The sequence below is a fragment of the Myotis lucifugus genome, unplaced genomic scaffold, assembly GCF_000147115.1.
Source record: "Myotis lucifugus unplaced genomic scaffold, Myoluc2.0 scaffold_522, whole genome shotgun sequence".
NCBI lineage: Eukaryota > Metazoa > Chordata > Mammalia > Chiroptera > Vespertilionidae > Myotis > Myotis lucifugus.
Genome location: NW_005871570.1, coordinates 201,835 through 273,754, shown reverse-complemented (window position 1 = coordinate 273,754; position 71,920 = coordinate 201,835). Strand labels below are relative to the sequence as shown.

At 48.6% G+C, this 71,920-nt stretch overlaps 1 protein-coding gene across 1 annotated transcript; it reads right to left on the bottom strand.

Annotated features, from left to right (window-relative positions):
* Positions 1 to 25,714: 25,714 nt before the first annotated feature.
* LOC111822967 (calmodulin regulator protein PCP4) lies at positions 25,715 to 50,605 on the bottom strand. The gene is made up of 3 exons (XM_014446294.2): positions 50,447 to 50,605; positions 49,599 to 49,650; positions 25,715 to 26,121 (listed from the first exon to the last, which is right to left on the bottom strand). Exons 1-3 carry the CDS (start codon positions 50,585 to 50,587, stop codon positions 25,994 to 25,996), a joined length of 321 nt encoding a protein of 106 aa, XP_014301780.1. The 5' UTR covers positions 50,588 to 50,605; the 3' UTR covers positions 25,715 to 25,993.
* Between the last annotated feature and the right edge of the window lie 21,315 nt (positions 50,606 to 71,920).

Below are 71,920 nucleotides of genomic sequence, written 5' to 3'. Positions count from 1 at the left end.
TTACACGCCTGACATTCATAAGCATTGAATGTTTTTGTGTCTATTTTACTTCTTTTTAACAGTTTACATTCAATATTATTTTGTATTACTTTCAGGTGTACGGCATAGTAGTTAGACAATCATATACTTTACAAAGTGTCCTCCCTGATATTTTCAGTACCCACCTGGCACCATGCATAGTTATTACAATACTAGAGGCCCAGTGCATGAAATTCATGCCTGGGTAGGATGCCTAGTGGCTGCTGGCCACCAGCCAGGGCCTCCTTTCCCCGGCTGCCAGCCACCAGCCGGGGCCTTCCTTCATTCCACACTGTCCCCTGGTGGTCAGCACCTGTCATAGCAAGCAATCGAACTCCCGGTCGGTCGAACTCACAAGGGGACACCTTGCATATTAGGCTTTTATATATATAGATTATTGACTATATTCCTTATGTTGTACTTTATCTCCCTATGAATATTCTGTAACTACCAATCTGTACTGCTCAATCCCTTCACCTAATCCCCAACAACCCTCCCCTCTGGTAACCATCAGTCTTTTCTCTGTGTCTGTGAGTCTGTTTCTGTTTTGTTTGTTTATTTATATTGTTCATTAGATTCCACATATAAATGAAACCATATGATATATATCTTTCTCTAACTGACTTATTTCACTGAGCATAACACCCTCTAGGTCCTACCATGCCCCAGCCAGCATCTTCACTGCAATGTTATAAGCAACCCTCAGCCAAATCACCCAACTAGGTTAGTCCCAAATTCTTGGCCCACAGAGATTGAGATAATGTTTGTTGTCTTAAGCCTCTACGTTTGGGGTAATTTGTTACACAGAAAGAGATAACTGATACATATGTAGAGTTAAAGAGCTAAGTTAAAAACCTCTGAAGGGCAGGACTGAAATTTCTGGTCTTTCGGGACTGAAATAAAGATCTGCTGGGCTCTCAATCAAAGGCCTGAAAGAGTGGTGAACCAGATGGGAACTGAGTCTCCCTAAAATTGCAGCTCAACACCCAACTCGGCTCAATCCTGATTGTACTAAGGTGATCAGTCTTTTATCCTCTCTGCCTGACAAAAGAAAAAACACTTTTGTTTTTTATGAAAGATCACAGCAACTGGAGTCTCTACTGTGTGAATTTTTAAAAATTAGATACAGGAAAGGGAAAGGACATATGAGCAATAATCAGTAGCAGAAATACTCAATAGAAGTAGAAACACAGGAAAGCTAGATATTGAAGATAGCAAACAAGGATTTTAACTAGATTAATATGTTTTAAATGAATGTAAAGTTTTATAAAATAGACAAAATGATGAAGAATTTTGTCCAAGAACTTAAGTTCATAAATAATCAAATGAACATCTAAATTTGAAAAAAAAATATATAATTCTCAAGTTGACAGGTTTAACAGCAAATTGGACACACAGAACACAGCACTCACAAATTGAAAGAAAAATAGTAGAAACCACCAAAACTGCAGCAAGAAAATAATAGTGGGGAAAACAACTAAGAGCATAAATGATATAAGATACTCTCAGAAGGTCCAACATACATATATTTTGTGCCCCAAAGAGGAGAAGAGAAGAAAAATGGGCAGAATGGGCAGAGATAGTGGCTGAGAATTTTCTAGTGATGAAAAAGAGAGTTACTTCATCTTCTGAAATGTTAGAGGATGAAGAGGAATTCAGATATTGAGGTGTAAGAGGCCAAGAGTGAGGGAGAGCTTACATAGCCGTATCTTCCTAGGGAAGTAGGACACAGACAGGTGCACCTTGAGAGAAGGAGACCGTTTAAGAAAGTAAGATTGAAACTTGAAGAAAATAGAAAAATGGTAGATCAGCCACCGTGGCCAATTCACTAGGGAATTAACTAGAGTAAACAATAAGAAATGTCAAATAGTAAGGAGATCGAAGCTGAGGCTATACAAAATAACTTGAGAATCTTTCTCTAATAGCATCTAATGGTTCAACATCAACACTAAAAACACGGACATGTTCACAGGCCCATACATGCACACACCCATATACATACATACACACACAGATGCACACACATCACACAAGAATTTAATCAATGTGAGGCAAAAATCACAATGGGTCGTGAGGACATTCAAGCAGGTACTGAAATTCAGGAGACCAGATAGAGAACAATTAAAAAGGCTGATCATCTAATCCAAACTGAGTGGGGAAATTGAGATAAGAGAAGACTGATGGGCTAGGAAAACTAGATGAGATTACAGGACTACTTCTTTGATGGGGGGGCGGGTAGGGAAAAACATTCAGAATGAGACAGTGGAAGAGACCAAAGGTCGTAGCCGTGGTGAGGAATTTGCCCTCCTTTAAGGTAAAGAAACTCTGGGAGTTATAAGATACAAGAAAAAGCCATGCATGACAATTTCTGAAACAAAATGGAAGTGAAGATTTTTTATGTAAAAATGGTTTTTAAAAAACCTGCAATGCCAAAAGTTGCTTCACTTTCCTAAATCTGAGCAAAGAGCCCAGGTCAGACCCATCCACTTTATCTCCTCTCCTCCGTTTCCTGATGTGAGCTAAAATGCACTGGTTTTGTCTGGAGTTTTTAGTTAAGTTCTGATTTTCAAGAAAACGTTCCTTCTGTAAGCTTCCTTGCTGACATAAAGCAGTCTTTTCAAATGTCCGCTCCAACTGTTAGAAATAAAAATCCAGAAATAACACTCTTTGAAAAGTCACCCTTTTAGAAATGCTTGCCTGTTTGCTTTTTGAACCTCAGCTAAAGATAACAAAAACTTACAGAATTTGGACTTCAGATAAATCCACCTGGCTCTTGAAATTTGAGGTGAAAAACATCAGGTCAGCACGTTGCAAAAAAAGAAGCAAGTAAGAACATCCAACCCAACCTGACAGCTCAGCTTATCCGAAGGCATCAGCTGGTCCGGGCGAGTTCCTGGGACAACAAAGAGAAAGGTGACTTGGCAAATGCAAAGGGCAGCCCGTGTAGTGACCTAGGCCCCACAGCTGACCCTCTTAATTACCTTGACCTAACAGTCAATAATGCTGCATGTGAGCTACCCCTAACACTGGCGACCTCTACCTGGAGTGAGGGTGATAAGGCATGAAAATCTGAGCTGAAGTAGTCTGTGGATGCCCGGTTGCCAGGCACTTGGAGAGCCATCTAACAGAGGTACGATTACATGCCTCTCCAAACGGGTCTCCATGATCCCATCACACCTTCACAGAAATGTCTTCATCCTCAGATAAACCGAACTCTAAGACCCTCAGAAATCCCACTTCTTCTCATGAAGCTTACTTTTCTGACCAGAAAGATATTTTTTTAAAAAAAATTTGAGTTCTTAGAAGCCAGCATCCATCTTTAACACCAAGGTCTGAGTTAGACATAATTTTTTTTTTTAAATACCACTTCTGTTTAGTTTTGTTCTACTGTGTATCATAACTCCCCAAGGTCAAAACTTATTTTTAAAAACCCAGTGTGCAGTGTTTATTGAGAGTGCTGGAACTAGAAAGAAACCAATTTTTCATCAGCTTAATTTCATTTACATGACATTGGCTTGCACTTTCAAGTTTTAAAGATGTTAGTAAGCTTCTAGAAATAGTTTCCCAGGACAATAGCTAGGGGAACATGGCCAGTTTTTATCAGAAGGAAGCCGACTATCCTGGGATACACTTTTTCTTTTGTAACATAATCCATTGTACAAAACTGGCTTTGGATTTGGGACTTAGTAATAACTTTGTCCCCTGACAAATCCAACCGAAATTTATAAGGAATCAACGACATAAGTGTTTTCCTACGTTTACACCAACGTGACTAATGCAAGATTTATAGTGTTTAAAATCATTATCTTCCCTTTGATAGGAGAGGATTTGTTCTATTTTCCCTTCAAGTTTTGCTTTCTCCAATGTAGAGACTTTATGTAGCATAACTTCAAAAATATTCTAAAACAGCCACTCTTTTTCCCCCAAAAAATCTGAGTAAAAGTCTCAATAAAATCAGCAAATAAATTCCATAAAAACCATCATCTCAATTATTGATAGCTTTGCAAGCAAAGCATTTTTATATTAGCCTTCCCAAATCAAAAGTTTCGACTGGAAAACTGTGCATTAAAATCCCCCTGCATTTTAGCTACTAGCAATTCTACTTTGGGGGAGCAGGGGATGGGGGAAGGTTGCAGAGCCTGTTACTGTTATATTAGCCCATTGTATCTCCACAGATTGCTTCTATTTTTAACAATAAGCAGTTAGGTTTTCTCTAAGACAGTGGTTCTCAACCTTCCTAATGCCGCGACCCTTTAATACAGTTCCTCATGTTGTGGTGACCCCCAATTTCATTGTTACAAATTGAACATAATTAAAGCATAGTGATTAATCACAAAAACAATATGTAATTATATATGTGTTTTCCGATGGTCTTAGGCGACCCCTGTGAAAGGGTCGTTCGACCCCCAAAGGGGTCACGACCCACAGGTTGAGAACCGCTGCTCTAAGATCACCCTTCACAGCTGGCTGTAGCGGTAGCTGAGAGAACTAAGTATCAGATCTTACATCTTTATATTTTGTAAACTATGTTAATCACTCCCTCTTTAAAGTCACTATTTTAACACCATTCCAGCCATGAGGGCTATGCAGGAGGACCCTGGGCCCCAGGGTTCAGGAAGAGTAGGAGGATAGTAACACACTCACATGGCATGTCTCCCCTAAAGAATGAAGTCATCTCCTGGTGACGATTGGAGAACAGAATGAACTTGTACGTGAATTGTTAGGCTACACCACCAGCTTTCAAGCACATCTGGGGCCTTTGGGCTGGTCATGTCTTGGGCTGGACATGACACAAAATATAACTTAGGGTTTTTCCTCAATGGTCTCAGAGACGAAGTCAGTCCCAGAGGAACAGCCATTGCAGAACTTGAGTTTCAAAATAGACTCCCTCTCCAAAGCAAAAGCACCCTAGAGTATTCTATTACGAGTTGACACTGGTCATTCTCTGGGGCAGCGATCATTCAGCAAACGGTCATCGAATGTTTGCCAGGGTGCCAGGTATTGAGCTGTGCCCGGGGTCCCACTCCCCTCTCCCGGGGGTGCCGGGTTGATCCCCTCCCTCATGCTCTAGAGCACCTAACCAGCTTTTGAGGCCCATTCAGGGGCCCCATTCGAGTCCCAGCTGAACTAGGAGGTTTTTACTAATATTTAGATTCAATGATATTAATAACTAATGGTGGGGAATTCTGACTATGTCTGCACCAGATACAGCCCTACTGCATGCTGGTGCCAAGCCTGGGTGCTTGCAAGTTAGAAAAAGCAGGTGGCCTGATTCTGGTCTTTAAGTAATTCATCATGTCAGTGTGAGGGGAGTGTGCATGAGATGACTGATGAACGGCCTTTAAAAATACACAGAAGAAAAGTATAATGAGGCGCAATATGTGCGGACATCAGCTGGGTGTGGAAAAGCTGAACGGGTAGCTCACACAGCGGTACATTAAGAGACCAGCCTAGAGGCTGAGCATCAGGAGGAAGCCATGGCTCAGACCTCAGCAGGGATGGAAGAGCCAGAGCTCCCCCAGAAGCAGATAGAGCACCTGGAAGAGGTGGAGGAAGCCGCGTACACCAGTCCGGGGGCCTATAGATCCGCACCTGGTTTTCGGGGGCAGGACCAGCCCAGGGCATAGAATTCAAAGATTGTCCCAGGGCAACCTGCCATTTCTGGAGTTTTCGGTTGCAAGTTCATCTTCCTCTTCCAAGCATTTTGGCCACGGGCCTTAGGAGTGACCTGGAGTTGACAGGATGTGCCTTGGGGGTGACGCAGCCCTTTCACTGTCTCTGACTTTGTGTTGCCCAATGATGTGAAGGTGCCAGCACCTTTTCAGAGCACAGAAAAGCCTTCAGTGCCTGAGTCTAGGGCAGTGGTTCCCAAAGTAGGGCACATGCCCCACGGGCGGGGGGGGGGGGGGAGGGCATTTTGATTTTTAAGAGGGGCAATTCAAAAATCAGTATTAACAGTGAATTTTTTGCATTTCTTATGGTTTTAGGGGCCTCATATACAGTATATAAACTGTGACATATTTATGCATGTCAGTTCTCTATTATGTTTTGAAATTTTATTTGCTGTTTTTTATATCACTTCTTTTTATTATTTTTTTTAACAATTTCTTAGTGATTTCTTCCTCAGGACTTCAACTGTCTTTTTGTTCTTTTATTTTTCTCTTTCATGGATGCCATGTTCTTTGAGAGCTTGTTTGGATCAAGTTAATGGCCTTCTAGGCTTCCTTCACAAAAAGTGAATAGGAGTTCACTTTTTGAATAATAAGAATTATATGTCGCGGGGGTGGGGAGTGGGGGACATCAGGATTTTAGAGATGCTTAGGTGGGGCGTGGCCAAAAAACGGTTGGGGACCACTGTTCTAGGGTGAAGCGCTCTCCCAGTGGCCGTGAACACTCTCCATGGTGCTCCACGTGGTCTCTTTTTTGTGCCCAGAGCACAACTGCTCCAAAAAACTTCCGATAGGCCGTCCACAACGGTTGGCCTGCATAACAAAGTGCACATTTAATATTCATAGATTTTTATTTACATCATTTGCTGCTTAATGGCCTACTGTAGACAACCTTCAGAGCTGTTACTATGTCAGAGGAGCTGCATTCCAGTGGTTTCTAGCCCATTCTTTCTGGAAAGCATTTTTATAGACTCATTAGTCAGCCAGCCAGTCCGGGTGGAGTCGATGTGTTTTCAGAATATCTCACTTTTGATAAGCACAGGAGACAGGAAATACCCCCCATAGGAGAGCAGTGGTTGGGGCGACTGCAACTGTATTAATTTCCTGTGGCGGCTGTAATAAATTACTACAAAATCAGTGGCTTAAAAACAAGAGAAGTATCTTCTCTCACAGTTCGGGAGAAGTCCAAAGTCAAGGAATCAGTAGTTACCCTCGCTCTGAGGACAATAGGAGAGAATCCATTCCATGTCCTTCTGATCTTGGGGAAGGGCACGTGATGAGAATAGAGCCACCGTTGTTTAATAATTATTCAGCTTACCCACCATAGATAAGAGTTTTCTTACAGACCTGGGAAACTGGAGGGTGAAACAAGGCTGTAAAAAGATAAGATGCCTTGATGGGTCCATTACTCAGAAAAGAAATGCATTTTGAGAACAGACCAAGGACAGGACACGTTTTGATTTGGTGGCTGTGCCTGGACCCTGACCCACTCCGGGAGTTTGCCTCAGGAACACTGACCATCCTCCGGTCCCAAGAATGGGCTGAGCTGTTTATGACGTCATAGAAGATTAGCCACCTTGTTATCAGACTTTGAGCTTCTGAGGGCCTGACTGCAGACGCTCCCCTCTCCTTTCCCTGTCACACTTGCAGCTCGAAGCTGCATGCAGCTATCTTCTCCCTTGTGTGTGTACAATCAGCCCACTGGCGAGGGGGGTCAGAGCAGAATTTCCAGGGTGACCGACTACTCTCCCCACACTGCCGGCATTATTGGAATAAACACTCATATGTGATTCAGCCCTGTTTCTGCTTAGTTTGACTCCAGTAGTGGCAGGTGGCCTCGAACCCATTGTGTCCAGTTTCACTTCCAGCACTGGTGGCTTCAGGCGTTCCTTGGCTTGTGACCGGGTCACTCTGCTCTCTGCCTCTATGGCGGCATAATCTCTTCTGTGCACATAATCTCCCCCTGCTTCATTTTTTTTTTAAGACAGTTGTTGTTGGCTTTGGGGCCCATCCACATAGTCCCGTATGGTTTCCTCATCTCAATATCCTTAATTACATCTACAAATACCCTTTTCTTTTTAAAATATAAATAAATGTATTGGATGACATTGCTTAATAACATAAGTTTCAGGTAGAGAATTCTAGAATACGTCATCTGTATATTGCATGTGTGCTCACCATCCAAGCTCTAGTCTTCTCCCATCACCATGTATTTGACCCCCTTTGCCCTCTCATCCTCCCCACTTGCCAGTTAAGGTCACCTTCACAGGTTCTGGGGATTAGGACATGGACATATCTTTTTGGTGACCAACTGACCCGGTTTTCCTGAGGCTGAGGGGTTTCCCAAGACAAGGGAATTTCAGTGCCGACGTGGAGGCTAGTTGGTTACCCTACCTCTGAGGGGCAGACCCCGGAAGACTAACACCCTTCGCAGAGTCGGGCAGTGGCTCTCAGGGTGTGGTCCCCAGACCAGGAGCAGAGCAGCCCCTGGGAACTTCTTAGAAATGCCGATCATTGGGCCCCATCCCAGACCCGCTGGCCGAGAAACTCCAAGGGGTTGGGGGGGCTCAGAAATCTGTTTTCATGGTGTTCCAGGTGACTGTCATAGACACTAAAATCTGAGAACCACTAAAGTAAGATTTGAGTCTTGGCCCAAAGAGAATAAAAGTTGGACAAAGAAAACACCCCCTGGAGCTGTGGCTCTCATAGCTGAGAGCACAGGGGAGTCGCATGGAAAGCTCTGTAAGAGTAGGGCTGCCTACGCCCCATAATTGGTTCAGAACAGAGCCCAAAAGCAGCTGTTTTCTAAAAGCACCCCAGGTGACCATGGTGCAATCCAGGGCCAAGAGCCTAAACCACAAGACTTAATCCAGGGGCAGCATAATGAGTGGGTGAGTGAAGGCAGGTTTCAGGAGAGCTTGCCTTGCTCCTTTGTGCTCCAAGGCACAGAATTAACAAACCTATACCTTCGTTTAAACTTAAAAAGAATGAAAGACCATGTTTCTTTGGTCTAACTACAGATGGACGATAACATGCAATTTCAGAGTAATTTGGAAAGCAGGAATAGGTGAATAGTTTAGGAGTTTAGCAGGGTCCCAAATTAAGGCAGAATAAGGAAAGGACTGACTGTGGAAGAAGGGCATGCATACTGAATCTTTCACTGAGGTAGAGGCTGTTTCCCACGCCTGACGATGGGGGACCACCCACGATCCACAGAGGCTGATAGCAGGCTCCCTGCACTCATGTATTTGGGCTACCATCCTTTTTCCCTCCACATAATCTAAAATCATAGGGTATTTCCCTCAGGTATGTCTTGTGTGGAGCATTGAAAACCAGGTTGCTGATGATGGAGATTTGGTAGCCAGCCCATAGAAGCCATGGGTATAAATAAGATCGTTCTGGAGAAAAGAAATGAAAGCTGAGTGTAGAGCCTGAAGTTAGTCCTCCATTTGTTGGGGTGTAGGAGTAGGAGGAAAACCCAGGAAAGGAGAGAGCGGAAGCCAGTGGGGAGAGAGCAGCGACAGGAGGACAGTGGGATGGTCTCTGAGTCTGTGCAAGGCTAGATTACCGTCAGGGACATGTGGAAGGATGCAGGTGAGGGCCCGCCCACAAATGCCAGGCAGGTGAGGGCATTCGGGAAGTGTGGACAACTTTTAAAGTTTAAAATCATGGTATTTAGAGACTTGGCTGTGAAGGGAAGGAGAGGAGTCTTAGGAAATACCAGGGTTGTGGGATGATTTTGTTTTTTAAAGACTTTTACTAGTATTTTCAAGATTTTTATTCTCTTTGGGCCAAGACTCAAATCTTACTCTAGTAATTCTCAAATTTTAGATAAACTTTTTTTCCATGTTTTTACAGGGGAAAAGGAGGCTAGGATGAGGAAGAAACTAGAAACTCAAGAATAAAAAGAATAAAATTGTGGAGTGCCTTTCCTAAAGAGACTGCCCCACACGGGGGCAACGGTGCACCTTCATAGGGAAGAGACATTCCTTCATGAACAGGGGCAGGAGCAGAGCTAGGGCTAAGAAATAGTGTCCCTAAGAGGGGGGTCTGGGGTTTATGTCGTATGGGAGGTGAGACCTTTATGTTAAGATGGGAAATGAGATCGTCCACTAAGAGTTTAGGGAACAGCTGGTGTTTAAGGAGCGTTGAAAGGGTGTGAGCAGCTGCTGTGGAAAAGCAACAAAGTGGACTCTGGAAGAGGAAGTGATCCCCGGGGCGGATGGGCGGATGGGCTGAGGTTGGAGCTCAGGTGAGCACTGGGAGACAGGTGTCACCGGAAACAGGAGCATTGACTGGAAGTCTGGGCAAGGGCGTTACACCCTGAGCTCCCCACCTCGACCTGGGAGAAAGCTGAAGCTTATTCTCAGCGGAGACTAAAACAGAGGCAGAGTGTATAGAGCTGATGTCATGGCACAGACCAAAACACAAGAAAACTAAAGTTTACATCCTCCATGGTGAGACCCTGGGCCCCTTTCCTCTTCAGTATGGAGCACAGGGCAGGCTTAGACTCTTCTACTCACTCACACTAGGAGAGTTCAGGGTTTCTCTGCAGCTCTGACAATGACCTATGCGTAGCAATGAAAAGACCCAGCCACCAGCCAACAAGCTCTGCCAATAGATGACCTTTAATGCACATGGAATATGAACTGGCAGCCAAGGACCAGCAGACATTTGGCAAAAGCATCTAGCAGCACAGGGTTTCTCAAGCTCTATTAACATTTGGGGCTGGATGACTCTTTGTTGGGCTGGGGGTATTCTGTGCATGGAAAGATGCTTAGCAACATCCCTGGCCTCTACCCACTCCAGTTGTGACAACCCAAAATATCTCCTGGCATTGTCAAATATAAAATCCTCCTTCTCCTCCTCCTTTGCCCACCTGCCTAGCTGAGAATCACTGATCCAGCATGAAAAGAAAGACAAATTCTAAAACAAATAAATAAGGAAAAGGAAACAAGGGTGATACAAGGATAATAATAGATCTTTGAGGGGGAAACTATAATTAATATCCTGGTGGGTGCTGTTTTAATAAAATAAAAATAGACTGTTATTGAAAGCAATTACGTTCAATCAACAATAACAAAAAGATCTTGGAAACTAGAAATGTGAGATCAAAATAGAAGAAGCAATAAAAATATTGAAAGATAAAATTGAAAAAAATCTTTCAGCTAATAAGACATGATTAAAGAGAAATGGGAAATAGGAGAGAAAACTAAACAAAATAAATGGCTCATTCCAGAAAGCCAACATCGAAACAATGGATGTTTTAGAAAGTGAATGATTTTCAGAGAAGAATGGAGTGGAATAATTACCAAATAAATAATTTAAGAAAATTTCCATGAACTGAAGGGCATGAGACTGCAATCGGAAAGTTTGCTTTAAACATTTGGTACAAAAGGATGAAAGAAATTTACTTCAAACCACATCACTGTCAATTTTCAGAAAACTGAGATGAAAAGAAAAACCAAAAGGGTACATACAAAAGATTGGAAATTAGAATGGTATGTGTTTTCTCTTCATCAAAATGGAGCCAATAGCATAATAAAGAACACCTTTAAAAATCTTAAGAAAAAATACCAAGTGTTGACAAGGATGTGGAATTAGTGCAACTCCCAGACATTGCAAGTAAAAAAGCAAAGTGACACAACCTTTTTAGAAATCATGTCTTATAAATCTAAACATAAACTTACCATATAACCTGCAAATCCCATACATTCATAGAGAAAGAAATGAAATAAAAACATGTCCACACAAAGATTTGTCTGTAAATGTTTATTGCAGAATTATTAAGATCCCAAAACTGATACAAGCAAAATATTCATCGGTTAATGATGGAAAAAATGCAGTATATTCATACTATGAGATACTTTTCAGCCACAAAAAGGAACAAGATAGTAATACATATAATGATATGGAAAATCTCAAAAACATTATGGTGAGTAAAAAGGACAAACACAAGAGTCTAAAAACTGTATGATTCTATTTATATGAAGCATTGGAAAAGGAAAAAACACAAATCAGACACTGGTAGCCTGAGAATTAACAGTAGAGGGGCAACCTTTTAGAGTAATAGAAATATTTTATATATTATAGTAGTAGTGACACCATTATATATAATTACCAAAATCATAAAATTACATACTTTCAATGAATTAATTTTTATTGTCTATAAATAATGAATCCGTAAAGCCAGGGGAGAAAATAATATAAGAAAGCTGAAAATAATTATTCATAGCTTAGAATTTTATACCTAGCCAAGCTATCATTCAAATGTCAGAGTTAAGAAAAATACATCTTCAAAAATGCACAGTCTCAAAAAATACAACTTCCAGATGCTCCCTTTTAGTAGAAACCCAAAGACATATTCCATCAACATGAAAGTTAACCAAGAATGAGGAACATACAACAGCCAGAAGACAGGAACTCCCAACACAGGAGAAAGGGGAAGTAACTACCTGAGGGATAGGTAGGTAGACACTCCAGGGTGAAAGCTGTGCTGCAATCATTTGGAGCAAGAGGAAGAAGGAATATGTCAGATACAAATAATAAAGAAGGAAACGACAAATGACTTGAGGTATTTGAATACATTGAGGACCAGATACACTTTCTGTGGAAAGTGTAAGGTTAAAATAGTGGTAAGTACATAAAACCTAAGCAAAGAAAAATTAGACAATTATCAACTCTGGGGAAAGAAAATCTAGTAACAGCACATTAAATGCCTCAGCTCTGGATTATAGTATCATGGACATAATGAAAATACCAAAACTGATTGTAACAGAATTATATTGATGGAATAGGAGAAGGGAAAGATCAAGCGGGAGATAAATCTTCATATTCCATTTATAAAATCCATACATAATTTATGAAACTGAAAGATGAAGAGTTGTACTATATAAGCATGTTTTAGAAACATGCTCATAAATGCTCAAAGAAACATCTGAAAATGCTGAAAGATGTTTCCTTTGGGAAACACAACCTGGAGTTGGGAAGGGATGGGGGGCAGAGCATTGCTGTCTTGTTCTAAGCCTTGTGAAACTATGTAACACTTTTAAAAGAAATTTGAACCAAAAACATACAGGCAATGCATCAAGAGGGGAGGGTAATGTGTACCCCAATAAGTGGTTGTGATGGAGGCAGAGCTGGGGGAAAAAATGAAGGTAAAATGGAGATGTTGGAAGCAATGGAGAGATCTGAGTCATAGGTCATGTGTCTGTGGATAAAGAGCAAGGTCAATAAATAATGGTGGTTGCAGAGAAATGGAAGGAATTAATGGAGGTGGCGAGGGATTCGGCACACAGATCAGAACATTTTGTTTGGAAACCCATCTTCATCACTTTTCTGTTCCTTTGTAGGTCAAGTCCCTAAACACCTCATTTTATTTCTCAAACAAAATGTTGCTTTTGTTCTATTCTGCATGATGTTATCAGTAGAGTAAGAGTCATCATAGTGAAGGACAGTTATGAAGGCAATCGCTGTTAGTGCCCAAGTTTTAAAGAGTCACATGACACTCAATACGTGTATGCTGTAGCACTCTGCCGGAAGCACTTCCATCTGCAGGCGATGTGCTCACCTTTAAATACACTGGTCTACGCTTCAAGACTAAGACTACTGCACTTTTGATGAACATGATTAGGGAAACAAAGCCTAAATCACTACTTAAATACCATGATTTGAAAATTGACTTCAAAGAACTGCAAAAGCAGAGAGACGCTAAGAGTCCCAAAGTCTAGAACACAACCAATGACTAAATACATCTTCAAAATGGAGCTCATCATAATGTCAGGGTTAAAAGAGGTAAAATGTGAGAATACTTGTAACAACACCTGGCACAACATGTGTGCTCAGTACTCCTGTCCACAGTAATGACAGTGGTAGTCATGGTGGTGGTGGTGGTGGTGGTATTGGTGGTGGTGGTAATGGTGGTGGTGATGGTGGTGGTGGTGGTGGTAAGTAGGGTGGTGGCAGTGTTGATGGTGTGGATGGTGATAACAGTAGTGTTGGTGTTGATAGTGTTAATGGTGGTGATGGTGGCAACTGGCACGGTAAGAAATGGTTATAAAGTTGCAAAAACTTACCTTCTGCTCACCCATGGGGTCTGCTTCTTTCTTCTGGCAGATGGCTTCTGCCCCTCTTTCATAGGTTGGAGTTCAGTCACATACAATATCTAACTGTGAGGAAGGCTGGGAGTGTAGACTGGATGTATTCCCAAGACAAGGAGAAAACAGGCCGGTGAACTGCTGGCATCTCTGCCAGAGTGGCCATCTGTAACCTGGCCTGGCCTTCACCTACCTCTCCAGGCTCTGATGCCAGCACACCACTCCAAACTCCCCAGTCATTTCCCAAATTGGAACAGCTGCTATTTCCCAGCAAAGTGTCTTCTTGCCCCTGTGTCTGCCCCTCCTGGAATTCCCCTTTCTTTCCCTGTCTCCACGTGTCAAAGTTCTATGCTTTCTTCAAGACCCATCCTCTCCATGAAGTATCTCTTAGTTGGAATTGATCTCACTCCCTTCCTTTCTTCGTCTATCCGTCTGCCAAAGAACTTGTCACTTTTACTTTATTTGTGGACATGTCTACCAACTCCATTAAAAAGCAATCTCCTTGCAGACAGATGGTCACATCTCCACGTTGTGTCTAACCCGGGTGGACACAAGAACTATTTGTGCCAATTGCATCCTTCATTCCGTGTCCCCGTAGAATTGGTAGCACGTCTTGCATTCAGCAGGTGCAAAGTGAACTGGTGCCAACTCATGCCTTAAGGTGCCCCGTCCATGGACTGACCACAGCTCTCCAGCTGTTATACTGAAACAGGTTGCATCTGCAGAAACTGGGGGCAGGTCTCACAGAGCTTTCAGTGGGCATGGATATCCCCCAACTATGCACTTGTCCAGGGCATGGTGAGAAATGTCTTCTCTCACCACAAAACCAAGCGAGAGAAAAAATATTTTCTTTTCTAATTTGTTTTTTTCTTTTTCCTTCCTACCTCTCTCTCCTCATTTTTAAAATTCTTTTCTTCCTTCTTCTTATGCTTCCTCCAACCTCACTCCTCTCCTGGACTTTATTTCTTTAAAAGCACTTTTCTAGCTCTGCTCTGTGTACAAGACCGATTTGGATCAATAACCAGTGATTAAGTGCAAGCATCTTTTGGTAACTTCTTTGGACTGCCGCATGCCAGCAGAAAGTTTTCCATAGCAGAAGCGTCAGCGAGAACCTTGATGCCCTCCTCCCCACGCGAGGGAATCCAAGAGCTTCTTGTTCACAAAGTGCTGTGTTGCTCTATTTAGACAAGGTAGTTTGGATCCTCTTCAAAGAGGCTGTCAATTGATGTTTTGCAGCTTGAGGTAGATTACGCTTGAGCTGACCTGCCTAGAAATGCAGGTCCGTGAGTAGGCGAAGTAGAGGTGACTTTGCAGCATCCTCTCACTCAGAGTCAGGACGGTGCTAGATGTACACGCATCCAGCAGGTGAGCTTGTCACCATTTACTTCAATAACGTGAGACATCTGCTTTGTTGGTCCTGCCCATTGGTGTCAGCCAGTTGCTGGACTAGAAAGTAAGAACTTTGGCTGTTTTACTGGTGTCCACTGAGGTGTCCTGGACCAGGTTATTGTGAAGGAAAGGATGCTGATCCTTTGCGGAGTGAAGGAAAGAATGTCCCAGAGGGAGGCAGGGCTCTGCTCCAGGCAGGTCGGTCCCTGCGATGAGCAAAGGAAGGTCTGAGAGCAGGCCGTGGCATGTGGGGAAGGGTGCTGGCTCTGTCCCACCAGGACAAATAGCCAGGATTCCGTCCAGTTAGAGGCCTCGTCACACAGGAGCTAAAGGCACCGGCTCTGAAAACAGTCTGCCCGGTGACAACAGCGGTTCCGCCTTTTATAAATGACCTTGGTTTCCAAATCATTCAAAAATGATTTGAGTTTCCTCTGTTTACTTACCTGAAAGCTGAATAACTAAGAGTATCTACCTCGGAGGTTTCTTGTGAGGATGGAAATTATTAAACTGAGATCATCCTTGCGAAGTCCTTAGCAGAGCATAAGCGCTTCCTGAGCATCACCAACATCGGAGACTGGCCAGGTGCCCACCATGTCTATGTTCTCCCTCCAAGCAAACAGGAAGACATTTCCCAGGCTCCCTTGCAATGACAGCTGTGTGTGATTAGTTCCGGCCAGTGGAATGTGGGTGCACTTGTGTGCTGCTCTAGAACTGACAATGAAACAAACCATGTATAGTTGAAAGAGACTATATGTTCTCTCAAAGGATATGTTCAAATCCTAATCCCCAGTATCTGTGAAAGAGACTTCATCTGGAGAAGAAAAAAAGAGTCTTTGCAGATGAAGTTAAGCCGAGATCTCTAAATGACATACTCCTGGGTTTAGGGTAGGTCCTAAATCACATGACAGATGTCCTTATGACAGGAAGAAAGAGAGAAGACACAGATCCACAGAAGAGGGCCAACTCTGTCAAGTGAATATGGGGACAGAGTTTAGGGTTGTGTGTCTACAAGCCAGGGAGACTCAGGATTGCAGGAGCACAGACATCGGGAGAAAGGCATGAAACAAACTCCCCCCTCAGTATCTCCAGAAGGAACCAACCCTGCTAACACCTTCATTGTGGACTTCAGCCTCCAAAAACGTGAGACAATAAATTTCTGTTTTAAGCCACCCAGGACGGATTCCACCCAGGTTAAGCATCCAGTTTAAAGCAAGATAGAGGTGACATAATCTTCTGGATGAAACCTCTTCTTGTCTGATTGCCCATTAAGAGAACGGTGGAGTCAGCCTGGGGCTTAGAAACCGTAGGAAAAGAGGAGAGACGGGACTCGGGAAGTTGCGATGGGCCACAGTGCAGTCAGTCTCATCCTAAGTGGAACTGGTTTTAACTGGAATAGTTCTTCATGAACAGCATGGGTGCTGAGGGACAGGCTCAGTTCTGTGCAGACTACAGCCTCAAGATTGCCCGTAGCCAGACCACGGGGAGCTTGTGTCCACCAGAGAAGTGTTGTCACAAGGTGTCAGGGAGCCTCCTGGGGAGCAATTCCCACCCCCCCAACCCCCACCCCCCGGGCAGAGAGCCTTGAGGTAACTAAGACAGGACCAAGCTCAGGGAGCTGTTCTTGGGTGGACCTGTGTAGAGGACACCATCCCTGTTTATCCCGAGATGCAGAAGCAGATCCCAGAGACCAGAGCGCCAAGGCGCAACAAATCAATGAAGAAAGCAGTGCCCCTGCACCGATATGAAATTCCTGTTCTGCTAACGTGAAAAGGTAGAGAGAAGCTGCCTATGCAATTCCCAAGGAACCAGGAGGGAGGGTTTCATGGCTGAAGTTCCTGTGATCAAGGAGGTGAAGTTGATGCGGAAACGCGTGATCTTGTTAGGGACGTTGTAACCCTCACTCTTGGAATGTCCTTCCTCCTCCCTCCATTTCTCCAGTCCTGGAGCTTCTGGCTTCCCAGTCTGCTGGGACCGCTTCATGTCTCAAGCTTTTTCAAAAACACCAGCTCCGCTGGGTCACGTCTTGCCCTGCTCTTTCAGGCTCTCATTTTCTTCTCATATATTTACCTATTTTTGTTTATTTTTTTAATTGAGAGAGAGGGAGGGAGAGGGAGAGAGATAGAAACATCAATGATGAGAGAGAATCATCGATTGGCTGCCTCTGGTATGTCCCCTACTGGGGATCAAGCCCACAACACAGGCATGTGCCCTATCCGGTGACCTCCTGGTTCATGGGTCAATGCTCAACTACTGAGCCACACTGGCCAGGCTCATATACTTACATCTTGAATCTCCCATTGGAGTGAGCCTTGCAGGGGAAATAGAGGCCGTGTCTCTCTCTTTTTTGTTTCTACAGGACTAAGCCAGAGCCTGACTCTAAGCAGATTGGTTTCACCTCCAGGCCAGCCTCCACCCCCGCCCCTTCCTTCACCCTACACGTGAGGTTTTCCTCCAAGCAAAGGACGATAACGACTCTTGATGGAGAAAAACTAAGTCGATTTTTACCCAATTTCATATTAAGAGGCAGATTTCTTAATAAAAGCAAGTTGTGAAAAATATGGTGTAAACAAAACATATGGTCCATATGGTGCAGAATCCTTGGAGCCTGGAGTGTAGCTAGAACTGCCCACACGTCTCCCTGGCCATATGTCCTGGGTTAGGTTCCCCCGGAGCAAACTTGGAGGCAAGGATTGGAATGTAAGAGGTTTATCTGGGAGGTTATCTGAGGAAGCAAGGGGAAGGAGGTGGGGACAGGACCCAGGAGGGAGGAAAGCCAGTAGGGGTGCATCGATGAGCGGGTCGGTGTGCACATTCAGGGCTGGCCCCTCTAGGGAGCCGTGGGAGGCAGGAGGGAACGGCTCCGGAGCAGCTGCAGTGGCACCCCTCGCTTCCAGAACCCCGCATGCAGCTGGAGAAGCCCTGGGAGTCACCCGCCCTGTGGGAGGAGGCTGTGGCATGAGCTGGGATGACCAGTGCTGGGACAGGAGAGGCTACTGGCGAGAGAAGAGGGCAGATGCCGACTGTCCGGGGAACGTGGGCCATACCCACGCTCCTGTCCCTACTTCAGGCCACAGAAGAGGCCCGTGTGGCAGACTGTGCTCCGCCCCCTGCATCCATCCTCCCGGTCATCCGCCCCATGCCCTCTTCCTGGAACTGGAGAGGGGACACCCCGGGACCCATCTCACCCAGGAGGGCAGCGGCAGGACCTAAGGGAGGTGGGATGAGCAGGTAGAAGGGACACTTGTCCTGATCCCAGCAGCTGCCCTCGTGGCCCTGGAAGCGCCTCCTTCAGGCTCTCGGGTCGGACAGCCTCCTGTGGGGCCGCTGCTGTTTGGGCTGTTGGTGAAAGCAGCTAAGCTTCCATCCTGACTGCCAGGCCTCCTCCCCTCTGCTCTTCTGAGATTTGGACTAAAATAGCTACGGAGTGACCCTCGGTTTATTTGCGTCTGATCTCCCTTCTGCTTTCCTTCCCAGGGACTGTTAGTAAAAGGCTGCGCCACCTGGCTGGGCTGGGGATCGGCTGGGCCTCACCCTCAGGGCTCTGATGGGAAGTGGAGGGGCGGGAGGGGTTGCCTGGGCCCTGTTTGTGGGTTGTTTCCTCAGGTGACACACTGGTTCTGAAGAACTCTGGGCCAGCGCCTGGCCGCATGGCCTCGGACAAGCCGCCCCGCTTCTCCGAGCTTTGCTTTGCTTGTTTATAAGACGCAGGGTGGACGGGATCGCTATGGCGACGTACAGCCCTGAATGCTGTGTGATTTATGAACAGGAGGCGCCTAAGGAGGCTGTCGAGGGGGTGGGTACCCAGTAATGAGAGCGGGATGGAGAGCCGGCAGCTCATGGGGGAGCCACAAAAGGCCTGAGTTCTGTAACCAATAATATAAACGAGCCGCCTTCAAGTGGAACCGGAGCGCCACCCCAGCGGGACTGCCGCGTCTTACTTGGGATGTCAGAACAGGGCACAGTGACCTTCGGACTGAGCTGAAGCACCTTGTGCTCCAAAGACTATTGCAAAGATAACAAGGAAGCAGGTATGATGGCGATTGGGCTGGTGCCCACTGGACTGACAATTAAGAGCATCATTTAGAAATAACGTCACTGTGCGGCTCCTGCACCAATAGAAGCGCCTTCCCTCTGCGGAGGGAGCCGCCCCTTCCCTTCCTCATCAACACCGCTCACTATTGCCTCCTAACAGGAGCGCTGCTTGAGCTTCTGCCTGAATCAGTGATTACGGAACAGCTATTCTTATTGATCTCAAATCAATGATTGTTCACCTTTTCCTTTGAAAGGCCTTTTATTTTTTAGGTTAAGAGTCCATTTAGACCCAAACAATCCCAAAAGCTGCGCCCAGCCACTGCCTGCAGGCACCCTGGAGCTCCCTCGCCATCACATGCTCACCAGCAGGTGATCACATTAATAAAGCATCTCGCTTCCTGCTGTACCCCCAGCCCTTCACCAGCAGGAGGAGGATGGCCATGCGCTCCTTCCTCTGCTTGGAGCCGGACTGCCGTGTGGGGCCGGGAGGCTGCGGGGACCTTGCAAATGGTGCAGAGCCTGCCTCGCTCCCTCCTGCTCACAGATCTGCAGCGGCGAGGCCATTTCTACGGCCGCTACGCCCATCGGCTTGGCTCAGTGCCCTGCGCTGCAGAGGCTGCTGGCTGGGTTGCAATCAAATCACACAAAAGAGCCTGAGCTACACCTGAACCGTGAGGAAAGCTGCAGTGGCAGCCATGCTGCCCAGGCCAGCCTCCAAGGCAGGGCACCTTTAAGTGAGGGGCCTGCCCACAGTTGTCCGGTCACGACGCCATAACACTGCCCTCCGGCTTCAGCCGTCAACACCTCGCTGTGTGAGGGGGCCCCACTGAGACTGTGGGTGCGAGGATGCTGTGTGGCTTCCATCCCCAGACACCGGGCCTGGTGACACAGCGATCTGCCAGTCCTCTTTCTACAGTTTTGGACCTCAACAGATTTCTCCACAACCCCACCTGTGTGTCTGCACGGTCTTTGTGGAGATGGAGAATCTATGGTCCTCCTCCACCTTGTGAAAGGCCTCTCCATTAGCTTGGGCAATGATTTAACACAGCATAGCAGCTAAGTTCCAAGAGCACACCAAGTGTCAAGTAAGGCACGAGAGACATGCACAAAAAATACCACTGTATTAGTTTCCTGCAGCTGCTGTAACAAATTACCACAACCTAGTAACTTCAAACCACACAAGTTACTGTTGTAGTTCTGGAGGTCAGAAGTCCACAGTGAGGTCTATGGAGTCAGATCAAGGTGTTGGCAGGGCTGCGTTCCCTCCGGAGGCTCCAAGGAGAATGTGTTTCCCTGCCTTTTCCAGCTGCCAGAGGTGCCTGCCCTCCTTGGCTCATAGCTCTTTCTCCATCCTCAAAGGACATCACTCCAACCTTTACTTCTGGAGTCATTTTCCTGACACTATCCTTCTGCCTTCCTCTTCTAAGGACCCTGTGATTACACTGGGCTCACCCAGGCAACAGTATAATCTCCCTATCTCAAGACCCTTAACGTCATCATATCCACAAAGTCCCTTTAGTTGTGTAACATAATATAGTCTCAGGTTCCAGGGGTTAGAATGTGGACACCTTTAGGGGCCATTATTCTATCTACCACCATCCTTGTTAGAATTCAGAGGCAAGAAGACCCCCTCAGGACTTGAATGAATGAGGGAGGCATGATGAGGGTCACTGAAGACTGTAGACCCCTACCGGTGCCCTATGTGGATAAGATATCTTGTAAGTTACAAGACACATTGGAATTTAATGCCTCGTATTGGGTGATGTAGGTGTCAAGACTGCGGGCTCTCAGACCCAGGTCAGAAATCCCACCTCCTCCCTCACTAGCTGCACAACCCTGAGCGGTTCCTTAGCCCCTCTAAGCCTTCATTTCCTCATCTGTAAAATGGGGATAAAATGCCTACTTTATAAGATAGTTAAGATTAAATGAAATAATACACATAAACTGCTCAGTGGCTTGTTCATCCTGACACAAAAAAAAGGGCTCCATTCCCTTCCTACCATCCTGAGGACTTCTTATAGACCCACTTGACAGAGGAGCAAATTGAGGTCAGAGGAAGTTATGGTTCTTGCACAGGACATCACCAGTAGTAGTGGCTGAATCAAACCAAAGCTTGGCTCTGTGGACCACACAGGTCCAGGGCGGTCTGCTCCCTCAAGAAGGGTAGGTGAAGCACAGGCACATAGAAATAATGAGAATGGTTAGTCTGGGGGGGGTTCAAAATCTCCATGTCTAGGTCAACTCTACAAGGCAGGGAGCAGAGAAAGAACAGTTCTGTGGTTCCACTTTTGACAATTCTCTAGTTGTTTTCTCCATAAAGCCTGCTAGGGCCCTGACCAAACCCATTATTATTCCTGCTCTGTGGACCTTTAACACCCTGCGAGGTCACATAAAGCAGCATTTCATTCATCTTTCAATTCTTATTCAATGAAGCATGTTTTCAAAAGAATAAACTACCTCCAAAAGGGCAATGTGACTGAGTCCACGGTCACAGCCACAAAGGACACAGAGCTAACGCTAAAGCAACAACTGAGGGGAAGTAGTGATGGGGCAGTGGGTGTGAATCTGAGCCATGCAGTAAACCAGCCGGGCAGTGAATGGAGTCCAATGTGTCATCCAGTCTGATCACATTATAGTATACTAGAGGCCCGGTGCACAGATTTGTGCATCGGTGGGGTCCCTTGGCCTGGCCTGCAGGGATCGGGCTGAAGCTGGCTCTCCGACATCCCCCAAGGGGTCCTGGATTGTGAGAGGGCACAGGCCAGGCCAAGGGATTTGTGCACCAGGCCTCTAGTATGCATATAAGATCTTTGGTTAATCTCTTCCTGCCCTCCCCGCTTCTCTCTGAGATCCATCAGTCTGTTCCATGTTTCCATGCCTGTGGTTTCCACTCCTGCGTTGTGCATCTGCCCCCCTGGTGGTCAGTGTGTGTCATAGCTACCGGATGGTGGGCTGGTCGCTTAGGCTGTTTTATATATATAGGTGATAAAAGGAGCCCTGTTCCTGCAAAGGTGGGTGCTATGGACTGAATGTCTGTCCCCCAGAAATTCACATGGTGAAGCCCTAACTCCCAATGGGATGGTATTAGGAGATGAGGCCTTTGGGAGGTGATTGGGTATAGATGAGGTCATGAGGGTGGAAACCCATGATGGGATTGGTACCCTTATAAGAAAAAGAGGCACCAAAGCTTGCTCTCTCCACCATGTGAGGAGACAGCAAGAAGGAGGCTATCTGCCAACCAGGAAGAGAGCCCTCATGGGGAACCACATTTGCAGTTACCTAGATCTTGGACTACCAGCCTGCAGAACTGTGAGAAATAAATGTCTATTGTTTAATCCACTCAGTCTATGGAATTTTGTCATAGCAGCCTGAGCTGACAAGATACTGGACACAGAAGACTGACCAAGGCACCCCACCTCAGTGACCACTTCCATGAGTCTGCCATTGCAATCAAATGACTAAGTCAGTCTAGGCTACCCTCTGTCTCTTGTGGGCCCATATATCTTGGAGCTCAAATCCTCTCATGCATCCTTCTGCATCTCTCTCCAAATGGACTTTTGCCACTTCCTGCAAAAACAAAAGTTTGTTTTGCCACAATACCAGCTTTGACCCCAATTCAGCAACTTCTTGCCATTAACTGGCCCATTTCTCATGACCATTAGGCCAGACTCACAAAAGAAGAATTCTAATGGGCTGAGCTCACCCCTTCGGTCAGGTTTCTACCACTGACCCACCTGACTGTAGCCAAGAGAAACAGAAGCCCATGGAACCCTGGGCTGGGCTGAGTCGGGAGGAAGGGTGTTGGTGATGAAGGCAATGATTGACTCTTTATCACATAGGTCTTCCATTACTAATGGCTGCCATTTATTAGACATCTACACCGAGCCAGGCTCTCAGGTATTTAATCTCATTTTAATTCCTAACATTTTCCATGCATCTTGCCAAGTAGATGTTATCATCACCTAGATGATAAGGAAACCAGGTTCTCAAGGTAGGCAACTTCTCTGCAGTCTCTTGGCCGACTGACCTATACATCAAAGATGAACCCAGTTCCAAGTCTCAAGTGTTGGGGTGCTCCTTGCCCAAGTCGGAGTTGCAGAGCCACGTCCTCCAAGCTGGGATGTTCTGATAAATTGTGCCTCTGGGTCTGCAAGTCTGAGTACCTCCTTCTCCTGGGCTTTGCCTCGATACTTCTCCAGCAACCAGCCACACACCCTTGTTTACCTGGAACTCCCATCACCTTTCTGATGGATCGCTGAGAGTGGCAGTTCCGCAGGAAGACCTGGCTGACCCTCCCAGCCTGACCGAGCCTGCCTGAGCTGCCTCCTCTCTGTCCTGCTGCAGCATGAACCTCCCCATTTTAGCATCTGCTCATCTGGCCTCTTCCCACGCACCTTGATGGGGGATGGCCATGACACCAAGCACATACGCGTGGTAGGAGTTTAATAAATATGTGTGAAGCCCAGTTGAATTAGTGATGCTCCACGTTGTTTGGGGACACCTTGAGGGCGTTTTCTCCTTCCTTCTAGGGTGAACACTGCAGCCCACGGGGTAGGAAGGGCCCTCCGAAGACTGGAAACTAGGCCACTCCGCCTTCCTCGGGCGCTCAGAGGTCATAGACTCAACACCCCCAAAGCCCAGGCAGAGGAGGCAGGTTAAAGTCTTCCGCTTGCTGTTGGCTGGAGTTCCACACTCCCGTGAATCCAGCTGAGAGGGAAAAATTAGACTCATCCCTGTGGCTCACAGGAAGTCGGAGGTACCCCTGACCTGTGATCGGGATGAGGGCAGTGTGTCAGAACCCTGCGGGCCTCTCCCACCATCAGAGCCCTCACTCCGCTCTCCGGCACCGCTGGGCCGTTACTGCTGAGCGAGCGCGGCCTGTCCCTGGGGACACTGGACTCCCTGGGATGGCCTGCTTTGCAGGGACGGTCCCCTCCAGGGGGAGCAACCTCACTGTAAAACCAGATCTGCTTCCAGGCGGGTCAGAGTGGGAGGAGGCCCGGCCACCAGGCAGACACACCCCGTGAGGGAGGCCCTGCTTCCGGTCTGTGAACTGCTCAGAGGATGAGGAACAATGGGGTGCTGGGAACACAGGGTGTGGAGGGATTGCATCTGAGTTATGTAAGCGGTTATTTTGTTCCCAGCTTCCTTTCCGTCGGTACTTCAGGGAACTCCGCAGAAGCCTACATCACACCTTCTGGTTTATGTGGCATTTGTGTACACACACACACACACACACACACACCCCTCAGGAAGCTTTCTATGGCGTGTCCCTCAACCTGCTTCCCCTTTTCAGTGGAGACCCAAGGCCACAACATACCCCAGGGAGCCCTGCCTGGTCCCTAGGGCCAAAGTGATTCCAGTTAGCGTTTCTCTATTAGAAACCCATCCGAGGAACCCAGAGCTTCTGCCCCCACCCCACCCTCATCCCTAACCAACAATTGTCCAGCAGGAGAAATCTCCTGACACTAACCAATCAACACATTTTCCGATGGATTTTTCTAGACAGTTAATCCTCCCACGCCTGCCGGTCTTCCCCACCTGTGCCCTCGTGACGGCAAACAGGAGCAGCTGCGCCTCTGCCCATCATCACCTTCATGCTGCTCGCAGCTCCCGCCACACCTTCCACCTGCACCCCCCGCACGCGTGTGAGCTCACACACACACACACACACACACACACACACACACACAAAGAGTCCCTCTTACTCCCACCCTTTCTCACACTCCACCAGGACCCTTGGTTAAGGAGCTGCCAAGGGGAACACACCGACACCCCCCAGAGGAACACCGTGTTGTCATACAGACTCTCGGGGTGCGGAGGGCGAGGTGTGACTTCCACCAGGTTCTCTCCTGGCAACGTTCAAACAACAGCCAGACGCAGGGGGTGGAGGGGTCTTGCCACCTGGGGCCCCCGGGCAGGCACACACCTAACCCCCTGGCCCTTGACTCCACCCTCCCCACCCAGTGGACCATTCCTGCTGCCTGTGGAGCCCTTGGAGGTGGGGTGTGCAAAGCTGCTTACCTGTGAGCTCTGCAGGGGAAGCGATGGGACGGGAGAGAGACAGAGAGCGTCTCCAAGTGTGCAGAGCACTGCCGGTAAGTGGCAGAATGGCCCTCACCCTGGGGGCGGGGCATCCATTTGGAGCTCTGAAATCTCCTGCTGAGCTAACCTGATGACACCTGCGGAACGCAGATGCATCCCCCTCCCTCATTCTCCTGGATGGGTCACATTCCCCAGAGAAACCTCTGAGTCTTTGGCACGCCTGGGTGCAGGGCTCTCTTCCCATCGCAAGAAGACAATGTATTGCAATCGCCATACATTTAGGACTCTCCAAATGAGCCCAGCAGGTGAGAATGCGCCTCTCGCACTCAGCAGGAGAGAGAAAGGACAGAGGCACCGTGTTTCAGCTCTAATCTTAAGGGAAGGAGAAAACAGACATCCGGCTTACAGTCCTTCAGCAGTGGGAACGTCACCGATCCATAAAAAGGGAGAGATGGAGGCAGACACTTGAATCACGCATCTTAGCTCCACTTTATTACAACACCAAGGAAAGCGGTTGCAGGAGGAATGATACTGGAGATGAACACAGAGATAAAGCCACGCTCAGCGGCATGGCCTACACCTTCTACAGGGCGTGAGTGAGTGTCAGGGGCTCTGTACATGCATGTGGGGCTGCGGGGCGTGTGCTGTGTGCGGGTGATGGCTCTCGCGGATGTTTCCTTTCATTGCTTGACGGATGATGGTTGAACTCGGTGTCTCCCGGCAGACTAGCAAGGGGCTCCCCTGCTAGGACTGGGACCCTGCCTTCTTCTTCTGGAATTTTCTGAACTGGGACTGAATGGCCACAGCCGCACGTTCTGTCTCGGGCGCGTCCATGTCGATGTCAAACTCTTCTTGAACCTTCTTCTGCCCATCTGCAGCAAGAAAAACACAGACAGAGGCCATCACTGAGCCGGAAGCCGGCAGGAAGGCGGGCGGCCGCTCTGGAAGGGACAGCCCCCAGGCCGCCACGCGGCACGCCACCCCCAGCACACGACCGAGTGCACAAACCACTGTCCAGTGGCTCCTGTCCTGACCCTCATCCAAGTTGGCCGCCTTCCGGCCGCCCTATAGCCACACCTGCAAGGGGACGATGAAACTCAAGGGCACAGTCTCAGCACCTCCGACATTGTCTGCACAGTTTTCTGCTTCTCGTGCTCATGTTTTATAGACAGTGTTAGACATAGCGACGGTGCCGTTCCTTCCTCCTTGTACTTCCTGTGGATACAGTGTAAATGGTGCTACGGATAGTGACCCAGAGGCAGCAGATATCAGCTCCGAGTTAAACTCGAGTCTCTGTGTGAACTTTACCGCCAATGAGGTTTGCTTATTGAATTAAGGCTTCTGTTTTTATCACCGTCACAAAGGGAAGACACCGTGTGACCTTCACAGTTAGGCGGAACTTTCACAAGTCTTACATCTCGCTCTAGCGGACAGGCTCAGCAGTGTGTTGCTAAGGCAGAGGGTTTAACTCATTCACAGCAACGATGGTTGGAAACACCATAGAAGCCAAATCAGAGTGAACACATGAGCTGGTGTCCCTCGGTGCTGAGCACCTTACTTTTCGCCAAACACCAAAAACAAACAAGAAAAATGCTCTAGTCATGGAAGGGGAGAATCTTAAAACTCCTCAGTCCAGTGAAAGCGAATCGCCAGAGCCATCAAAGGCACCCAAGTTTTTTTAAATATAGAACTGGGCCCACCCCAGACTCGGGGCTCCCCCTCTGCACAGCCACGGTGGGAAGGGCTCCTGAGAGCAAGGCCGAGCTGGACCATCTGTGCCAAGAGGCCGGGCCCCACCGCCCACTTCCCCAGAAGGTGCTCCGGTGGCTCTAACGTGCAGCCTGAGTGGAGATCCAGCTCCTTGGTCTGCAGATGAAGTGACAAGTCAGGGCCTGCAGTCAGCTCGCGGCACAGCTGGGGACAGGACCCACATCGGCGCCGGGGCCAAGAGCCGCACTGCCGCCTGGGCTTGCGCCTGGAGCCCGGCAGTGTGAGGGGCACTGTCCAGGTTGGGGACGGGAGAATTGGGGACATGGAGACAGGACAGAAGGCCCAGGGGGAGCAGGGACAGGGCTCTAGTCCTGACTTTGTCACCAGGCAGCCTGAGTGCATCCTTTCACCTTCGAGGGTCCATTCATTCACTTCCTCTCTCAGTGACTCGGGATGATAATGTCCAGGCAGCCCAGGCGGTGCGGGACTCTGGGATTCCGAGACGTGAATCAGGTTGTTCTCTCCAGCTTGCTCAGCTCTCTAAACAGCCTCAGTCTCTGTCTTAGAGATGGATAGGTAGGTAGGTAGGTAGGTAGGTAGGTAGATAGATAGATATAGATAGATAGATAGATAGATAGATAGATAGATAGATAGATAAATGATAGATAGATAGATCGATGATAGATAGATGATAGAGAGATAGATAGATAGATAGATAGATAGATAGATAGATAGATAGAGATAGATGATAGATAGATAGATATAGATATAGATAGATAGATAGATAGATAGATAGATAGATATGGATAGATCATAGATAGATAGATAGGTAGATAGATAGATAGATAGATAGATGATAGATAGGTAGGTAGATAGATAGATAGATAGATAGATAATAGATACATACATGCATACATACATACATGCATGCATGCATACATACATAAGAGAGAGAGAAAATAGAAATTCTCATCTATTTCACAGGCCCTCATTTCAGAGGCAGCTGGCTGGGTGACTTTGCTTCTGCAGGTCATGGCACAGCCTCCTCTGATTTTCCCAGGGCCTAAGGGGTCCTGCCTGCAGCTCTGCAATCACACCTCCATCTGGGAGGAAAGGACACGGCTTTGCAAGCCTCGCCGACTGATCGCTCCATGACCTAAATCAGTAGAATTGTTTTCCTCTATCCCAGATTGGCTGCCGATGCCCATAAAAGCAGAGATTTTGAGTGCATGGGTGTCTGGGGACTACTGGGGGGCCATCTATTTTAACCCACGAGCGCCCAGGTGATACCTGGATGGTCTCCTGCATCAGGGAGCCATTCACACTTTGATCTACAGCTCAGGGCCCTTTCTTTGGGGAGCTCCTAAGGGTAGGATGGTCGGGAGGGGCAGGAGTTTCCTGAGGCACAAGTCAGTGCTGTCGAATGTTTCATGAGCATCAGCAGCCCTCGTGCTCACAGCAGCCCTCGTGCTCACGGCAGCCCTCGTGCTCACAGCAGCCCAGGTGCTCACAGCAGCCCTCGTGCTCACAGCAGCCCACGTGCTCACACAGCAGCCCACGTGCTCACACAGCAGCCCACGTGCTCACAGCAGCCCACGTGCTCACACAGCAGCCCACGTGCTCACACAGCAGCCCACGTGCTCACAGCAGCCCACGTGCTCACAGCAGCCCTCGTGCTCACGGCAGCCCATGTGCTCACAGCAGCCCACGTGCTCACGGCAGCCCTCGTGCTCACGGCAGCCCATGTGCTCACAGCAGCCCACGTGCTCACGGCAGCCCTCGTGCTCACGGCAGCCCATGTGCTCACAGCAGCCCACGTGCTCACGGCAGCCCTCGTGCTCACGGCAGCCCACGTGCTCACACAGCAGCCCACGTGCTCACAGCAGCCCACGTGCTCACACAGCAGCCCACGTGCTCACACAGCAGCCCACGTGCTCACAGCAGCCCACGTGCTCACAGCAGCCCTCGTGCTCACGGCAGCCCATGTGCTCACAGCAGCCCACGTGCTCACGGCAGCCCTCGTGCTCACGGCAGCCCACGTGCTCACACAGCAGCCCTCGTGCTCACGGCAGCCCATGTGCTCACAGCAGCCCACGTGCTCACACAGCAGCCCTCGTGCTCACGGCAGCCCATGTGCTCACAGCAGCCACCCGTTAGTACCAATGACATCCGCTGAGGCGGCACCTTCACACTAGGGACTATCACTCACGAGGCACGTTAGAGTCCCCAGTCCTTTTCCTCCCAGAGGAACCCTTGTGTCTACTGTGTCATGATCGCAAGGGGGACAAGTGAGCTTTGATTCAGAAAGAACGGGGAGGTTCCCCTTTATATTTGAAGTGCTGCCGCAGCCTGAAGTTTTAGAAAGGCCTGATTCATCTTTTTCTGTTGGTAATAACAAAAACAGCAATATGTTTTGACAAATGATAAATGAAGATGCAGAAAATTATGTGTATTTAGGGGCTATATAATAAGATAGTAGGACAGGCCATAAAAACAAATTTCACAATTATATCTTAAACTAATATCTTCAGCCAAAAGTGATGTCTAGATTCCTCCCTCGTTTGGAAAACGGGAGCGTGTCTGAAGAGCAAAGCACTGGGACGCCAGGAATCGCCACCTTCCGTTTATTCTGCAGTCGAGCGTTCCCTGGGGGAGGTCTGCATTCCTCCTTCCTCCGAGCTGGCCGGGGGCATCTGAGGCTGAGGAGGGGGACCCGGATTGTGGGGAAGAGACAGCAAATTAGATTCCGTGGCACAGGGTCCCAGGAGCTGGAAAAGCACAGCTCGGAGCACCCTGACTCAGCAGGGGCGAGGGATGACGCAGGGCGTGACCTGGAGGGACCACAGCCAGGTCCCAGCTTCAGGGCCGCTCTGCAGAGCCTCCGCCCTGCACTAATGCATGTCAGTGAGGTGCCTGCCGGGGCTTCCCTTCTGTGCCCTTGCGATGGAAACAGCTGTGTGCAAGGGGGCCCTTTAAGAGGCCCCTCCCCACCTCCCCTCCGGGACAGAGGCGGGGTGCCCACCGACAGCGCCAGGGACCCTTTCTGCTGCTGAAACCCAGAGAGATCTCAGCCATGTCTGCTGGAAGCAGAAGGGCGCACCTCATCCCCTCACCCCACATCACAGTTCTGCAGGGGCAACGCTACCTTACACCACTCCTTCCTCTCCTCCTGTCTGTGGTCCACCACCCACCGCAGTGTGAGCTCCATGAGGGGGAGGCATGGCCTGCCTTGCTCAGCAGCTCACACAGGGCCCAGCTAAGGTTTCTCAGTGTGTGTGGGGGGCGTTGGGGGGACATCTAGTAAGTGATCCAAGTCTAAACACAGGATGCGTCAACTACTTTGCAAAAGCTGCTTGCTCCCCAGGGGATCCGGGAGAATTGATAGCAAATTCCATCCTTCAGTAGAGGGTCTGGCATCCCTATTCAGGGCCAAGAACCATGCCAGGCGCTAGGAGAGAACAGAGAGCAAAGCCAACCCCTGCTCTCCTGGGGAATGGACGGTAGACCGGTACAGGCAGAAACGAGTAATGGAATTTCAAAAATTCCACAAATGAAACAGTGAGGACCGGGAGAGCGTATGTCCAGGCGGTCAGTAAGGCCTCGGGGAAGGGGATGGTGTGAGAAGAGGCCTCCTGTCCCCAAGCCAGCCTACAACCCCCTGCCCAGGGGGGAGGGCCACCGGGAGCCCATCATCAGCAAGAAACAACACTTTTTGAAAAATTAGTCTTCGCTGCTTGAAAAATTAGTCTTGACTTACACATTCACAATCCAAGTAGCAGACTTCCAGTCGTTAGCATAAATTCTTTAGAAATTAACAGACGTGCAGTCACCCACGGCAAAACAGAAATATTCATGGATCCTGAACAGCCCAAGATGTAATAAAATAAAAAAAATTGAAGCTCACATCACTCCAAAACATATCATATTAAGCTCCACCCTTGATTAAAGGGACTCAGATATATGTTTTGAGTTTATGATGATGTAAAGTCCTTGCCTAGAACAGTAAGTCATGAACAGGGGCTTACACACACATTCACACACACACACACTCATACACACTCACACTCACATATACTCACATACACACACACACACACACACACACAGTGGTAAAGGCTTTTGTTTACATATTTATAACTCGCAACATTTTCAGATTTATTTTACGGCAACAAATTACCTCCTGAGGCCTAATCCTATGGATCAGAAACTCGTGCCTGAGCAGTACATTGGCTATAATCGTCCTGAGTGGGAGTCTGCCTGATTAGGAGGTGCTATAAAAGGACCCACGTGCCGCACGCCACACAGAAATAACAGTCATTTAACTTAAGTATGCCTTGCAAACGGGGCATTAGAATGCCAAGGTCCTCAGAATGTCCCACCTTCTTTCAAAGTGGAATAGTAACGTGGAGAGAACTAACAGCTGTCACCTGTGTCGCTCTTGATATAGTTCAGGTAATTGACACCGGGCTTGCCTCCCCGCCTCTTAGCAGGGTGTCACCCTCTCCCGCACCAGGGCACCACCCAGGGCCACGGAGAGCCCAGCTGGTGTGATTTCCTCCACAAAGACCCAAACCCAGGCCCTCGAGGCAAGGAAAGCAAAGAGACAAGTAAGAAAATCAAGTAAGGATTGGAATTTTCATCCCTTAAGCCTCAAACTGGATCAAAATATACTCAGAGAACAAGGCATCTACTGTTGGAGAAAAGGTCAATCCCTCCCAAGGAAAAAAGTAATAAAAATAAATTTATAGGCCTCGCACCTCACAATGCACCCAGCACCGCTTTATGAAAGCCATGGCAAAACCAACACAACGCGTTCCTTTAAGAGCCAGGGATGCAGCCTGAGAGGTCGCAGGATCTCAGCCGGTTGCTGCTGGTGTGACAGTCCCTCCCTCGCTGCCCGAGGGGGTCCAGCAGGCGCCGGAGCCCGGCTCCCAGTAATGCCGCTCCTGCCTGCTGGCTCGGGGTTTATGGGACGGGGGCTGCTGGTGCGGAGAATTGCAATTTCCCGGGTCTTTGCTAAGCAGCAGAGATTAACGAGCAGGGTCAGGCATTAGTGGTGGCAGGCAAGGGCTTCAAATAAAAATGCAATTCCCGTTTCTGCTAACTTTCCATTTACCAGGTTCACACCTTCTTTGGCACTCACCGCTTTTTCCAGGAGATAGAAATCCTCTTTTGCCCTAAAATAGAGGTTCTCCCCCCACCCCCCACCCCCTTCTCTCTCTCTCTCTCTCTCTCTCTCTCTCTCTCTCTCACACACACACACACACACACACACACACAAACACACACACACCGTCTTCTCTGCTCACACCGAGCTTCGCGGAGCCCGATCTGGGAGGCTGAAGGCCACAGCTTGCTCCCAGCTCCCCTGGGTCCTCTGCTTCCCACGGTCCCGTTTCCCTGGTCCCTAGCTGCCTGCCCCTGGCTTTATAAAATGACTCCCCAGCTGTGATATTTACATCATCAAATGAATCCCTGGAAGAGGATGAACACTGATGAGATCAGATATCTCTTCAAATTCATTAAGGGAACAAAATAAGACAACGGCTGAATGAGTGGTTTTCCATCCGGTGTTAGACTTCCAACGTGTGACCCGATATGACTGCGTAAGCACCACTCCCTCAATTTTTCCATCAGAAAAACAGAATGCGCTCCCGGCTGTATGAGTCAGCTCAGGCTGCGGTAACAATGCGGCACGGGCTGAGCCGCCTGGACGACAATGTGTTTCCCTGCAGTTCTGCCGGCCGGACGCCCAGGATCCGGTGTCAGCAGGGCTGCTGCTTTCTGAGGAGGCCGCTCTCTCTGACCAGTGGGCAGCCGCCATCTCCCTGTGTCCTCACGGGATCAGCTCTCTGTATGTGTCTGTGTCCCAGTCTCCTCTTCTGAAAAGAACCCAGTTATACTAACTAGGAACCCTGGAACTCACCTTCACGGCCTCGTTTTAACATAATCACCTCTTTAAAGACTCTATTTCCAAATAAACTCACATCCTGAAATACCGGAGGGTTAGGGCTTCCACACATAAATTCTAGGGAGGCCACAACTCAGTGCATAACATAGTCAAACTGCCTATATTTTCTAGGGGGAGGGGGCGGGGAATGAAGGCAGGCCGATGAGGTCTGAGAAACAGGTTCACTAGGGAAGGCTCACATCCCAGTTCCGCCTGCTGGAGCGCGATCAGCTTCTCCTTTCTGAGGCTCCACTCCTTCCCCATGTCCGCAATGGGGATGGCAATGCCTCCTGGTTTGTTTCTCTCCCCAGGGGTTGGAGGGACGTGGAGAGGAAGCTCGCTGTGTGAAGGGCAATTACGGGGGAAGGGCTATTTCCTGAGATGGTGGCCCGCACACTGGCTCACCCCATACTCTCTCCTTCCAGCTTCTCCCCACCGCAGGGCTCAGAGGCTGGAGGTGTCCATCCCATGGTGTCCTGGGAGTAGGACTCGGCCACCCAGGTTTAGGGTCAGGCGGGAGCATCGAGGCAGGATCTGAAGAGGCAGACGTGAGCCCCGGGATGGTGGCCAAACACAGGGAGGCCCCACTCCCGGCAAGCTCCGGGGCAGAGTGGGTTTCCCTGGAGCACGGCCTGTGCCGGCTGCCACATGCCAGGCAGTGGCAGCAGCAGGGGCTCCTGCTGGCATGACCGAGGGGTGGGGTGCTTCCCCTGTGCATCGTCCACAGCTGTGCACGGTCCAGCCTGGGTTCCATTCTACCAAACCGAGCAAGCGTGGATTCTGTTGCCTGCACCACCATATCCTATGGGCCCGCCTGCGTCCCGGGGGTGTGGGGGGAGACCAGGATGCTATGGAAGGGAAGGCGTGACCCCATCTTTAGGGATCGGATCGAAGGCTGTACTTCCTGGAGAAAAATTTGAATGAAAGTAGGTAAATGAGGGCCCTCTCGGGGAGAAAATAATGTACCAAATGTTTCCTTCCTCTTCTGGGCACATGGAAATGCCTTCCCAGGAATGGGCATCTAACTTCCCGAAATCCATCCACTCAAAAGGGCCACTGCTTGCCCTTCACAATGCTGAGCAAGCAAGCAGGCACCTCAAGCTGACAGAGGAGTGAGAACCCAGAACCCCCTGACACGGTAGACCAGCCCTCCAGGGCAGCCCGCCAGGTATGCAAGTGCTCAGGAAACTCCTGAGCAGAAATGCGTGGGGGCCGAGTCTGCTCGTTGCCTCCATTAACCTCCTTTTTTTTTTAAGTTATAAAACCCCTGATTTGGGACTGAGCTGATGGTTCCCGAAACAAAGTTTTCAGCTCTCATGTTGTAGGTTGTGGCCACACAACTAGATTCTGGCCAATATGATGTGTGTAGAAAGAAAGAAATCTCCTTAAATGAAACCTAACAGACACCCTTTGCCTTTATTTCTTGTTTCTGTTTGCTTCCTGCTGGCTGGAATGGAGGTGTAATGGCTGGTGCTCAAGCAGCCATATTGGACCACGAGTTGGAAGTCTTACACCAAGGATGAAAAAGCATTCATACAGATGCTTCGTGCTCCTCGAAGCTACCCTGACTCCCCTCAACTACCTACCTCCAGGTTCCTTTTTTGTGAGAGAGGGACAAACGTTATTGTTTCAGTTCTTGTTTTGGGGTGTTTGCTTCTTAGAGAGGAACCTCACCCACTTACACATAGTCCATCTGAAAACATTGCATTTCAAGCTGATGACAGAAACGGAATTCTCCATGACTGTGCATAGGTGCATAGTATGGCTTCATTTCCCTCCCTTAACTACGTCAAAAATAATACACGAGACACTTTAAAAGGGAGCGGGGCTGCCACCCCAGAGGGACTGCCTGGCACGCCCTGTGCCTCAAACCCTTGGAATTCTGGGACAGGGGAAATAACACCTAGACTGGGCCTGAGCACCCGCGTGTCCTAAGTAACTTTGCAAAGATAACAAGAAAGCATATGACTGGAGGATGGAGGATGACAGAACTGCCTGGAAATTAAAGCCATTTAGAGTTAGCGTCACTATGTCACGGTATCTGCACCAAGAGCAGTGCCTTCTTTCTGTGGATGTCACTGTTCCCTCCCTTTCGCATAGGTCCCTACCCATCACTCTGCCTCCTCATCAGACCACCATTTCGGCTTCTGCCTTAATCAGTGCCTCCTGAACAGCTATTCTTTGACCTCAAATAGCTGCTTGTTGCCTCTCACGTCGAAAGGCCTCCAATCAGGCAATGGGGCTTTCCTCTGTGGGCGTTCAGGGACTACAGGTTTTCTTAGATGCACGGGGCTACTGGGCAGACGTGTCCCTGGCATATAGAATATGACTTTGGGTGAAAAGCTCTGGGTGACGCCTTGAAAGGGGTCTGGGAAACCAAGCCACAGCGGGGTCCACGCAGGGTCCAGCGGCAGCCGGGCTGAGTCATGCTCACGCTGCTCAAAATCTCAGACTCCAGGCTGCCACCACCCCGGCATCCCCATCCGGTCACTTCCCTCTCTGCACTTCTCAGGTGCAACAGAAAAGGGAGCAGAAATAGACAAGACCACAGACATCTCCGCCTTCCGTATTTTAAAATTCCCTTCAAACGTTCTGACTGCGGCCAAGGGCTCCAGTGGGAATGTCCTGAGGACAGGGACGGCTTCTGCAGAGGTGGGTGCCTGTTTGTTAACGTGTATTTTTGTGTGAACGAAGGTGTGCACTGGGTTCTGGGAACTGGGGGTTTGAGCTCCACGCACTCTGGTTTCTCATCCCACAGCCTCAGTCTCACACGTCCCTTTCCGTGTGTTTAAGGCAAAGACGCATTGCTTCTATCTGTTTCTTTTAAGGACACTATTTTAAGATCTCGGGCCAAGTACTGATTTGTTGGAAATAGCTTTTTAGAGGTGAGTCATCTTAAGCTTTGGGCTTTGCTAGTCTACTTACCAAGAGGCTGGGTTTACATGTTTGTAAAGAGAATAAAATCAAGTCCCCACAAAGGAGTAAAGTTATGTTGTCGTTCCGGACCAGGAAGCTGAGCCACCTGGGGGAGCCCAGACTCAGAGGACTAGCTAACCAAAGAGTGTGGCTTCCATTTTTACATTATTTAATAATAATGTTCTGACAACTGATTCCAAGAATAAATGGAATCAGAGTGCTTTCCAAGGCAGCGGCAAAGTTGTGCACCCGGCTGGTGTGCTCAGTGGTTGAGCATCAACCTATGAACCAGGAAGTCATGGTTCGATTCCCAGTCAGGGCACATGCCTGGGTTGCAGGCTGGATCAGTGATTCTCTCTCATCATCCATGTTTCTGTCTCTCTCTTTCCTTCTCCCTTCCTCTCTGAAATCAATAAGAATATTTTTTTAAGAAAAAGAAAAGTTGAGACGCTCCAGAAGAATTCAGATGTGGGCTATGCTTGCCCGAGGAGCCATCCCCGCGGTTGAACCGGGGTCTTTTATGTGACATTGTGGCAGGAGAGCAGGCACCTGCCCTCTGTGCACCCAGCAGAGCCCCCTCCACAAGTTCTTACAGATCCAAAGTAAAGCAGAGTGCTTTCATTTCAAGAATTCCAAACACTGGGAAATTTCAGTGGCAGGCAACGGGATCCGAAATCATTCCATTTTGAAATGGGTTTGTTTGTTTTTTAAAAAGACACATAATTTCTCAAAGGACCAGCACTGAAATATGCCTTGGAGCACTCTAACGATTACCAGTGGTTATAGAAGTATTTCTGTCTAGATCAGAAATGTAAGCAGTGATACAATACCCATTTTTGGATGCTATAACTCGAGGGAGCATTAATAGAGGCTGATGTCAAAAAAGTGATGAGAGAAACCAATTTAGATAGAAGGTTAGGAGGGAGCGTCTAACATCAGTCTGTCGGCGGGCGGAAGTGTTCCCCAGAGCAGTCGCATCTGACCTTCCGCCAAAGTCGTGTTCAGCTGAACTGAAGAGCGATACGCCCGGGGTTGTATTGTGCCAGCTGTGAATGGCCAGGGTGCCTAACAGGCGCCTTCCAGCCCACCTACATCATTGGCAGGATCTGAGGCTTTCGTTCAACTTTAAGACATGTGAACAGGACACGGCTGGACATCTTATCTGCAGGTAGCTCACCACTGGGTCTTTCTAGGAACCAATTCTAGCTTTGCATGAACCAATCTGGCTCATGATTTCAAAATTATAGTTCCACTCCCCCGTGCATTGCCTTACTTTAAGGTGTTGATGGGCTGGATTTATAGAAAATGCAAGGGAGACATTTCAAGAAGCAGCTGTAACTCACTGTGCCATTGCCGTGGGGCGGGGGTGGGGGGGGGGGTACAGGCTGGCAACATCACGCACAGCTCCAATCTTTCCTCATTTTGTTGAAATACGTTATTTGTTATCACACGTTCACAGCCGGTAACAGTCCTATTCAGATTCTATCCATGTGCCTCTCCCCGCTACTGCCTCCACCAGGAAACAGCCTTCGATTTCTCCTTTGGACTCAGCCCCCATGCCCTCGATATTGTCAGAAAATAAACTCGAAAGAAGCCAAATGTCTTATTTGTGTCCCGGGCCACGGACAGCCACACAATCCTCACGTGTCAAAATCAGACAAGAGCCTAAAGACGGCATCATCCCACAATGAGGAACCGGGGCCCAAAGAGATGGATGACTCACCCCAGGGTTAACCGCCGGCAAATGGCCAAACCACAGGACCGCAGGGACTGGGGGCTCTGGGGACTCCTCCTCTGCCCACCCCCCCGCCCCGCCTTCACAGCAAACAGAACAGATGTGGTTCCGTGCCTGACCGGCCGAGCAGCTCAGAGGCCCTGAAACCAGGGGAACGGCCTAAAAATAAACCCACTAAGAGCAACCCACTAACGTGCCAGGGCGCGGCTGGAGAGGAGGTGGCGTGCTGCCAGCTGATCCCTGGTTAAACCCAGCAAAAGTCTGACGCTAAACGTTTCTCTATTTTCTCCTGAAATCCCTAGGAAACTCTTACTGAGTACGACTACCTGGGAGGACCATTTCGAGCACTCTCCTGGCCAGAAAGGGGGTGTCATCTACACCAGCAACTTCCTGGGCCGGTTCTGATGACCGCCCGTGTGGAAGCCCAGGGTGGAAACGCCTTCATATGGACGGTGGGGGTGGATTTGGGTGAGTGCATGTCCATTCGCACTGCCTTTGCCTTACAACCGGAACCCTGGAGTCTAAGCAAGGTCAGAGGCATGACCTTGATGATTAGCAGAGTCGGTGATGCTGTGCGTGGGACGCGGGTTCTGCCGTGCAAAGGTCCTGGTGCACTCGGCCCTGCGCTCCTGTGACAGGAGGAGGCTGACATGGGAATGTCAGCGTCTCCCACGGGAAAGCGTCTGTCTGATATGGAGGAGACTGTTCTCTAAATGAATGCGGAGCGCTGTTCAATTTTCAATTACCTCGGGGTCTGGGCGGGCGGAATGGGAGAGAGAGAGGTGCTTTAGGAATACTGAAGAAGCCACTTGCCGAGCACAAAAACAGCAGCAGGCTCTGTTGCGCATAATCGTAAATTACTGAAGGAGGCTCTCGCCAACGCGTGAAGGCGGCCCTGTGGCTGTCTCCCCGGCCCCTCCCCGGCCCTGACCTGCGTCTATGGGATCAATATGTGTTTCCGCTGCTCAATGGTCACTCAGTCCAGATCCCAACAGAAAAAGGGGCGTGGCAGCTGGAACGGATGACTGTGGCCAGAACCCACAGACTGGGGGGGGTTGGGGGAGGGGGGGCGGTTGGTTCGTGTTTGGGGAGGAGGTGGGTAACCTTCAAGAGGAATATAATGTTTAGTGACTTATTACATTAAATCTATTAATATGCAAGTAATTAGCCTTCTCCCTCATGACAAGGGGCCAATTGCTATAAAAAGGGGAATGATAAATACTTCACATTAATGCTGGGAAAAACAGAGTTTATAAATAGTTACATTCTAAGCTCAGTAATCCCACAATACACATTATCCTTCTCCCTCCTGAATGTTCAAAGTGTGGTTTATATTAAAGGGGGCCACGTCCTCACTTTTTTAGGGCATAGACCCTGCCTGAGGTACCCAAGAGAACCACCTCTGTGGCTGGGGAAGGACAGGGGTGAAGATTTGGGATCTGGTTTGTACGGAATTAAAAGAACGACATGGTCATTGCTCGCAGGTTTAAGCAGCTGGTGTTATAGTCACAAATCTGAAGTTTTTTTGTTGTTTTGTTTTTTAAATACTTTTTTTAAAAAAATATGGTTTTTTTAAAATTGATTTTAGAGCAGAAGGGAGAGGAAGATAGAAACATCGACATCAACAGAGATCGGCTGCCTCCTGCAGGCCCCCTGCTGGGGATCAAGCCGGCAACCCTACTTGTGCCCTCACCAGGGTTTGAACTGGGACCTCCTGGGGCATGGGTCACGCTTAACCACTGAGCCACACTGGCAGGCACAAGTCTGAAGTATAACTCCAGGTTGTGAAGCTGGGGACTCCGAGAGGGCCCTAGTGACACCAGATCTGGTCCCGGGGGCCTCTCTGTTACCACAGTTAGCGAGATATTAATGAGGGGAAGGAAGCAAAGGGTTTGCTTCCCCAGGAAGCTAAGCTGCACACCCCAGGGGATGGGATCGTAGCATCGTCCCTCCAAGGGGACTAACTCCCCTCCCCGTTCGATGGTGTGTATGGGAGGCGGCAGCAGGGGGAGGTAAGGACATGCTCAGTAAAGTCAAAGTGGTGCAGGGTGCGTGCTGCCAATCTAACCTGGAAAAGGAGAGTTGGCTCCGGGCAGACCCCCATGCAAGCCTGCTGATGTTTGGGAAGTTGACCGGTTATTTTGGAAAAGCTCCTGGTTATAATCCCAGGAGACAAAGCGCTGTCGCTCCCTCGGTGGCCTGCACCGGCCGCTCGCCTGTTCTCTCTCCATAGCCAATAGCCAAGTGGCCTGGCGAACTCCAAACGCAGGCTTCAGCGGGAGCCTGGCTACCACAGCACAGTCCCAGGTGCTGGGACTAAGCCTTCATATGGCCCAGGCTCTCTGGACATTGCCTCTATTTCTGGCCCTCATTTCCATGGCGAGACAGACAGAGATGGGCCATCGGAGGGGCATCTTTTATTTTGTGTCACAAATAAATCTTGCCACCAGACCGCATCCTCTCTGTGGGTCCCTGGAAATGCTTTTCCTCGAGACACCACAGGAATCCCACTTCCACGGCAACATCTCCAGCACAGTGGAGGCCCACGGTAGCATCTCCTGCATCTCGTATCCGGACCGCTGGCTGGAGACAGCTCAGAGCTGCATCCATCCCAGAGCAACATCAAAGCCCCGGCCAGGTGACCACGATTCCAGGCCTCCCAGAATACCTGGAGTCACCCCCTTTCCTGTGGCCAGGGTGGCTGGGCATGGCTTCCTGCAGCAGCTCACGGCAGGGTGCATGACCACACCCCCACCCCTGTTTGGTCCCTGGGGGCTGGGAGCGGCTGTACCTCCCTGCTGCTCTGATAAACCTCACTTTCAGGGGGAACTGTGCCTGCTCTGCCCCCCCTCCCCCATCCATTTCCCAGTCGGCTTGGGCCCCAGACTGTGCACAGCTGTATCCACCCTCACTGCCCCTCCTGGCTACACTCCTACTAAGCACCCCCACTCCTGTCTTTGGCCACCCCCTTTTCTTCCTGAATGACACCTGCAGGGGGCTGGGAGGGGCTCACTCACTGCCTGGAGCACACTTAACCTTCCCGGGACAGCCTAATTGCACTAAGAATGTCAAATATGTCGTCTTCCAAACTAGCTCTGACAGTTCTCCTCCCTTTAAGAATATGGAGCCAACCCATGACCTGCACAGTTAAAACAAAAGGAGGAGATTGATGGACGACTGCTTTTCTGTTTTGTTACTTTTCTAAAACCACTCTAGAATTCCTACACAAAAATTTTCCCTGCTTTGTCTTTGTAAAGCTGCAATCATTTATAGTATAAGAGGCGACATTTTTTAATTAGGGAAGCCTGAGAGGGGCTCGGGGTAAGCTGGCCCCAGGGCCTGGGGAGAGAAAGGCGCTGGCAAGAACCAGGGCGATGTTCAGCTCTGGGCCCCACCCCCGAGCCGCTGTCCGCCCTCTGCCCCTCTTCCTAGGCCTCACGCTGTGGCTTTGCTTGCGTTTGTCCCATGGGTGGAACTAGAGGCGATCAGAAGACAGAGAGGGAGATCTGGGTATTTATTCCCTGGCCTCCTTTTCTGCTAGGGCTGCCAGATAAACTACAGGCTTTCCAGTTAAATATGGATTTCAGATTTTTTTAAAAAAATTAAAACAATGTTCAGTATCAGGATGCTCCAAATATTCCATGGGACAAATGTGTACTATTAAAGAAAAACGTGGTTTCGCTTACCCAACACTGAAATTTAACTGGGCATGCATGTTTTTATTTGCTAAATCAAGCAACCCTAAAAGTCTGCACAATTGCCCAAAGCTCAGATCTGTCCTTCCCCAGAGGCAGCCCTGTCAGGCCGTGCCTCCACACGGCATCCCTGCCCCCCTTCAGGCCCTGCCACTGCTGGTCTGAGGTGCTGCCGTTCTTTCTGAGTTTCCCTAAGCCCTGCACACGCCTTTGTAAATGGTCCCTTTGGTGGTTAACCGGCCTCAAAGTACTCAGGTGGCCCGGGCCCTCCGTTTCCTCCCAGGACCATGGCTGATACATTCGCCACTGAGGTCTTCCAACTCCACTCTGCCAGCATTTTCCTTTGAAAATATCCCCTCGCCAGCTCGCTTACAATCTCCAGCACCTGTTAGGTGCTCGGCAAATATTTCTTAATTGAATGAATGAGCAAAACAAAGCTAGAGTCCATAGTGTTTTTGCAACATCACGTTTCTGGTTATGAAGGGCCTCAAGGTCTATATCCTGAAGAGGTTATATTCTAACCAGCAAAAGGAGAGAAAAACAATCGAGGCATGAGAGGAGGGGACCAGCCTACGGTACGAAGAGGAGAGGTTTCTCTATGATCCAGGTAACTATGGCCCTAGAACGAATTACCCCAGCACATAGCAGCCTAAACGAGTGGTCGGCAAACTCATTAGTCAACAGAGCCAAATATCAATAGTACTTCTTCAAATTAGACTCGCCCAGGCCGAAAACCGACTTCTGTGCATGGGCGATGAAGTTTCAATCGCACTGTATGTGCGCCCGCCTGTGGTATTTTGTGGAAGAGCCACACTCAAGAGGCCAAAAAGCCGCATGTGGCTCGCGAGCCGCAGTTTGCCGACCACGGGCCTAAACACAAGAAGTGAGTATTCTCTCCCCCGTCTGTAGGTTGGCAGGCTCCGCTGGCCACTCTGCTGAGTCCCCCAAGCAGTTGCAGCCAGATGGCCCCGGGGTTGGGGCACCTGCAGGACCTTGTCCCACCTGCCTGCCAGCTGGGCCAGGGTAGCCAGCACGGTCACCGGCTGGTTGGGCTGCTCCAGGTGGCCAGCTCGGACTTCCTACAGCCATGATGGCTTCTAGGGAACGGGCTTCTCCCACTGCACGGATCCCAGAGAGAAAACGGGAAGCTGCCCAGTTCTTCAGGTCTGGACCCAGAAAGTCATGTGCCTCCCTCTGCATTGTGCTAGCGGTCTGCGGTGTCACAGCCTGCCCCCACGGCCCTGGGCAAAGGGACTCGGAACCGCCCCCCCAAGGGCCAAAGACTTTGTAGCCACTTTTAATCCCCTACAAAGTATGACTGCAAACCAGAAATCCCACAAAATTACAACCGATACACAAAGCACTCCGGGAATATTCCCCAAGTCCATTAAAAAGTACGGAAAACCAGAAAGAGCAGGGCAGCTTTATGCCCCTTATTTGGAAAATTAGATTCAAATTAATTTTCACGCCAAAAAGCTTCCAATTATCTGTTGTGCTTAAACCGAGATAGCAGTTTAGGACGTGCTGGGGAAAAAATAATGCTTTGGGAAATAAATGCAGTTTTGAAAAAAGAAGTTTGTATGTGGCACCCATCACGGCCGTCCTCACACGTGGGCAGGGCCCCCGCTCAGAAGGCCCAGGCCTGACTCATGCTCCACCTAATGACTGCTCAGCAGAGGCTCCTGTGAGGGGGGCAGAAAGGGAAGGAGGGGCCCTGAGGGGGGTTGTTAGGGGCTTGTCTTCCTGAGCAAGTGGCTGAGTACAATTGCTCCGGTCTCCAGAGGGAGCAGGAAGGCACCTGCCGCTGGAACAGAGCCACAGTGGTGCCCCCAGGCTGCTAGGCCAGGTCTGCGGGCGGGACCAGAAAACCTGCCATCACAGTGAAGTGGTGGGCAGCGCAGGGATGCAGGCCATAGCATCGTGATAACTGCACAGCGACGGACGGTTGTGGACCGAGTGGTGATCACATGGTGAGGTATGTAAATGTCAAGTCACTGTGTTGTACACCTGAAACTAATATAACATCGCGTGTCAACGATCGTTTAATAAAAAAATGTTTAAAGAGGATTCAGGGCCGATCTGTTCTCCGCTTGCTCACGGTGATGGAAACTGGCCCCTTCCTGAAACCAAGGAGAGGCCCGCTCAGGAGGAAGTAAAAATTGCACTCGGAGCAAATAGCACCTCTTCTGGACTGAATGGTCTACGTGGAGCCAGATCTTCAGGATTCGTTAGCCGGGTGGGACACGCCCCTGTGTTCCTGACAACAAAGGCTGGCGGAACAAAGGGGTCAATAGTGTTGGGGGGAACTTAAGCGAGCTCCTAGCAGGCTGCCCCCATCTCTCTGTCCGCTCCCCCACCCTTGCACTCTGTTCTGGAATCCTGGCCCAGAGCTTTTTGGTGAGACACGGGGAGACTTCTGCCCCCTGATCTGAAGCAAGTCCTGTGGTGGCTGCAAGGACGCCCCAGAGCCGTTCCCAAGGGACACCGCGGCTCCGCGTTCCCTGGGAGACTCGGGTGGGAGAGCAGGTGCAGCCCGAGGAGGGAGTCCAGTTTCTGAAGACAGTGAGGCCCACTCTGCGCAGGAACATCCTTTCCCAAGAAGCACGAGCGCTTCCGCGTGCCTTCCCCAGTGGGGTGATCACAGAGGACCCCACTGAGAGGAAACCCCCATCTCTACACCATCTCACCACGCAGGCCAGGCTGAAAGTCAAGCCGGTTCCCTCTCCTGCAAAGCTGCCTGCTGTGCAAACTCACTCTATAAACAAAATTATGAGCGTTTTACCTACTTACAAAAAGTAAACCGTTGCCACGCCCTTGAAAATAGTATGTCCATCTAATAATTGATAAGAAGAAAATGGAACAGTCCAACTTCCTGGTGTGGGCAGGACTCCTAAGGGTAGGGTTGTCATGTTCTTGGTCTATCGGCTTCATAGCTTAAAAGATCTTAAATGACAATTTTTAGCATAATTTATCATTTTAGCTTTGCACTAACGCAGAAGGGCCTTCTCCGTATGATATGGAACAAAACTCTATCTTCAGTTAGTCTAAATTTATCCAATGTTTAATCGAAAAAAGAAAGAAGGAAGGAAGGAAGGAAGGGGAAAATATATGGATAAGCCCACAAATTAACATATGGCTTGAATGTTTTAGTTTTAAAAATTACCATGGCTGCCTTAGCCTGTTGCTCAGTGATTAGAGCACTGGCCCTCAGACTGAAGGGTTGTGGATTCAATTCTGGTCAAAGGCACATACTTCGGTTGCAGGCTTGATCCCTGGCCCTGGCCTGGGGCACATGAGGGAGGCAGCCAATCGGTATGTCTCTCTCAAATCGATGTTTCTCTCTGTGTCTCTCCCCCTCCCTTCCACTGTCTCAAAAAAAAAAAAAAATCAATGACTAAATATCATTGGGTGAGGATTTAAAAAAAAAAATTAGCATAGCTGTCCCTGTAACTCCTCTGGGGTCACATGTCCTTGCCAAAGGTGAGTTAATACATTGCGGACGGATCGCGAGAATTCTCGCTTCATATTACACAGTGTTTTACAAAGTATCACACTTTAAAAAGATATTAGCTTGTAAGAACATGTAATAAATAACGTCAAAATGCAACGGATATTTAATTTTAAAGCGGGCCTTTAACACTTATGTAAAACGTTTTTTGTACTCATTCAATAGAGACTTACCTGGCCACTGGGTAGAGCTAGCAATAAAACTACTGGTCCGCAATGTGTTAGGTAGGTTGCTGAGATAGTGGTGCTGGTGACTACATTTTCAGCTTGGCCAAGATGTAAGCCTGTTACCAGTTCCTTTCCATGGGCTCTGACCACAGCCAGCCTAGCTGCCAGTTTACAACCAAGACGCCCGGGGCAGCGGGCACTCAGCAGAGAGGGCAAGTGAAGGCAGGCGGGTGTGATGAGCCCGAAGGCCAGGCAGCCAAAGCCCTCCTCCTCTGCTTGGGGTGACCTGGGGGAAAATCACCTGGTTTCCCGAGGAAATGTTGCCTGGCAGGGCCTCCCCACCCACGCTCCGAGTCTGCAGTGGAATCAGGAGGTTGTGTAAGAGCGTTCTCACTTATGCACTGTGTGCAGGTGCAGAGAACGGTAACGGGCGCAGGCACAAATCTCCACGCCCACTGACAAGGTTCCACGCGTGCTCGGCGGGTGAGAAGCACCGCATTTACCAGGTAGTGCCTGCACACGGAGGTTATCTAATGCTCAACTAAAGGGCAGGAGAAGAACCTGCTGTCCTAGCTGATGTTGATGCTAACACATCCCCTGTCAGCACCAACTCCCAAAATAGCTTCCACACACACTCCTCACTGAGCAGGATTCCCACTGACCAGTTGGCGTGGAGACCCTGATGCTTGACGGTCTGGCTTTAATGAGCAATTGCTATTTCGTTCTTTCCCCATCTGGGTCGATACCACAGCAACCTGTGCATTCGAGTCTTCCTCCTGGAATATACATCCTTAGAGTGTTCCCAGCCAGCAGTGCAAAGGACATAGCCCACTGTAATATGTGTTTCATCCACTGCTGTTTTTACTTTTTTTTTTTTTTTGGTTGCTTCAAATACTGAAAAAAAATTCAAAAATTAAAAAAGGAGAAAAAAGGGCCAAGAGACCCAGATGGAGACTGGAGTCCTTTGACTTTTCTCCTCAAAAGCTCCACGGGTCTGCGGTGCTCGCAGCAGCACGCAGGGTGCCAGCACGGGCGGGCCCTGGGCCTCGCGGCTGTATTACAGCAGCCGGAAAAGATGCAGAGCTCCTGGCTTGGGAATCCCGGCCTTAAAGATCCATCCTTCAGGGAGGCCGTTCCCACAGCCAGACGCAGTCGTGAAGATTTTATTTATCTTTTAAATATATTTGTATTGATTTCAGAGAAGAAGGGAGAGGGAGAGAGAGACAGAAATATCAAAGATGAAAATCATTGATCAGCCACCTCCTGCATGCCCCAACGCTGGGAATCAAGCCCACAACCTGGGCAGAGGCACCGACCAGGGATCGAACCCTGACCTCCTCATTCATAGGTCAACGCTCAACCACTGAGCTACGCCAGCCAGGCCAGTCCGTGAAGATTTTAAACTGCACGTGTCTGGTACATGCTGCCTCTCAACATTGCCAGTTGCCTTTTCCCTTTTCTAAGAGGCTCAGCTCAGAGCAGGGAGCTCCCACCTAAACTCCCAGTGCAACTCACACAGAACTGGCACCTTAGGCCATCCTTGAGGACGAGAGCTTCACAAACCCCTGCACACGCAGCCTAGAAAAGCCGAGACTCTGTTGCAGGCTGTGGGCTCCTCTCTGCCACCGTCCCTACCTGAAGCAGGACCAAGTCACGTCACCGCTTTAGACAGATCCATGGCACGAGCCCGCTGTAGCCTCTGTAGAAATTGCACTTCCTCCTCTCGCCGTCCACCCCAACCTTCCGGGCTCAGAAGTAGGACAGCCAGGCCCAGCCCTGCCGGAAGCAACCTTCTCTCTCGGGCCTGGCAGCGAGCACTCAGTCACCACCACCGTGGGTTCCTCCTTGCGCCACGCTGATCTCTCACCTCCCACATGAAACCTCACCCACGCACTTCCCCAAACCACAGAGCAGTGAGCGAGCAAATGGGCCCAGGCAGCATCTGCCCACGTGGGGTCATAGGTACTGATAGGCCGGTCCATCAGGCACCAAGGATGCCAAAGGGGAGATTTTTAGCATCTACTGGCTGATCTGGAGCCAAGGAGGGTGTGAGTACAGTGCTTGGGGAATATTGAGTTTTATTTCTTATTGGAAAAACCATGCTCAGATTAATAATAATTATCTATCTGTCTATGAATCAGGTCCTTCTCAATCAATCTCTCCACCTACTTGACAGCAGAAAAATACATTTACAATATGTGTCTGTGTGTGTGTGTGTGTTGCACCCTCAAATCTAAAGCTGAGATAAACTGCTATGGCTTTGGTTTTATTCAAAACAGCATTTCAGGTTATTCATTGTTAGCCATCATGTCATTCTATCAAAGCAAACTAAATCTATGTGCTCCTAGCAGCTCCCCACACCTGCTAGAAATTTCTCAAGACAAAATCTGTGTCCCAGAAACATGGGCGCCCCTAATCCAATCCAATGCCTGAGGTTTTGATCAGCAGCTCGCACCTCAAAGGAACTGCCACTGCCCTACGCCCCACCTTTAGCTCAGAATAGCAACAGCCTCTGGGCATTGGCCAGCAGCTGGGACCGGAGGGGATTCTTTTACTAAAATCAGGTGCAGCTCTGCCGTTCACCTCCGAAGACAGAGGCTTTTGGAAACAAATGTATCACCGCTCACCACGTCAGGAGAAATCCATTCCCGATTTAGAAATTCAATTTCGCTCGGCTAAGCCTCCCAGCCCTGAAAGCGAGCCCGTCGGAGGCTTATTATTCATAAATCTTTCCCGGGGATTGGAATCCTCCCAGCAGCCACTTCCCTCCTGTGTTTTTCTATTCTCTGTGTCCATAAAAAATTTAACTCTTGGAGTCTCTCTGGATGCCCAAGTTTCAAGATACGGATCAAGATATCCAGCAAAATAGTTGTGGTGCGAAAAAAACCTTTTGACCATCTCCGAACTGAACATGGGCAATGCAGAGTCAAGATTCAGAAGGTTGTGTCTGTACCTACGGGCACATTGGACTTTACCAGGGGAGGAGCTGCAGCCGGAACTGGGAACTATTGTTTCGCTCAAGTAGGGCATTATGTCAAGAAAAAAAATGAAATTCCTGGCCTAATCAGATAATGAAGGTGCTTTGTTCATAGGGGAATGAAAATCTCTGAGCCACCAAGATCCTAATGAATTTATTTTTTAATTAAAAAATAATAACCCTATATAGGGTGTCCCCAAAAAGTGTATACACACTTAACAGCTGATAGCTCAATGGATGTTTCTTTCTTTACAGAGTGAACCCATTGGAATGAATAATTATTCAAAGTGTGGACACCCTGTATTTCTAAAAAACCTATCTCCAAGCCACAGAGGAGAGGAGAACACCTGAGCTGCTGGACCGTGTATTCAGAGGTTGGAAAGAGAAAAGGCATTCTGGGAACGGGGTGGATAAACGTCATATTTCACATCAATAAATACCATGGCAACAAAAACAAGAGTCTAAATTCCCAGCCAATGGCCCTCTTGAGATGATATTTAATATAACAAAATGCCAGCAGAGCCCAGGAGATCCCTCCGGGGTTGTAATGGATCTGACGTGTGTCTTCTGCGACCCAAATTACAATTCCAGGGCACTCCTAACGCGCTCCATCGTCCTCATGCTTTAAGTGTTAAATGGAGACCTAAACTACATGTCTAATATTTGAAATAAGAACACTTTGCCTTGTCGATGACTAATGAAATCCGGGACTAATTGACTACTTACGATCATCTGACTGCTATCCAAATCTCATCACAGTTTAATGCTCTGTGCTTCATAGATCTATTCTCCTGGGTGCCTGCTCCTTCAACACAGGTGGGCAGCTTCATTTGTATTAGTAGAAAATATACATTAAGATAAAAGAGCTCTCTAGATACCTGTGATAACACAGTAAAATAATCTGATTTTTGATGGAATGTAATATTAGGTTGACTCAGAAATTCCAAGATGATCTTCTCATATTATGAGTTTAAGAATAAGAAATTAAGCAACTTAGATTTTTAGAAAAATGTCTTTAGTTCACTTCCAGACGTCTTTACCCCAGTCTTTGCTGGGTTGTTATTGACTGTTGCCTTCAAAGGCCATGTTCTTCCCCTTCCTGGTCACATCCCAGCTCTTTCACACCAAGCCTTAGTTCCCCATCCATAAAATATGATCATTCCTACAATTTAAGGCCCACGTGGAGGCTGGCGTCCCAGGACACAAATAATCCGGTCTCTACTACACCCTTTCAGTTTGTGTGTACGACCACAGTGACACACACAGATCTTTACCCCTCCCCTGGGGCCAGCACTATGCAGATTTGAAAACATCCTTTAAGGAGTCAAGCACTTCACAGTTTTCAAAGCACTTATCTCATTTGATCTTATTTTGTCCTCACAACAACTGGGATGGTTCTCACCAACCCTAATGAAGAAAACAGAGACCTATATTTGCGTTGTAATTATCCTGTTGCCCAAAATGGGAGTCCTCTTTTGGGGGGGAACTTCTTACCACCGCATTTAGCTAGCTCGGCTTCCTCTGTAAAAGCAGACCGTGGTGCTACTGAGAATTGCTAAAATCCTCTCTACACCGAAGCACAGACATGCAGAGTAAGCTGATTTCTGTGGGAGGCAGGATCCACGCCTGCCGTGGGCCCTGAGCTGCAAGTGGAAAAACAGCAGGTAGCGGGGCTCCTCGTGTCGTCTTACCGTTTTCGCCAGACGTCTTGTCTTTTCCATTGGTTGCTCCAGCACCTTGTCTCTAAAGTATAAAGGAAAGAAATTGTTATCAAATATATTCAGAATTGTGTTGTCTCTCTTATCATTTCAAGTATCTCTTTCATTATATCAAGTCTTATATTACTTTGGCTCAGGTGGTTAAAGCAAGGCGCTCCTGAGACCAGGAAAGGATCGACCTAAGAAAGGATCTACTGAAGTGGCACAGGATGCTTCCCTTGTTCATATCAAGGGACAGCAGATGAGAGACTGGTGCTGATGGAGCATAACCTCATTGAAAATATGAGGGAAACAGCCAAGTGTTTGTGCCAACTGTGAGAAGATCGGCGCTGTCACCTTCATCAATGGTGGCCATTACACTGCTATATTCTCATTCCAATCACAGTGTCCAATTTCTTATTTAAATAAATTTTAGTCAACCAATATATCAGGTTGATAGTCACATGTTCCCCTATTGTTGAGTTACTTTTCTATCATCGATTATGCCTCCCCTCGTGCATTTTTATTTTACCAGGTTGACCAGAAGTATGAATATTTCGTGGTTGGATTTGCATCTTTGAGCAAGATGGTCTGGGGGTGAGGTCGGGGAGCTGAGTGGAATACACAGGTAAACACATAAGCCTGCTTCCTCAAAGCTTATTTAGCTACTGCTTTTTAAATAACATGATGGTCAGAACTGTAGGCCCTGGAGAGCGAAGTATTTTGTCAATCAAAGTTTCTGGTAATTATCAGAAAATATGCTTTAAGTTGAAAAGGATTGAAGAGATGTAAAGTCTCTAACTTTTAGGTGAAAAACAATGAAGCCAGGCAGGGAGACTGACTTGTCTAAGGTTGCAGTCGAGACTGGAGACTGGCCTTCCTTGCCCAGAGGTTCGGTGTGGTGCGGGAGTTGTCACTGTTACATAACTATCTGCGTGGGACCTTGGAAGGAGAGGCAGAGCACTGGGCTGGGAGAAAACCATACGGGTGACTCCTGCTAAGGGATGAAGGTGCCCTCAAAAGTTATATTTTGGTCCAAGATTTCAGCCTAAAAATAATATCAAGAAAATAATAATCAGTTAATCAGTTTCCATTAGTATTCCATGTTGTCATGAGAAATTCCCGGGTCCTTAGTCAACCTTAAGTGAGAAAATGTTGCTTTGGAGTTCTGATTAGTGTGAATAAATAGGGTGAATAATAAAGAGTCGTGTTAATGAAGTTAACCATCCTGTGTATGCATATTGCCTTTGTAGATGATAACCCAAGAGAGGCAAAGTCAAGTCTCCTGTTTATTACCACGCCTACCACACGCACACGCACACCCCACACCAGTCAATGTGAAGTGCAAATGCCCACCCAGGTCAGGGGGTGCCCTGTCTCATTCTGAGAGGGGGAAACCACCTCTCTCTGGCAGGAAGTGGAAGGAAAGGTGACAAGTTGGAAAGTTTACATAAATGTGGGTCCCTTCTTCATATTTTAGAACATGTTGCATGTTCAGAATGCTGGGTCTTTCCTATGTTCCTATGGAGGGAGAAGTTTGCAGGTCTTAGCCAAACATCATTTGTTCTTCAACACACTCCACTGAGGTCCCCATATCGTGGCATCATTATCTAAACCTGTAATGTTCAGCCTCTTCATTTAAACCAAATCACACATTTCTGAAAGATAGATTTGCAAGTAAAAATGCCCCTTTCTTCTTGCCTGTGTTTATTCTGATGGCTCCCCTTTCACACACAGAGGAGGGGGGTAAGTTCACTGCACTGGATGGAAATCTCATCACCATTGTGGAGGCCCAGCAGCCGTCTCGGTGTTCAGACCCTCCCCGTCCCTGCATTATGCATCGATGGCTCATTAAAACAAATCAAATTCCACGAAATAAAAAGATAGTGTTCTAGAGCTGAATAAAGTCAAATTAAATGGCTTACAAGTGCAAAACAGGCGCACACTCAACCCCACTGTCTTCAACTACCTTAGGCATTGACACCTTTCAAATGTCATGAATACTTCATTTCATAAAAGATCACCTTTTAGAAACCAAATGATGTGCATGCGGGGGACAAAAAGGAGTCCTTTTTCCAGGATTCCTAAGACAGGGTTTTGTGTCAGGTCTCGTCTGATGGAGGCAAAATGCAGCTGATACATGTCATAAGGAGATGGTGTCTCGGCTCAGAAAATGATCCTGACAAAAAAGAACTAGTCATTGAAAGCACCTTTTTTCAGAATTCTGTGAGACCTAGTGGCGTTTTTAAGACAAGGCTGAGAGCAGTGAGGTAATTGTCCAAGAGCTTTTCTGTTGCTGGGCTCTTAGTGGTCATCTCCCATAATTGTTATCACCAGGTGAGGAGGCTGAAATTCCCCGGTAAATGAGGAGAGTGAAAGTCAGGCTGGCGTTGGGCTGGCCACAGCTCACACATGCCATGGCCAGGCACCCCCCAAGGCTCCTGGGCATCATGGACTCTTGGATTCTGACAACATCCCTGACAAGGTGCACACCATCCTTGTCCTCATCAGCCTCACTTTACAGATTGCATCCTAACGGCACAGAGAGGATGTGATCAAGGTCATGCAGCTGGGAAATGGCAAACATAACTCCGACCCCGAGAGGCTGGCTCCAAAGTCCCCCCTTTAAACCTGAGCACCTCCAGTCTCTCCCTGGCGCCTCCCTCAGCAGGTGGAAGTAACGGGGCAGGGAGAGTCCCCTGTGAAGGTCAATTTGACTTCATTAGCACCCATAGAGAGTTTGAGGCATCTGACTTATAGAAAGAAGCAGAGTCCACCTGACAGAACAGGGATCAATTATAGAATGACTGTGAGATCTTTTATTAAATTTAAATAATATGGGAACCTATAGCTAGTCTATGCTGAAATGGATGGATGGATGGATGGATGGATGGATGGATGGATGGATAGATGGATGGACAGAGGGAGGGACAGATAGATAGATGGGTGGATGGATGGACGGATAGATGGATGGATGGATGGACGGATGGATGGATGGATGGATGGATGGATGGATGGAATGAATTGATGGATGAAATGGGTAGATGGGATGTCATTCCCCAAATGTCCAGTAGAAAAAGGTCCTTTTTCATGAAGTGAGAGAAGTTAGTGCCCTGAGGGAGGAGGCTGCCTGTTCTCCCCACTCACTCTCCTGGCCAAGTGAGAGAAGACATCTTCTCCTTCATCCATTAGCACCAATCATGAGCTCAGCATCCTGAGCACCTGTGTTGCTTGCTGACCAGAAGTAGCCACACCTCAAGACTATCACTATTCTAATTGGACTAATAACTAAGATGGCATGTTAAAGGGGAGGGGCGTGATGGGCTGTCTTCGGGGCAAACCCCAGTGTGAGATTCTAGCTGTCGGGCTCTTTTCTAGGAACTTCAGAAGTGATGCAGTGATATCCTGACCACCACCACCGTCATCCAGTTTACACACCAATCCAACGTAGTATGTTAGGGCATGCAGAAGGCAGGGAGCTTCCCTCTGACCAAACATGCGGTCGCCATCACCAGGTTAACGTGAGTGTGTGGCACATGCTGTCCAAATGACCTAGAGAGCCAGGCACACGTGTAGGAGAGCTTGCTGCATGTGGCATTCAACGCCTTTTTATCAGCAGATTTGCCTCCATGTTTCAGCCTGATCTAGAGAGCCCATTGCCAGGGCCTCTGAGAACGGCTGTGGTTGGGGGAGCAGGTGAAGGTGAAAAATCAGTCCTGATTTCAACACAGCAGAACCGGAGGCAGGAGTCTCCTCATAATTCTGCTTCCAGAAGACTCTCGCCACCTTCCTTGTCGTCTGCCCCTTGTCGTGGCACTTGACACAGATGTTCTCATTCAGGTCCTCTCCTGGTCAACTCCAGCCCCACCCCGACCCTAGCGACTTCACTTTCATAAAGCAATTCCATCCGGGACCCTCTGCGACACCTTGTCTCACCCCAGACCCAGCACCTCTCCCAGACTTGCCAAAGGGTCTAAGAATAGCAGGCCCTGCCTTCTTCGGACTCTGAAACCAGAGTCCCCGCTGCTCAAGCCAGCCCTGTGCCATCCTCCTGGGTCACACTGGCCCTCGCTCTCCCAACATCTCAGGACAGCGTCCCTGTCCCCATTCCCAGGGCCTCTTTAAGGGACAAGGGTCTTGTGTGAGGAAGTGAATGCCACTCCGTTTACCTCAGGATCACAAATAAGAAAACTCCTCGGCTCGTTAGAACACAGACATTTTCCTCCAAGCATTTTCCTCTTTTTCTATTGTCCCCACTTCCCTACTAGGAAACGGTAAATGGCCATCTAAGGACGTGACACAAGAAATTAAAATCCCAGCCTCACAGTCACCCTCGTCTCTGGCCCAGGCTATGGGTCTGCTGAGTGACAGCGAGGAAGCCTGAGGGACCGAGGCCGAACCACAGCGGAGAGGAGATCTCTCAGACCCTCGCCCAGCAGCTCACATCCCCGTCCTTCCTCGTGATGCTCACTAATAACCTGATAGGGTTTCAGAATTTCATAAACCCCCAGTTAAAGGAGCCCAAACAGAGAGTGCGTATCTGATCGCTCCTCCTGATCATCTAGGTGCCAAGGGTCTAGAAAAAGGTGGGAATGGTATTAAAAGGTGTCATCTGGGGAGTCTTTTTGCCTGACAGTCCGTTGCAGCAAGAGCTACAGGAAATAACAAAGACTATGTCTTCCTTTCGCATCCCAGAAGGCAGAGCCTGAGACAGATGCCATTGGTGCTCCACACGGGAGAGGGGACGCCAGGAAGGAGGGAGGGAGGGTGGGAAGGGGGAAGAGAGAGGCGATGGAAGGCTCCTCATCTAGATGGCACTGCCAGGTGCATGCCACGCTGATCTTGTGCCCCTCAGCGTGGGGTAATCTGTGCCTGAGGACCGACCCCGGGGAGGAAGGCAGTGAGTTATCACCCGCCCCTGCCTCTCCTGGTCCCAGACATGCGCCACAGCATCCGCTCCCGACGCTGCTACCCTGGGCAGCATCTCAAACTCAGCATCTGCCCGGGGACAAGCAGGAAGCCGCAAGGCAGGAGGTGAGGGGTGGAGGCCCACAGCGCAGCGTGGGCAGGAGGTGGCACGCTGTCCCTTCACACCTGCCTGAGCCTGGGGAGCCCACGCCAAGTAGACCACCCACAGGGTCCGCACGGATCGGTGTGGTGAGAGGTGTGTGACTCAGCACATAATTTGGCTGGGTGACTCTTTTCAACCAAGTTGCAAAATCAGGGACAATCCCTTACATAAGATACTCCACCCGAGGAACGGGCCACGCCAGCCTTGGGTAGATAACTGACTTCGGATCCATTTCTCCCCAACCTTGAGCTTGGAGCGGCTATGGAGGCACATCTGAGATTCCCATGCTGCCTCGGGAGCCGTTCTCACATCGGTAAGACCATGTCTCAGCGAAACCAATAAATAAGTAAGATCTATTGTAATAATATGATGCATGTCTTTTTCCATATGAACAACCATAAACCTACTCTTGCCCAGCCCTGTGTAAGGGGCACCAACAAACTCATTAATCAAGACAAATACCACACAGGATCACTTATATGTGGAATCTGGAAAAACAACTCAAACTCAGAGACTGAGAGTAGAACGGTGGTTGCCAGGGGCTGGGGGTGGGGGACACACAGAGGGCTGGGTGAAAGGTCCGGACTTCCAGCTCTAAGATGAATAAGGTCTGAAGATCCAAGTGGAACACGATGGTTACAGTTGATAGCACTGTTGTATAACTGAAATGTGGCAGGCGGTGGAACTCAGGTTCTCACACAGAAAAAGGGACATATGCCAGGTGATGGACATGGTCATTAACTCGGAGGTGGAATCTTTCACGGGGTATCCATACATCAAATCCTCATGGCGGCCTCCGTAAGTGTGTTACAATTTTGTCAATTACACCTCAATAAGCTGGAAAAATAATATTTTAATTCAATATTTTAGAAAAATCAAGAGTACTGCATAAAGTCATGATAAGTACCCTAGCCGGTTTGGCTCAGTGGATAGAGCATCAGGCTATGGACTGAAGGGTCCCGGTTTCGATTCCAGTCAAGGGCACGTACCTCTGCTGCAGGCTCCTCCCCGGCTCAGGACCTAGTCGGGACTCATGCGGGAGGCAACCAATTGATGTGTTTCTCTCACATCGATGTTTCTCTTTCCTTCTCTCTTCCATTCTCTCTAAAATCAATGGGAAAATATCCTCGGGTGAGGATTTTAAAAAAGTCATGATAAGCAAATATCATTTTACGTAAGACAGGGGCCATCTGTATTGGTGGATATTTCCTTGGCCTCAGGCTCCTGCTGGCTCCCAGACTCTGGTCACCGGTGAGTGAGAGATTGGAGAAGTGGGGTGATGTGGAGGCTCAGGAATTGTTCTGAGACAGCCTTTGAAACCTTCCGTCCACAGCTTTCCCGTGGGCCGTGATTGCAGGTTATGAACTGGTACTGTCATCGGGAGAGTTTTTATTACATGATTTCCGGAATGCTGCGGTATTCATCTTTCGGATCATGCGCTGTGTATGATTTCATCTTTGGGATGAGACACAAGTTCCCAATGAAAAGATATTTATTTTTTATTTCAGAAAGTTGAAGAGAATAAACATGAAATAAATTCCAGCAGGTTACATATGGGGTAGAAATGACAATCCAAGAATATTTTCTGAATCTCTCAGACCTATAGCATTTAAGTCAGCGGTTCTCAACCTGTGGGTCGTGACCCCTTTGGCGGTCGAACGACCCTTTCACAGGGGTCGCCTAAGACCATCCTGCATATCAGATATTTACATTACGATTCATAACAGTAGCAACATTACAGTTATGAAGTAGCAACGAAAACAATTTTATGGTTGGGTTCCAACATGAGGAACTGTATTTAAAGGGCCAGAAGGTTGAGAACCACTAATTTAAGTGGATAAATCTGTGTTTACTCCAGGAACTTGGCTTGACATTAAATTTGGAGAGATCTGACTTGACTAGAAAGTCCACTTCAAAGTCCCTTAGGGTCGGGGAGCAAATTGTTTTCTGAAGCAGTAAAGCCCCCAGGTCACCCCCAGGGCCCACCACTCTCCACCCTTCCTTACCCCATCGCCCTGAGAGACTAGCTCATTTGCCACCAAATACTGGAAAGAGCTCTGTCTATGCATTTGCGTTGGCCACACTGGACAAAAGATGCAAGCGTGGAGCCAGGTCCATGGGGGACAAAGAGCAAAGGGAGCCTAGCAGCCTCTGGCTCAGCCCTTGAGTTATCAGGGGAGGAAGGGACGGGCCCCTCCCAGTCCTGGGTCAGCCTCTCACAGGGCAACACAAGGAAACCTCCCCAGTTAGAGGCCTTTGGTCTCTCCCAGGCTAAGAAAGAAAAGATTCTTTTCAAAAGCAGATTGTCAAAACCGGGTTTCACATCAACCTACAGAACCATCAGGCAGTGAAGTCATGGCTCCATATCAGAGGCCCAGACCCAACCAGGGGTTGGGGTGCGGGTGGGGAGGTGACCGACTCCTGGACTAACTCTTTACCTTTGCTCCAAGGAGCCAGGCACTGTGCTGGGCCCTGAGGTCCCCAGGAGAAGGATACAATTCTCTGACCGATAGGCTCACAAGCTGGAGGGACAGGCAGAGACTAAACCAACCATCTCAACCCTGCAGGTAAGAGCTGGACCCAAGATGGCTAAGATCAGGGGCATGGCTGAGGGACCCCAATGCAGGTCAAGGGGGGCTTCCCACCTGCTGAGAAGGCGTATGAGTGATAGGTCCCCACCAGCTGTGCATCGCTGGGGAAATCCTCATCCAATCTCCCTTCCCTCCCTCTGAGGACAGATCCTAACCTCTGGCTCCTGCTGGCTACATGCAGGACGTATGCACTCCCCACCTGTCCATCGGAACATTGTCTTCCACAAGACAAGAGGCATTATTTGATGACATCAAGTTGATGGCATCTGTGTATGAAGAGAAGGAGGGCTTGGCCGGTGTGGTTCAGTTGGTTGGAGTGACATCCCATACACCGAAGGGTCGTGGTTTCAATTCCTGATCAGGACACATAACATACCCAGGTTGTAGGTTTAGTCCTGGTTGGGTGCATATGGGAGGCAACCAATCAATGTTTCTCTCTTTCTCTCTCCCTCTCCTTTCCTCTCTCTCTCTCAAGTCAATTTAAAAGAGAGAGAGAGAAGGGAGAGTACTTGTTTTAGGTGCTTTTTAGCATTTTTGCCCTCTGTTTTCAACATCTGGCCTCCGTTGGGCTCTACGTACCAAGCAGTTGCAGAAACATGGCAAAGAAGGAAAGAAAACTCCGTCTCGTCCCCATGTGGGCTTACCCTCTTGGTAGCAAGTGCCACTCAGTGCCACCTCGCTCCTGGTGATGCCACTCAGTGCCATCTTGCTCCTGGTGATGCCACTCAGTCCCACCTCGCTCCTGGTGATGCCACTCAGTGCCACCTCGCTCCTGGTGATGCCACTCAGTGCCACCTCGCTCCTGGTGATGCCACTCAGTGCCACCTCGCTCCTGGTGATGCCACTCAGTGCCATCTCGCTCCTGGTGATGCCACTCAGTGCCACCTCGCTCCTGGTGATGCATTTTTCCTGGAGTAATTTTCCTCTGTGGCGCTGCCTCCCTTGCATGCTGCGCGCCCTGATGTCCGCATTGCTCATGACCTCGCAGCTCCAGCGCCCCTGGGATGGCAGCATCCTGCCAGCGGGCCCTCAGTCGGCTCATCAATCGGAGGCAGAGAACAAAGATGCGTGCAGCTGGTTCCCACATGGCGAACCCTTTGAAAAATCGACACCCAGCCCAGGAGAGGCATCCGAGGGAGACGGGCCCCACAGACCTCAGCGCCTCCTCCTACGTGTTTTCTCTGCTTTCTTTCCATCACCGGGTTATAAAGAAGCAAGAGGTGTGTTTCTACAGTTTTATATTTCATGTTTTATGGACAAAGGCTCATGGGTCTCTTAGAAGAAATATCAGCCTTTCGGTGAACGGAGGAGTGAAACCACGGCAAATGCACAGGGAGACGGGACAGATGGCTGGGCGGCCCGCGGGTCGCGGATGACCGCGTGGGGCCAGTGGGTCATTAAGCCGGTGGTTTCTTGGGAACATTAAAGCCACGTCATTAAGGGCCGCTCCCAAACGGGGGCCCCTGAAGTTTTTTGAAAAGCAGAAGAGACTTTCATGCCAACATTTCGTGACAAGGACAGAACAGATTTGACTTCTTGCCGCAGAGATTTTTAAATCGTCTATAATTCTCCTGGTAACATTCTGAAAACTGAGCATTGAAAACGGCACTAATTTAATCCCTAAAGATGTAGACACGAATGTCAGAAGAGAACCTTAGCTGCGTTTTATTTATATATTTTTTAATTGATTTCAGAGAGGAAAGGAGAGGGAGAGAGAGAAACATCAATGATGTGAGAGAATCATTGATCGGCTGCGTCCTGCACGCCCCACACAGGGGATCGAGCCAGCTACCCAGGCATGTGCCCTGACTGGGAATCAACCCATGACCTCCTGGTTCATAGGTCAACGCTCAACCACTGAGCCACGCCAGCTGCGCTGTTTTGTTTTGTTTTGTTTTTTAATCTTGGTTTAAAAAAAAAAGATGGGCTCTTCCATGAAAGGAGCATCATCCTGTATGACCCTCCCTAAGCCCTCCTGGGCGCCGGCCCGGAGGCTGGACCTCCGCCCAGAACACTCCACTCTGCCCCGCGTTGCATCCTGACCTCTGGGGGAACAGAAATAAGTGGCTTTGCTGTCACTTCGGGAGACCATTTATGACAAGGCCCCTCATGTTTAGGGATTTTGTCTTCTTGAAATTCAATTTACATTTTATCTTACAGCCTTATTTTTTAAATAAGTATTTTCTACCTTTAAGTTTTTCTTTGGGCCAATATTCCGTTTAAATAACACTGTTTTCTAGTTATAAAAGGGGGATCTGGTCATTATGAAAATTTTGGAAATAGGTGCACAAGGAGGAAACCAAAAAACTACAAACCCACCCAGTCAGAGTTCACCCAAGGTAACAGCCCCCAGGGTGTGGAGCAGAGCTCGGCCGAAGGGACCCTGGGCCCTGGGTCACTCTGGAGGCCGTGTGGCCAGCAAAGCCTCGCCACAGCCCTGTCCCCAGTCTCAGAGCCAGCGGTGAAGGCGAGTGTCAGCTCAGGGAGCCGGGCAGACCCCATGTCAAGACCGGCACTGAGGCCACTGTGCGAAGCTGAGGCTTCCCCCTGCTCACTGGACGCCGTCCCTGCTGTTTGAGACGGAGAGTAACTCACAAGGACAAGGACAGGAGATGCCACCACCTCCGTCAGGCTCCTACGTGTCTGCTGCTGCCGCTCTGGGCACGGTCTGGAAGTTGTTGCAATATGATGTCATTTATTTGCAGGCCTGTGGGAGCATGCTGTCCTCATGACGGTGCAAACACCTTGCCTCGTGGGTTGGGTTTATTGTGCTTTAGGGTGTGATGGTGGAGGATGCAGGTTCTGGGGCTAAGGGTAGAGGGGAAGGGCTGACTCTAAAGAGACACAAAAGAACTTTTTGGGGTGATACAAAAATCTATTTCCCAATTGTGAGACTGTCAATGTGCCTAAACCCATCAACTATGCAACTAAAAACAGTAACGTTTACCATATATAAGTTACACCTCCATAAACCTGACCCAAAAAAGAAAAGAAAGAGCGTCCTGGAATCCGACGGTCCAGGCTGTCCCAGCCCCATGACTCAGCAGCTGTGTGACCCTGTGCTGGTCACTTGACTTCTCTGAGCCTCGGTTTCTGCTTCTCTAAAGTGGGAATAACAATACACCTACCTCATCAGGTTGTGAGAATTAAATGAAATTAAAAAAAAAAAAAAAACAGGCCTGGATCTGGTCCCTAAAAGGAATCTGACTGCAATGCTGAGAGAGGCTTGGAAAGAGGCCTGCCCCTTCTCCTCCATCGTGCTCCCTTGCAGTGAGTCGGGTGACGAAGGCACATTGGGCTGAGCAGTGTGAAGACAGGAGGAACCAGACCCGTGGCCGAATGACAGTCAACAGTGATTCCACTGCTCACGCCTTTCCTCCTTCACCTGCTCAGTTTCGCCTCTGTGAGGGATGAAATTAAGTTAAATCAAATGTGTCTCTCACGTGGCCATTAGGAGAATCCCGAGAGAGACTATTCGTCTGTGTCATCACTTTTTTCATAAGGGGAGCAGCCTCTACCTGTTTGTTATTATATTATTCATCTCAGTTGTGGTGTCCTGGGCCTCCGATCCTGGCATGGATGTATTTCATGTGTTTGGTACCAACCGCGGCTTGTGGTTCTTCTAGAAAGAGAAGACGCAGGAGGAGGGTGGAATGATTGCCGAAGGGGGAACGCGGAAGGGAGCTGGGAGGACTTAGCGGCCCAGTATAGTGTGTGTGCGCGCGTCTGAATCGGCAGATTCTCCCCAAAGAAACGCTTCTTGTCCAGCCACTTCCTTTCCGCCCTTCCTTGGGTTACCCTCGGAATAAAGGCCGTTGGGGTAAAGCCGGGTGCTTTCTGGAACGGCTGCTATGCCTGAGCGGAAGACAATCGGCTCTGAGACAAAGACAGATCCCCGCCCCCCCCCCCCCACCCGCTATCAGTCCTCTCTGCGCACATGAAGTGCCAGTTCAGGCAGGGCAGGGAGGGACAGGGGGGGTTTGCTTCCTCTCTCCATCCCGAGAGGTCATGGCTGACCAGCCAAATGCCAGGGGCAAGAAGGAGCCAGAGAGCCGTCGGTGAAAGATAAATGTAAAGGCAGAACCCGAGACGTGCCGATTAGCCACCTCGTTTAAGGACAAATGCGCCTTACACGGGCGGGGAGGGAGGGGGTGGCCAGTTTCCCGGACTGAATGAAACCCTGACTGTATCATCCTGAAAACACCAGCCCTGCCCGTCCCGCTGGAATCCTGGGGTTCAGGAAGGGGGGGAACTTTTCTATTTCAGAGAAGCTGACGTGAGATCAGAAAATCCGCATGTGGTTCCCCCAGATTAAGGAAACTGGCCACAGAGAAAGACACAGCTTTGCTTTGCTTTAACAGTAACACCTGCATCCCGTCCCCGTTCCCTCCCCAGTCAGGCTGAAGGCACAGCGCTGGGTGTAATCGAATGAAGGCAAAGGGCGGCCAAAGACCACAGCATGAAGGTGCCCGTGCCGGGAGGACATGCCCTGCCGGCCGCTCCACAGCCAGCCATCCTGGGCCTGGGGTGGTCCCTCGCCATGGCCACGCGGCTCCACATGGCCGAGCCCACCGTGATCTACTGAACGCAACTCCCTCACCAGGGCAGCAAAGCGATGAGCAGGAGAAGAAAGGACACAACAGCCACCGTGAAACCAGAGAAGCCCCGTTTAGGGCGGAGTGAACGGTGACGCTTCCGGGTTTGGCAAAGACATTTCCTTGTCTTTGCACCAAACACCAGGCTCCGTCTCTGCAAACGCAAACAGCTTAGCACCTCTACCCTGGGAGGTGGATACGACAACTCTGCCGGCTTGACAGAGACAGAGCTTGAGACAGAGAGGCTTAGTGACCCACCCGGGACCCAGGGCTGCAACGTGGAGGGGATGCAGTTGGATCAGGGCAGACTGCACACTTGCCACTGGCTGGGGAGGTGGGAACCCGACTGTGACAGCTCCCTCTGCACCAACGGAACAGACACTTTATGCCTCAGTCCATCTGGTGGCACGAGGTGGGGGGAATCAGACTTCCTGACCCTCCTCATGGTGCAAATCCATGACATCATGCAAAATTCTGTGCGTGACAATGCATGGACCACAGCAGGAAAGAGATGGGGCGAACACACTTCACAAGATTGTCGGGGTTCAGCGTCCACTCTGACACCAAACCTGCAGACGTGGGTCGCGCACCTGTGAGGTCGTGGCCCCAGGACCACGCAGACAGCTCTGGCTCCGGGATCCCTCTGCCTGGGCATCCTGATCTGTGTTCCACACATGTAACCGGCTCCATGGCCTCGTGTCCGCACCATCCTCCCACGGGAGCTACAGCTCGGCCCTCGCGCCGACTTCCCGTGAGGAAGAGCAAGAGCAGATGTGCGCTCGGCAGGCTGTGCTGCCCAGGCCTCTCCCTCCGAGCCGGCGCTCCAGGCTCCGAGCTGCACACTTTCTTTTTTGGTCATGAAGAGGCAGACAGCTTTATGCCCCACTCAACTAAAACGGAAATCGCTTCGGGACACGGCAGAAGCCTGAGGTTGTAGGCTCTTAGAAGAAAGGGGAAAGCTTTGTCCTAAATCAGCTGTGGAGACACAGATTAGAAGTCAGGATAAAAGCTGCATAGACCACGTGATCAGCTGCTCCCTGGGGAGGTGAAAATTCCAGCTACCTCGCCTTGAAGACGAAATGCGCACATCCCACCACCATCCTCACCAGCACCACCTACCATCTCAGTCCCACGGCTGTGTCTCCTTCATAGCAGGTATTTGCTCCATATTTTATTTTAAAATCTCTCCAAAATCCAGAACAATATCGTTTGCTGGAGAATAAACCCTGCTGGACTTTGGTCAAAGGTTGCCTTCCAGGGGCGGGGCCGATGCTCACGGCTCTGAGGGGCTTCCTATCTGCATGCGTTGACCCTGGCTCTTCCTGCAATAGGAGCCCTTTCCTTCCCCAGCACAGCAATGTCTCTTTAACAGGACAAGCCTCAGACATCTGCCCTCTGTGCCCCTGCCAGGCACACTCAGGACAGAAGGTGAGGACAGAGGTCGTAGGCCAAGACAGGCCACCAAAGCGCTCCTCCGAGTGAACAACCAGCGCTCTGTGAAGACGATTGGGATTGGAATTGAGGGGATTTTCCACATGGGGTTACAGTTTAGTATTTATGTGATCTTTAATATATATGTACTTGCTAGGGGTTCTGAATCCATTTTGTTACTCCATCCTCACAATAGGCCTGTAGGGTCAGCCAGCATCACCTGGCTTCTTGTTCAAGCATCTGCTAGGTGGGCTATCTATCTTATCATCTATCTATCTATCTATCTATCTATCTATCTATCTATCTATCCATCTATCTCATCCATCCACCCATTCATCCACCCATCCACCCATCCATCCACCCATCCATCCATCCACCCATCCATCCATCCACCCATCCATCCATCTATCCATCCATCTATCCATCCACCCATCCATCCATCCACCCATCCACCCACCCATCTATCCATCCACCCATCCATCCATCCATCCATCCATCCATCCACCCATCCATCCACCCATCCATCTACCCACCCACTCATCCATCCATCCATCCATACATACATACATCTACCCATCCATCTATCTGTCTTTTTACCACTAAAAAGCCATCAGGCAGCCCCACCCTTACCCAGGTGTGCAGGAGAAGAAAGGCCACTTCATGGCTGGGCAACCTGTGCAGTCACATGGGGCCTCTGGTTTAGTCCCCGAGCTTGAGTTAATGCTCTGTCAGTATTGTCATGAAACTCTTCATAATGTTTCACATGGAGCCCCACATTTCTGTTTTCCACTGAGCCCCATAAAGTGTCCCAGGACCAGTTCCTGCTGCCCAATCACAGGCTCTCAGACCCCAACTCTGCCTGAGCCAACGACACTCAGAAGAGTTCATTGCAGAGGCAGATGGAGCGATGGTTGCAGGACTGTTGCTTGTTTTTAAATTGCCTCATTTCTGAGGAGACCTGCTAGACTCTTCGCCACGTCCTGCTTCCTGGCCGTAATACCACAGGGACGGAGGGGCGGGAGGCGGGTCCCCTGAGGGCACTGCTTGCAGCTCTGAAGTCGCATTACGCTGCATTTATATTTTTGTCATGTGCGAATTCAAAATCCGCATCCAAAATTCCACCGTGGGGAGCTCTCGCCTGAATTTCAACCAAATCTGGCTCTCAGTGAGAACTCAGCAAAAAAATGATGACATGGAAATTCACAAAACAGTATCCCCAGAAATGAGCTGAATCTGTTTTGAAGATGAGAAAAATTAAATCTAGATGAACAAAATACATTAGCAAACAAAAAGGAAACAGACTCATAGATAGCGAGCAGACTGACAGCTGACAGGAGGAGGTTGTGGAACTGGGTAGAAAAGATGAAGGGATTAGGCAAAAAAAAAAAAAAATTCACAGACACAGACAACAGTATGGTGACTACCAGAGGGAAAGGAGGTGGGGGAGGTAGTGAGGGTAAAGGGGAGGTAAGTGGTGATGGAAGGAGATATGTGAACTGGGGTGGTGAACACACAATACAATATACAGATGATGTATTCTAGAATTGTACACCTGAAAGCTATATAATTTTATTAACCAACGTCACCCAAAAATATTCGATTAAAAAATAAATAAATAAATCTAGATGAAAAAATAACCATGAACTTGCAGGAGGTATTTGGTAGAAGTACTTGACAAATTGCTACATCTATTTTAAGAAGTTATCTTCAAGAAGAGATAAAATAGCTCATGCCCTAGCGGCAGTTTGACTCAGTGGATAGAGCATTGGCCCAGGGACTGAAGGGTCACAGGTTCGATTCGAGTCAAGGGCATGACCTCGGTTGCAGGCGCCATCCCCGACTCTGGTCAGGGCACTTGCGGGAGGCAACCAATTAATGTGTCTCTCTCACATCAATGTTTCTCTCTCTGTATGTCTCTCCCCCTTCCTTCCACTCTCTCTAAAAATCAATGGAAAAATCTCCTCAGGTGAGTATTAACAAAACAAAAAAAAGAGAGAGATAAGATAGCTCACATTTCTGAGGTATAGAACATTGCTGGAAATAATATTTGCATCATGGCACTGGGTGACCTTAATATTAATAATAGTAATGGTTAAGAAGCCACCGTGGGCTCTGGGATACAAAGCGTGCAATGACATCCTGCTATGGACAAGCCCTGGTGCTCACCCAGAAGGTAGAGCACAGGCATGTCTAAATTCACCCGACATTTCTCACAAGTAGAACATGGATCTTTTAATATAAAACAATGTACACAATTGCACACATTGACTGGCTTCATGTAGCCTGCTTCCCATGTACTGCACAGAATTTTCACTTAACACTTTTAAAGGAAGATACGGTAAGTCAACAGAACCCAATGTTCATTGGTAGGCAAGAGAAAATGTCCGAAGGGTTTAAAGCAACCTCCATCACAAAGCAGGAGTTAGAAATCAACCATGGTGTCATAGGAGGCTGCACCCATTCATTGGTTTTGAAGATTGCTAAATTCTCATGTGATTCTAAAATTTATGACTTTTTTAACATTTTTGTTGTTGTTGTTAATCCTCACCCGAGGATATTTTTCCATTGATTTTTTAGGGAGAGTGGAAGAGAGAGGGAAAGACAGAGAGAAACATCGATGTGAGAGAAACACATTGATTAGTTGCCTCCTGCATGAGCCCTGGCCCTGGGAGAGATAGAAGCATCAATGATGAAAGAGAATCATTGATCTGTTGCCTCTTGCACGGCCCCCACTGGGGATCGAGCCCCCACCCAGGCATGGGCCCTGACCTGGAATCAAACCATGACCTTTTAGTTCATAGGTCAACACTCAACCACTGAGCCACGCCAGGCTGGGCTAAAATTTATGACTTTTAAGATTAACCATTAGTTATGGTGGCTGTTCTTCAACCAATATTGTACTGAGCCCCTACTTTTGTAAGCATCGACTCTATGGGAAGGTTTATCTGAACGGTTCCACCCCTCCCCCCAACCCCACCCAACATACACACACACACACACACACACACACACACACACGGACTTAACCAGCTCCCTGGCCCTCCGTTTGTACAGTGAACACAGATACCCTCTGTGTGGACCCTGGAGTCCAGTTAATATGATGTGGTTCTGTCTACTCCCCCATACGGCCTGTGAGGGGTAAGGACTCTGTCTTATTCCACAAACTCCAACACAACATGGTTTCTCCATCAATGTGGGTTGAGTGGTATATGCTGGGGACATGAAAAGGTAGAGGAAACACAATCCCTTTCTTTTAAAGTTTCCTAATTTAGAAGGCAGAAAGAAACGTGACTGACAAAATAAGTGATTACTGATTGTACATGTGACAGTTTTGACCATAGAAAGGGCCACCACTCTGCTGGAAGCCGGTCCATCCTTGCTGCTTGACACAGTCGCTGCAGGGAAGAAACATCTGCACAGCACATGTTTCAAGGGACCTGGCGTATATGGCATACTGTTCTTAATATGTTTGCTCACCTTCTTGGTGCTATGTGTTTTAACCAAGGTCACCCCTCCGAGAAAGGTTGTTTCCCCAGGTAGGGATTTTTCCCTGAAGTTAGGGAGGGAATAAAACCCCTTAACTAAATGCCAGTTGGGTAGTTAATCACTTTAACTACGAACAATCACCCTTAAGCTACATAATCTTTACTCCCTGAAATGGAGATAAGAAACGCCCTAACCTTTGGAATAGAAATTGACAGGATTAAAATCAACTGGTATAAATACAGATGTAACAAGACAATAAAGAACAGAACTTGGCTGGAGATCCTGGACAGAACCTGGCTGGAGAACCTAGCAAGAGAACATGGTTACAGAATCTGGCTAGAACCTGGCTAAAGAACCTCACTATGCTGATCAACTGAACGCAGCCTCCGTGTCCTTCATTCTTCGCCGACTCCGTCCACACCTTTGGGAACCCCTGGACCTGCTGGGGTTGGACCCCAACACCATTCCCTGAGAAAATGTTCTCTAAGAGTTTCATTTGGGGGTTCAGAATGCTCTTTCTTATTCCCACGGAGCCAGGGAGGGTAAGGCAAGGAGTGGAGGTGACTGGTGTGCACTAAAGGCCGGGGAAACTGCCGGGCGAGGCAGAAGAGAACTTTGTCAACAGAGACCTTAAGGAGATGGTTCGCAGGAACACGCCCTGCCCACATTTGCCATGTTCTCCCTGTGTGATTGGGATGGGGTGGGGCTGGGGTGGGGGTCCAGAGGTCAGAGGGCAAACCCAAGTCTCTGCAAATAAAGTAGAAGACCTGGTGAAGGACAGAATGACTTTGTTATGACTTCTGTGGCTGCCCTTTTTTTGTACCGGAGACTAATAAAAATATCCAGGACAACATTATTTTTCTTATGTTCCATGTCTAAGTCCTAAATGGAATTGGGACAAGTGAAAAAAAAATGGGTTGTATAGAGGATATGACAGAAAATGAGACATTTAATAGGATAGGAAATGTGTAAGTGAAGCCTAGACTGGCTTTTCCGTGGGAAGCTCTATGATTTTAAATAAGATTCGCCTTAGGGCACTCACTTCCCTATTTTAAAATGACTACTTTGAATGAAATGACAAGTACGGCCTCCTTAATCCCCTGAATTCTAAGTGGGGCCATAGAAACGACCATCTTTCTCTAGGTCAATGGCCTGTAAGCAGGCTGCCTGCACCTGGGGAGGGGCAGGGCCACCCTGCTCAGTTGCATGGGCTGTACATCTGTGTAGGGTCACAGATCAATAAGAAAAAATAGGTTTAATCAATAGCTAATATCTGATGCTGACATTGTCCCTTGGTGGGTAGGGAAGAGTGGAAGCCCCAGGACCCCCTCACTCTCGGCTTACTCTCAGAATACCGCCACGTGCTGCACTGTAGCTCCTCGCGCTCCGTAAGAGGATTTATAGATTAACCGATCTACCTTTAACTGCACTAATCTCCCCACAGTAGGTAAATGGATTTAAAAAATTCCTGCACAGTCACATGCTACAACATGGATGAACTTTGGAGTCATTCTTCGGAGTCAAATGAGCCAGTCACAAAAAGACAAATACCAGATGATCCCACTTACATGCAGTAACGAGGGTAGTCACCTTCATAAAAATACCAAGTAGAACGGTGTTGACCTGGGGTGGCGGGACAGCAAGGAGGGGAGTTGTTGTTTAACGGGTATAGGGTTTCAGTTGTAACAGATGGACATGTTCTGCAGATCTGTTTCTCAACGAGGTAAGAAAGCTTAATACTACTGAATTTTACTCTGGGGAAAAAAATGGGTAAGATGGTCAATTTTATATATTTTTTTACCACAATAAAAAATTCCTGCGAAAAATTTTCACAGATTGAAAACAATACTAATAGTGCCAGCAAAAGCAACAAAACAATGCAAATGCTAACTAATCTTTTACTGTTAGAATATCTTCCTGAGCACCCATAGGAGCTTAAAAACCACCGTCATCGCCCTGGCCGGTTTGGTTCAGTGGATAGAGCGTCAGCCTGCAGACTCAAGGATCCCAGGTTCGATTCCAGTCAAGGGCATGTACCTTGGTTGCGGGCACATACACAGTAGGGAGTGTGCAGGAGGCAGCTGATCGATGTTTCTCTCTCATCGATGTTTCTAACTCTCTATCCCTCTCCCTTCCTCTCTGTAAAAAATCAATAAAATATATTTTTTTTAAAAAACAACCACCGTCATCAACTTTGTCTCAAAAAGAAGCGGTTACCCAGACCACGTGAACTATAGATTTCCATGCTTTTCCATTTACAATGAACTTTCACAAGTGTATATTGCGCCTTGACATTTTGGCAAAGGATAATACAGCCATTGCAATTAGCAAGAGATCTAAAAGTATGGTTTGCTTCATCATTCTCTCATTTTTAAATATTTACTTTTTGTGTGTTTTATACCCACACTTAATATATTAGCACATTAGCACTTATAATTTTTAAATACATTTTTAAAAATGTATTGTGCACACATGCTCAAAAATTTATCTTTCCAATATTCATTTTTTGTATGTTTCATAACTACACTTCACCTATTAGTACATGAGCACTTATACAATTCATTCTAAAATGAATTTTTAGAAAATGCTTTGCGCATACATGTTCAAAAATTTTCCGGAGAGGGTGCAGTACCAAAAACTGTGGAGATGCTTATTCTAGAGGAGTGATCCCCAAGGTCCCTATGGACCCCAAGCCCTTGTTCTGGGCTGGATCTGTGGGAGGGCTGCTGGGATGGTGCCAAAGAACTGAGAGGCTTTCAATGTCAGCTCTTAACTACTTGCTGATGGCTGTTGTTAGAACAATGACAGCTGATTGTGGGAAAGTCAAAGAAGGGACTGGGTAGGCTAGTGCTCCCCCTAGGGGAGGACGGGTTTGGGGAGAAGATGTCCTATAGCATAAAGCAGCCATTTTCCATGGGTGTACCCCAAGAATTTTATAACACGCAATACCTAACTATGTCTTTAGGAGCACTGATCTCTTTTCCTTAGATTGTCAAATTTTAAAAAATGACACCAGCCAGCACAATAGCCGACTGGTGTGAATGCATCAGAATTATACCTATTTTTTTGTCAGATCGGCAAAATAATAATAATAATATATATTTTTGGCGTGCCGCAGAATTTTAATAATTAGTGTATGCGTGTCATGAGATGAGAAAGGGTTGAAAATAGCGGGCAAATGGTTTGAAGTTTTGCTTATTGCTGGCTCCATCTATAGTTCTTTGACATGGATGAAGAGATGTGAATTCTGAAGGTGGACTCAGCACCCTCGCCCACCCAGGATGTGGGCAGGTTTGTGTCAACACTAGTGTCTGCTGATGCCCTCCCACCCGCAGGGATGGAGGGACGGGCACCGGGGATGCTCCGGCACGATTGCTCTCAGGCTCCCAAATGGACCAATTCATGGCCCTGGGGTTTCTCTGTGCATCAACCAAGTGGGGAAATGTGATAGGAAACCAGCCATTTGCCAGGCTCAAGAAAACTTCTTTTTTTCTAACACCCCCTACCGGAACAGTGGATATTACTTAATGAGGAAATTATGTACGTAAGAATCTTAATTTTTTTATGCTCACCCAAGGATGTTTTTCCATTAACTTTTTTAAGAGAGAAAGTAGGAGGGAGGAAGAGAAGGAGTGGGGGGGGGGGAGAGAGAGAGAGAGAGAGAGAGGGAGAGGGAGAGAGAGAGAGAGAGAAACATCTACCTGAAAAAGACACATCCATTGGTTGCCTCCCACGGAGGGGGGAGGGGGGGGTGGAGCAGGGATAAGTCTGCAACCAAGGTATATGCCCTTGACCAGGAATAAAACGGAACCTGGGACCCTTCAGTCTGAGGGCCGATGCTCTAGCCACTGAATCTAACCAGCCAAGGCAAGAATCTTACATTTTCAAACAAGCGTAATTTCTTAATTAGATTTTAAATATTGGAACTTAGCCACATGGTGGACAGGAACGTATGTTGGCTAAACAAAAGAACTTGAGAGAAAGGGAGAACGTATTTCCTTGTAATATTTTTTTCTTGTTTTGTTAAGACAAGTGCTCAAGAGGATTGTCAGCCCCTGGGGTCCTCTTTGCAGGCCTTGTATACAATTAAAATAACTCGTCGCTTGGTGAGAATCTTGGCCGGGGCCCAGGTGGGGTGCTAGGGGGACAGCTGGCTGTGACCTTTGCCACACCTCTCCCCAACAGCTCTGGATTGTAGGATGAGGAAAAGCATAACCTCAAACCAGCCTAGGTGCACACACAGCCTTCAAATCGTCATAGACTAGTATTTAAGTGCTAACATTCAGAAGACGTTGCAGACGGTTGAGGAAAGGATTGCACTATGGGTGGCCTGAGGTGTTTTTGTCTTGGCCAAGCCCACGCCGTCCTCGTCCTCACCCGAGGGGACAGACACCTTCCAGAGAAGGGCACTCCCTTCCTCTCCACTCCGGTTCCATCCGGATAGGAAAATTGCCTCATTTGCATAGTTGGACTTCCTGGCTCCTTCCCCCTGAGATGTTTGCATGGGGACTTTTCACTTGTGGATGACTACCTTCCTGCTTTATGGCCCTAATTTGTCTTCCTTTTATTTATAAGGTGGCAGTTTAAGAGTAAAAGATAAAATAATGGCATTTAGCAGGTGATTGATTTTTCGGCTGGCAATGTTATAAATATGGCCAAGCATTTCCCTTTCAGAAATGGAATGAGAAGTGATTCAGTGAGATTCTGAAGCGTAAGTGGAGGGCTATTTGCAAGGCACAAACAATATTCAGGCAGATTGATGCCTGGAATGTGTGATGTACGCTGAATTGCGCATGTAAAGCAGCCCAGAAATGAAGGCAGGCTGATAGGTGTGGGCCGCTGACGGGCGTGGCAAGCTCGCCTGCTCGTGGTACAGACAACGATCTATAGCTCCTGGGCATCCCCATCCCCAAAAGGCACTGCCCCAAACGGCATGGGGAATGTTTCCGAATTCCTATCTACACTTCGCTTCATTCCAATGATTGGGAGAGGATGGTAAAGAGCTGGTGCCCGGGGACAGCAGGGGAGGGGAGACAGACCCTCTTAGCCTGCACAGGGGCACAATTCAGCGTCCAGCTTCCCAGGAAACAAATGCAAGTCCATCTCTTTTTGCATCTGAATTGTCAAATATCCCTGTTTCGA

What these genes read in the sequence shown, in the direction of transcription:
- LOC111822967 (XM_014446294.2), bottom strand. Translation starts at nt 50,587, where the DNA reads ATGGTTTTCTCCCAGCCCAGTGCTCTGCCTCTCCTTCCAAGGTCCCAC. An exon ending in TCGACTGCAACCTTAGACAA is followed by an intron (nt 49,651 to 50,446) that starts GTCAGTCTCCCT and finishes TTTATACTTTAG; the next exon opens with AGACAAGGTGCTGGAGCAAC. An exon ending in CAAGACGTCTGGCGAAAACG is followed by an intron (nt 26,122 to 49,598) that starts GTAAGACGACAC and finishes TTCTTGCTGCAG; the next exon opens with ATGGGCAGAAGAAGGTTCAA.